The 72,089-nt window shown below is 37.8% G+C and overlaps 1 protein-coding gene across 1 annotated transcript; it reads right to left on the bottom strand.

Moving 5' to 3' along the window:
* Positions 1–31,077: 31,077 nt before the first annotated feature.
* Positions 31,078–70,221, bottom strand: GAS2L3 (growth arrest specific 2 like 3). The gene is made up of 10 exons (XM_047742627.1): positions 70,086–70,221; positions 69,629–69,755; positions 55,895–55,942; positions 50,742–50,910; positions 49,080–49,195; positions 46,926–47,067; positions 41,609–41,672; positions 40,801–40,939; positions 36,727–36,834; positions 31,078–35,164 (listed from the first exon to the last, which is right to left on the bottom strand). Exons 3-10 carry the CDS (start codon positions 55,916–55,918, stop codon positions 33,857–33,859), a joined length of 2,070 nt encoding a protein of 689 aa, XP_047598583.1. The 5' UTR covers positions 55,919–55,942; positions 69,629–69,755; positions 70,086–70,221; the 3' UTR covers positions 31,078–33,856.
* Positions 70,222–72,089: the final 1,868 nt, after the last annotated feature.

Here is a 72,089-nt window from a genome sequence, read left to right as displayed (position 1 = left end):
GGTGTTAAATCTTCTCCTTCCCTCCTTCAGATTTTCATCATTTCTTGTGCAGATGCTTCATTCAACATTTATTTAGTCCATCCAACTGGGTGTCCTACAATTCAGTTCAATTCTGGCACTATCTACCAGGAGATAGCCTCAGAATCCACAGGTTAAGGGCCCAGTCCCACAGGACCACCCCCTCCTCTACTTCAGATGCCAACAGCCAAGTCCAGGTTGTCCCCTGTGCATCTGATCAACTGGCTATGAATCGGAGGTTTCCACAACTGCCTCCTCAGGTTCAGTTAATTTGCTCACAGAACTCAGAGAAACATCTTACTAGATCGCTGGTTTATCAGAGGATGTAACTCAGAAACAGCCAGATATGGGCAAGAGGGTGTAGAGTTTCCATGCTCTCTCCAAAAGTGACATTCAAAGCAAGGATAGGGAACAGCAAGTGTAGGATTCAGGGAAGGCCTCACTGGGAGAGTAAGACTGAGTAAGGGCCTGAAGGAGGTGAAGGGGTGAACCATGAGGTATCTGGGAACAGCATTTCTGTCAGATGGAACAGCAAGATCAAAGGCCATAATGTTTTAAACACACTGATTTTGAGATGCCAACTAGACATCCAGGTGGGTAGCTACATGCATGACGACTCGGGAGTTCAATGGAGATCACTAAAAGCACCTTCTCTTGCTTTGGGTCACCTTCCTCCAGGTAGGGTGACCAACGGTCCTGGTTTCCCTGGGACTGAGGAGTTTTCCAGGATACAGAACTGTCAGTTCTAAAACCAGTAGAGTCCTGAGTAACCATTGGTCACCGTAATTCCAGGTCATCCTACATGCTACTGCCAGGGGGATGCTTGCAAAATATAATCCTAAAAAAGGAGTCCTAAAAATCCTTCAATAGTTCCTTCCAGCTTGAAGGATAAGAGTTAAAATTCTGGAGAATTCAGAATATAAGTTCTTTTCTACACTGGCCCAGTATCTCACCTGGCCCTTCCTCACCAACACCCCATCCCCTGCTGGCCACCCCCACAGCCAACACACCTTTCTCGACGACCACCCAGCTCATGGCTTCCTGAAAAAGTTAACACACTCTCAGTTGTTCTCTTTGCCCACCCCACACCTGACCTCCACTTCTTGTAGCTAAAAATCCCTCTCTCACTCAAGTCTCATTTCATGTGCCAGCTCTTAGGACCCTTCCTGGCTGATACATGTTTTATCTCCATGTCCGTGGTGCTCACTCTATCCTGCCAAGGGCTGAACCCAGGCTTAGTGGGTTCTGAAGCTTTTACAATTTGAGGGAACCTCTTTAAGGAAAACAATAAAAAAAAATTACAAATACAGATGTAGGCATAAAAGTGGGTTACTTATTTAGAAGGGACACATAAAAATGAGCAGCCCTCAAGATTAAGATTCAGAATAAATCTCCCTCTGACCCCATCCTTTCTACCCTGCATGGAAATTACAGATTTAATTGTCTGTCTCTCTTAGACTATAAGCTCTTTGGGGGCAGAGAACTTACCTGGCGCATCTTTGCTTCCCGAATGCCCAGTACATAGAAGCAGCTCAATGGATGTTTGTTGACTGATTAAATGAATAGTCAGTCTGGGCGTGACAAAGAACACTGAGACCTTGAGTCAGGTCCTGGTTTTTGCAACATTGGCCCCTGGCCAATTGTATTACCTGAAGATGAGAAATAAGGAAATTACCCAGAGATTAGGTGAGCTGCATGCATGATACAGCCAGGAGGGGTGCCCGGCCGGAATAGGTGCTAAGTAAATATCCATTTACTCTCTTTTCCCAACCTTGGGTTCCTTTTGCCTTCCATCAGTCATATATCCCCAAGGCCAGGATATGAGCCAGCAAGTGACGCCACTGTCTGTGAATACATGAACTTCTTTAGCTCTGCTGTCTTTCACTTCAGAACCAAGATCAATGTTTTAGCCAAAATATTTTCCACGCCACTCACGAGTTAAGATTACTTAACTGATCTTTTGACCCTCACATTTGTCTCAGGGCAGAAGGTACATCCATAATGTGCCACTGCATGCTTGAACTCAGTCCAGGGTCTGTAAATAAGGATGGGAGAGTGCTGTTTCTGCCATTTAAGCCAATCAATGTTATTGTTTTAAAGAAACCAATTTCCTTCCTTGTAAACCCAAGTATATAATAAATAAATAATTCAGTTTCCCTGAAATATTTATTACGGGCAGGTGGCATTTCTGCTGAGAAAAGTACGTTGTCTAAGAACGTTGGAAGCCTTTGAGTAACAATCCCACCAGCGCTAATCATAGCACCTCTGTATCCATTGCTTTCGGTCATTTATCCAATGAGCAGAGCAACCTTGGAAGTTAAGTAGACCATCACCATTTTAAAAATGAAGAAACACAAGAAATAGTACAAAAGGTTACAGAGCCAGTAATCTCAGGAGTCAGTATTCCAACTCGTCTGTTTTGAACATGCTGCTACTCTCTGTGGAGGGCAAAAATTACAGTCCAGAGTCACAGCTCTTACAAAGGACCACAATCCCTAGAACCTTCTTCCAGTTGATCCATTCTGTTTGTCTGTACTGCCCGGACAGAACCCAGCTTTGATTACACCGTGCATGGTGTCTGATTCACTGTGCCCCATTCAGTAACCAGCATCCCAAACCAGGCTCTGATCGCTCAGGCTAGGTCATATGTTTGGGCCAGTGAAGATCTTCAGATAACATCCCTGTGCATTTCTTCTGGAAATCTCGGTGGGGGGGTTGTTGTTGTTTTAAATATTTTATTTATTTATTTGACAGACAGAGATCACAAGTAGGCAGAGAGGCAAGTAGAGAGAGAAGGGGAAACAAGCTCCCCATCTAGCAGAGAGCCTGATGTGGGGCTCGATTCCCAGGCCCCTGGGATCATGACCTGAGCCGAAGGCAGAGGCTTTAACCCACTGAGCCACCCAGGTGCCCCTGGAAATCTCTGGTTTTGAGATGACTTAGCTCAGTCTGGTGTTTGTTAAATGTGGTTCAGGTGGCTATTGTAATCAGTCCCTGCTTTTTCTTGGATGGAAATTACCTGTTGATGATGATGATGATGATGATGATGATTAAAACTAACATTTATCCAATACTTAATACAGGCCAAGAACTGCACTAACAGCCTTACAAAATTTCATTTAATTCTTAGAACAAATCTTTGAGGTGGATATTAATGTCTTCATTCTTTTAATTGAGACACTTGAGGCCCAGGAGATTGCAGGAAATATCGAACTCTAGACCACACAGGTAACACGTAACCAACACGGGCACGATTCAGATAGGGGTCTTGCCAGTCATACAATAGATGTGACTTTAGCCATGATACTTCCAGTGGGAGAAGAGTCAGTAGTAGCTATTATGCAGCATAAGCTCCAGCCACATGTAGGAGATAACTTTATTTCTATCAAAGGGCCTGTATCCCTCCCTCCCTCTCACTATCCATCCATCCATTTGCTCACACGGACTCTTCCCTTTGTCTGGAATGTTGCTCTGCTCTACCTGTGTCGCGGAGCTGCCCCCTCCTCAACCTTTAAGCCTCATTTGCAAATTTTACCTCCTCCTCATGATGCTCTGCATATCCCACTCAAGAGTGGACCCAGATTCTGTGGGGCCTCGGCCACAAAGTGCAGTCATGGAGGATGACCTTAAGTGTGATCAAGGGTAGAAACTGGAATGAAACAGCACAACTAGAGCTCAAGTCCATTTCCCCATCAGGTTTGGTGTTTTCTGGATGCTTGATGTGGTGTAATCACAATCCTCTATAGCTTAATGTCGAATCCAAATACTGGAGTGGCCTTTCTCATTGAACATTGAACCATCTTACCTCAGTAGATAAACCAAGGTTTAAACGATTTAAAACCATGACTGCTGTGATTCAAATTGGAGTTGCTGGGCTTTGTCTTCAGCATCCCCCAGAGTTGCAATCAATAGAAAAGCAAGAGCAAGCAGCTCAGACCTAACCTGGGTCTCTGGATGTCAGCCCCTGTCATCCTCATTTCGATGACCGGCTCAGTCTGCAATGTGTGCTTATTAGAGCTATTTTTGCTTATACACCCTTTGTTAGAATCAGACCGCAATAAATGTTATACTGTATTAATAACTCCTGCTGAAACTTAGAATTGTGTGTTTCTGACACGCTAACAGGAACTCAGCAAATGTTATTACCTGCATTTCCCTGTCCTACAGAACTGAATCTGAGCGGTGTCATGTGATCCCAAGGGCACACAAGCTGGTAAAAGCAGAGCAAACCAGGTTATGATTACAATGTAAATGTCCTTGTATTCTGCCACACTGAATTTCCCAAGCACTAAATCAGAAAAAAAAAAAAAAATCAGAAAACTAGGTTTGATGGCTTCAGCAGTCATGGTCTGGATATACAATTCTGTGCACAAAGTAGTCTCACTAGAGAATAATAGATGATATACAGGCAATCCAAGACAGTCACTGTTTTTGCAAATGGTATTTCTAAAGAGCCTGTAGTGGAGCCATCTGAGTATTGTTCCCTCCTCTTTCCTTCACTTTATCGTCAGTTATGGAATAGTTCCTTTACTGAGACTGGTTGCTAAATGCTGCCCCGAAATATGACGTTGATTTAGATGTGATCATCCTCTTATTAGTTCTTGGGCTCAAATCTTCTCCTAAGAAGATTTGCTTACAAATCCCTGGACGTTTCTAAATCTTCCTTTAGATTCTGGGTCCTCAGGGGGAATTAAGGGAAAGCCACAAGTCGATCTTCCCAAGAGCAGGTCAGGCTTGCTCCAAATTCTGCTTCCCAGCCAATTAAGTACAACAACCCTGCATCATTTCTCCTCTTCTGTGGCACGAGTTGTTTATCATTGGAAAAAGTCAACTTGAAATTACAGATGGAACCCACGTACCCCTCTCCCCTCATCCCAGGCCACTTCCTGGGAGAAAAAGGGTAACAATGGGGTTACATTTACTGTAACAAACCATATTTCTCTACATCTGTCCCACTCTCCTGTCCCCATTATTACTGGGAAGTGTTGGGCAAGGGCACTCCTGAGCTCATCAATACAGAATTCTATGCTTCCTCCTGTCCCCCATCATCTCAGCCCCCCTCACAGAGGTCTTTGTCCAGGTCTCAGCCACCAAGGCCAGTGCACTATTCTCTCTGGCACCCATCTGGAGTGCTGTCTCCATCACACCACGAATTGCCTCGGCTTATGGAGGTATTGGGACCCACAAAAGCTGCACTCAGGTCCCTCTAGGTGACCACCAATGTTGCCACCATCCTTCATGCTCCCTGCATTGATCCTTGAAGTCTCACTGTGATGTCTATAACTAGTCTGCTAGAAAGAGGAAATGCTCTTTCTGTGTATTTGGGTCCTTCCTCAAGCATGGCCCGAAGCTTTGCTGACTAGTGTTCCAGATACTTATAGAGATGTGTAAGAGCAGCTCTTGTTTTTACTTGTAGCTTCTCCTCTAGGACTCTCCTGGGAGCACCTGGAAGGTAAACTGCACTATACTCAAACCACTCCTGCCTCAGACCATCGAGACATTGTTCTTGGGCAGAATTTGTGTGCTGCACCTCTGTCCTTAGCACCAACTCCTTCCTAGGAGGATCTAACAGCCCCTCCAGCAAAGAGCTTCTGCCAGGCTCATGCCACTGGTCCTTCTTCCATGCAATCAAATCCAAGTACCAAAAAAAAAAAAAAAAAAAAAAAAAAAAAAGATTACCTTTCAATCAGGACCCTTGAAACTGATATAGTCAAATCATCTGCTTCCAACCCTGAGTTTACCATCACTCAACCCCAAAACATATAGGAAGTTGCTAGCAAACTGAATTGGTTTACTTCGACAAATCACACCCAGCAGATTCTCTCCACATGAGGTCGATTATTCAGGCATGAGTGGACCCTGTTGTACCCTTGCTCCCTACTCCAGACACACCATAGGATGGGCGGAAATTCATGCCATTGGACAGCCTGCCCTAGCCAGAAATTCTGTGTCACCTCCTCTGATCATCCAGGTCTAACGTAAACCAGGACATCTGCTTGTTCCTATCTGGGGTGGTCCCTTCTTAGCAGTTGCTAAGGTACTTAGAGCAAGAGCCAAGAAAAATGTAGCAATTGTGAGGGTCTTTGCAATTCTTGAATCCCTGTGATAAACCTGAGTCAGGAAGGTGCTTACAGAAACTTCATGATTTCTTCTCTGGCACCTTTACTTTTCTGAAAGCCTATTAGACACTGATCCCTTTGACAGCAACAAACACAAGCTATTGTGGTCTCTGACAGAAGAAACTTCCTTCTGGAAACTGTTGCAGAAGAGGACAAATGAGATCAAAACAAATAAAAATGGTAACAAAAAAAAACCCAAAACCAAAAACCAACCCCAACATTTTTTTCTCACTGCCCCTCCCCTTCCATTCCACCACCCCTCACCCCAGCCTCAGGTTTAGCTTATGCCAGAGGTGCCTGCTGCCAAAAATGTCAGTGCAGGTAAGTTCCACTTAGCCTCACCCATGGCTTCTCCCTCACCTGGAACAATAATAACCTAACAAATGCTGAATACCCTCAAGACATGTTCAACGCTCTGTTCGTGTTGCTGCATTTGTAGGACAAATGGAGAGAATATGACCAAGATGATGACAGTGAGCAATTAATATTACCTGACCAAGCAGTGTTCTCAGCAAAGTTTGACTTACTCTGGGCAGACAGAGAGAAAATTCAAGGGCACAGAGCAAATGGCAGAAGGCTGGCAAATGCCCTACACTTTTGTACACATGTCTAGAGCTCGCCAATTCCCTAATATGAGGCAGGCACTGTGAAGGACTTACTTAGTTCCTTCCTTAATCCCCCCAATCCTGATGTAGGTATTATCATCCCTATGTATAGCCCAGGAACCTGGGGCTCCTCAGTGACTTGGCGTGGCTTTCACAATCACAAAGAAAATACCCCTGATGTTCTGACCAAGTCTTTTAATCATGAATGCATTAGTCAAAACTCAGTTGTGACAGATAGAAACCCAACTCAAATAGCTTGTGGGTAAGAGGGAGGAACTTTTAGATGATCTAACTACTTTCAGACATGGCTAGATGCATGGACTAAATAAAAAAAAGTTACACGGACTAAATCTACCTCTCCATTGATCTGTTTATCCCAGCAGCTTGCCACTGTTTCATTTTGTGTGTGTGAATTTTATTCTCTTTTTCTGTAGTATCTGCCCCTTAAGATCAGAAAGATGACCACAAATGGCTCTAACCAGTGTTATGTTTCGTTTCATGATCCCGGGAGAAGAAGAGACTTTCTTTTCCAGAATCCATAATTTCTCAGGGAAGACACTGGCTCTGCTCAGGTTGAATCCCACTTACCGTTGAACCAATCACCACAGTAGGGAGGTTGAGTCCCATGACTGACAGCCATCCAGGGCCATGCAGAGAGGGAAGTGGTAGCTCTTTGAAAGGAATCTTGTTGGTCAAACAAGGCAGGTATCCAACAGAAACAGAATTTAATAGAACTAGTTGGGACTTAATTTACAGGTAATTCCTAATGAACTTGGGTCTACCGATTTTCAATATGTTAATCTCCTCTTGTTTTACATGCTCTCTATAATGTTATCTACTTATGGAAGTGGGCTGCAATGACAAACTTGGAAGTACCAATAAGGTTTTTGTGTGTGTTTAAAAAGCAAGAGCCAGGGTGCCTGGGTGGCTCAGTGGGTTAAGCCTCTGCTTTTGGCTCAGGTCATGATCTCAGGGTCCTGGGATCAAGCCCCAAATCGGGCTCTCTGCTCAGCAGTGAGCCTGCTTCCCCCTCTCTCTGCCTGCCTCTCTGCCTACTTGTGATCTCTCTCTCTCTCTCTCTCTCTCTGTCAAATAAATAAATAAAATCTTTAAAAAAAAAAAAGCAAGAGCCAATAATTACGGTTTTCTTTCTGGAACAAAGTTTTTGTTGTTAAAATAAAGTTGCTGGACTCTTTTAAAAACTATTTTTTAAGACAATGAATCATCACCTTGCAGTGTTTTGCCAAAAATGTTTAACCCAAAATTATTCAAGAAAAAAATAAAAGAAAGAATCAGACAACTGCCAAAAAAGAAAAAAAAAACACACAAAAGGCTTGGACTTTCTAAAAATGTCAATTTCATAAAAGACACCCCCCCCCAAAAAAAAAGAAGGCTGAGGAGCCATGCCTGATCAGATTAAGGACAGGAGTCATGACAACTAAATATAGAGTGTGATCTTTGACTAGATTCTGAATTAAAAAAAAAAAATCCTAAGTGGCATTACCAGGACAAGTTGTAAATTCAATACTAAGATCTATATATTAATAATAATATTGTACCAACGTTACATTTTCTGAGTGTGCCCATTGTGCAGAAAAATGCCCTTGTTCTTAAGAGATAATTTGCTAAAATATTTAGTTGATGAAAAGTCAAGACGATGGAACTAATTTTCAAATAGTTCAGGAAAAAAAATGTACACATAGATCAGGCGAGAGAGAAAATGAGGCCAAATATTAAGAATTAGTGGATCTAGGTGGAAGGTAGATGGGTATTCATTACATATTGTACTGTTCTTGTCATTTTTCTCTGGGTTTCAAACGCTGGCAAATAAAATATTGATGGAAAGGGGGAAAAGTTAAGGTACAATCTCATAATAATCTAAAATTCAATTCTCCCATCCATAATACAGAATGAGAAGTAAAGAAAATAAAAACCCTCAGTCATGTAAATCATGGGTCATTATTGCCAGGCTAATTAAAGAAGGCGAAATTTAACAGTTTTGACAGAGCAGCAAGATCCAAACCTGTTCCAAGTCTGGGACGCTGCGGTTGGTGCCACCTGGCGGTAATTGTCTGCTTCAGCTTGAATAAGGATGGTGGTGTTCTGGGTCCTCTCCGTAGTGATTCCAGGAAGCTCCAGGTACTAGACCTCATTTCCTTGACCCGATCTGGATTTTTTTTAATGTTGTTAGTACAAATAGTGTACATGGTTTAATTTATTTAATAGTTCTAGTTGTTAATGATTTATATCTTGCCTATTTTTTTAAAAAGATTTGATGTGGTTTATGATACTGAATCCTATATAAAGCAAGACAATAAAAAAATTATAAGATTGAAAAAACTATCAAGAGGAGAGATTTGCAAGAGGTAAGTTAAACAGTCACAAGTTTAACTTTGGGTTTCTTGGGCAACAAAAGGAAACAAGATGGATTCTCACCAAGGTATAGTCTGGCTGGAAGGACTCTCAGGTGAGCAGGATAAATGGAGACAAAGGGTCACTCAGTGACGGCAGCTGGAGACATTAAAACAAGAAGAGTGGCCTCATGAGGACGTGGATGAGAGGCCACACTCTACAAGTCACAAGAGCATTCCGACTGGGCCAACCATGCCTAGTGACCCCAAAGAGAAACCCAAGAGACAAAAGAGCATTCCTGTGTAACAGCTGTTGGTCACAGCTGGAATTCCAGGGGAGGCCATGGTGTGAGAAAGAAAGCAGTGTTTTGAGGACCGGAGATGCAAAGGACATAAATATATCTCTTTGCCCCAAAAGAAACCTAGGTTCATCTTTCATATGAGGGGCACTGAGTCACATGGTGACTGGATTTTGCAAATGACACAGAAATGTTCTTCTCATAAACGCTTCCCCTAAGATTCCCCTACAAAAGATAGAAACCATGGATTTAAAAGGCAGAGTAAGAGCTAAATGTGTTTTGTTAAATCAATAGCATTTCTATATATCACTGAGAAGCTATTGGGAAATATAATGAGAAATAAATTCCAGTTGCAGTAGCAAAAAAAAAAAAAGAGAGAGAGAGAGAAAAGAAAAAGTATTTGGGATTAATTTTTATGAGAAATGTATATGACTTCTACAAAGAAATTCCAAAAATTTAAGGAGAGTTGAAATACTTGATTAATGGAAAGGTATACTGCATTGAAAAAGGAAATAGCATAAGATGTCAATTCTTCACAAATTAGTTTATAGATCAGTGACAAAAATCCAACAGGACTGTTTTTCGGGAGAGAAGACAAAAATATTTTCAAGTTCATGTGAAGCAATAGACAAAGGTGAAAATGTAAAATAACTTCCAAAAAGCAGTAGTAACACTGGTGGGGTAAAGAGTCCTACATAGTAGAAGATTCTAAAGCAGTATTTAAATAGTATGGTACTCTTTCAAAATCAGACAGATCATTGGACTAGAATAAAAGATGTAAACCCTATTACATATAAGAATTTAATATGTGATCTTTCACAAAGACATCACCAAATAATACAGAAGAAAACAATAATTCAATTAATGGTATTGAAATAGTTAGCAATTTGGCAGAAAAATTATTTAGACCTTTATCTCACACACGCATCCCAATACATTTCAAACAGATTTAGTCTTTATATATAAAACTCAGGCCATTTTTCAAAAAGCAGAAGAAAATAATACAAATATTTATCAAACTTCTGAGGGGCAGTCCAAACTTGGGAGTGACTGAACCAATCACAAGAGTGAGAGATTTCACTGCACACAATTTAAAACTTTCTCACATAAAAAATGTAAGACGAAAGACAAATAGACTGGAAAAACTACATATACAACAAGCACAAAGGCAGGGGTTAATATTTTTCAACTTTATGTAATAAAATTTAAGCAAATTAGCAAGAAGGCCACTAAGACTGCTAAGGATAAAAACGAGCAGAGGACATTAATAGGAGAAATTCCTGGGACACTTGGGTGGTTTAGTCAGTTAAGCATCTGATTCTTGATTTCAACTCAGGTCATGATCTCAGGGTGGTGAGATCAAGCCCCACATCAAGCTTCCTGCTCAGGGGAACTCTGCTTAGGCTTCTCTCTTCCTCTCCCTCTGCCTCATCCCCAGCTCATGAGCATGCGTGCTCTCTCATTCTCTCTCTCAAAATAAATTTTAAAAATCTTTTTTTTGGGGGGGGCACCTGGGTGGCTTAGTGGGTTAAAGCCTCTGCCTTCGGTTCGGGTCATGATCCCAGGGTTCTGGGATCGAGCCCCACATCGTGCTCTCTGCTCAGCAGGGAGCCTGTTTCCTCCTCTCTCTCTCTCTGCCTACTTGTGATCTCTGGCTGTCAAATACATAAATAAAATCTTTAAAAAAAGAGATTTTTTAAAAGATTTTATTTATGTATTTGACAGAGATCACAAGTAGGCAGAGAAGCAGGCAGAGAGAGAGAGGAGGAAGCCCGATGTGGGGCTCGATCCCAGGACCCTGAGATCATGACCCGAGCCGAAGGCAGAGGCTTTAACCCACTGAGCCACCCAGGCGCCCCTTAAAAGTCTTTTTTTAAAAATAGGAAAAATTGCTCAGCCTCAAAAGAAATGCAAATTAAAAGAACAACAAACATTGCATTTTAATTTATTAAGTGAGTAAAACTTTAAGGGAAAAAAGATGACTACCCAGAGTTGAGGAAGGGAGAGATTACTGTGAAAGATATGTTCTTATCCCTCTGATGGTATTAGAAACCAAGAAAACTTATTTCAAAAACAGTTGGTGATATTTACCAAGAAGTATAAAAACATTTTATTTACTATTGACCAGTAATCCTAATAAAATTAATATTAGGTAATATAAATATAAAATTAAGGTATTTCTGACAAGTAAAACCTTTTTAGATTAGTTGCATTAAAGAAGTCCTCATTTGTTTGCAGCCACTAGTATATACTTTAAAGCTGATGTGCAAACTTTTTAGGTATCTAGAAAAAAATTCCTGCTGCCAGTACTTCTGTGGCCCACGGCAAGACATCTTTATTCTCCATATGAATGCATTCTCAGAAGTATTGTAAGCCTGATGGGAAGTTAAAGTAACAACTAAACCTCAGGGTGGTTATAGTTCTATCTTCTCTTATAATGTGGCCGGGCTTTCATCTAGCAAATATTTATTGAGTATGATCTGTACACACACCACTAGGAGGGCTACATAGATTAATATGACCCAATCCGTGCCCCCCAGGAAGTTTAGAGCCTAGTAGAAGAGTGTGTAAGTCATTTTCAGGAACAGCCAAGCAAAAGTCCAAAGTAGAAAAGAAGAAATCACTATTAGAAGTACCAAATGTAACACTTCTATTTTAAAATATCATCACACCATTTTCAAAGCAAGTTTCTATGATAGAGTACTGGTCTTGTATTATTTCATTAGTAAATGAAAATGCAACAGAAACTCAGGAAAGAGTCTTTGTAAATAAGCATCCTGAGGTCAACATTCTTCTCGGAGGCTCAGCTGTAGTGAGCAAAGGATGAGCCATTGACCCAACACTCTGGACGGTTCCAACAGAGAAGCGGGAGAGTAGGAAAGATCCAGAGACACACCAAGTTGCTTCTTCTGGAATTTGCTATGGGGTATCTATTCTGGCCTGAGCAGGAATGTGCTTGGGTTCTAACATTTGAATCTACAAGAACCGGAATCTGCAAACACACATTCAAGGTCTCGCCTGGTCCAAAGTTCAGAGTCTTCTTTCTCTTGTAAATTCTTCATTCCCAACTGAAAAGTTTGCTAAACTTCTTTCTTCAGTAAGGAACCACATTCTGCCCTTTACCTGAGTATTTGTGTACATTTTTATGTGTCAGGAGATATCTAGCATATAGTTAGCACTAAAGAAAAAAAAAAGTTGTGTATGGTTATTCTAGGCAAGCTGCACTGAAGAAGTGGAACTTCAGTTAATTTTTAAGTAAAGAAGGTCACATATAAGCCTATTTTATACAAATTGTTTTTTCCCCGAAAGCCTAATGCTTCACCTTAGTTTTCATTTCTGATGCTGTTTTTTTTTAGAACCACTGCATACTTGGTACATATTGATTTTATTTTTGCTCCTAGAGACTTATTTTTTTAAAGATTTTATTTATTTATTTGACAAAGAGAGATCACAAGCAGGCAGAGAGGCAGGTAGAGAGAGAGGAGGAAGCAGGCTCCCTGCTGAGCAGAGAGCCCAATGCGGGGCTCGATCCCAGGACCCTGAAATCATGACCTGAGCCGAAGGCAGCGGCTTAACCCACTGAGCCACCCAGGCGCCCCTGCTCCTAAAGACTTAAGCAGTGAATAGAGGTTAATTTGTTATGTGATCCATTGATTTTTGTCCTAAGAGAATGGGTTTCATTTTCAGTATTTCCATCTATTACTTGCTACTTGTACCATCAGTGGATTCTCCAAGTTGACTTCTGTAGACGTCCAGTGCATTTTCTGAGTCATGCAATATTCCTGTGGCTATTGTAATGCTTGGTCATAAGGGTTTCATTCTTATTTCCAGACTCTCTAGAGTGTTGCAGATATGTAGCAGGTCCCCAGTAAAAAGTAACCTTATTCTTTGTTCAGGCTCTGAGAAAGTTGGGAAATAAAACAATGAGTAAAGATAGAAACCAAAGGGACGCCTGGGTGGCTCAGTCAGTTAATCTGCAGCCTTTGGCTCAGGTCATGATCCCACAGTCCTGGGGTCCTGGGATGGACTGAGTCTCGCATTGGGCTCCTTGCTCAGCAGGGAGCCTGCTTCTTTATCAGCCTCTGCTACCTGCCACTCTGCTTGCTTCTGTGCTCTCTCTCTCTAATAAATAAATAAATAAATAAATAAATAAATAAAATCTAAAAAAAAAAAAAAAAAAGAAACCAAAATATTGTATTGACCTTATTCATAATAGAAGCTCAATGGGAGGGTAACATTTATGGTATTAACTAAGTGGGCCTGAGGCCTGGATTAGATGATTTCAAGCCCAAATTCCAGGCAGGAATGAACCAGAAAAAAACTCTCACCCTGCCTCCCATAGCTCTTGCATTACAGTGCAGCATAGAACTTTGCTCTGGGTGGCAGACTCCCTCCCAAGAGGAATGAGGGGAGAATTCTTCCTAAGTTTACCAATCAGGAAAATTGCTACCTCCCTAGCGTGGTGTGGGGAAAGGGAGAGGCCGGGTTAAATGACTGAATGCCTTTTATGGGAAAGAAACAACAGGAGATGAGAAAAAAAGAGGTCCCCACTAAAAAGATGCACATTGAGAAGCAGTAAGAGAGACTAGAAGTCAAAATATTTGGTATTAGTCTGGATTTTGCCTGTTTTTCAGCCATGGAGATCCGAGCAAATAGCATCTCCCTGAGCCTGTTTGTACACCTGGAAAGTAAAATAATAACTGCTTTTCTTATCCTTCAAAGTGTTTATGAGATGACATAAAGTAATGTAACATAAGAGACTCTCAGCACGACAGTATGATATTAGCAGAGAAAGACTTACACAAGCTCCTAACTGAAAATCACAGGATCAAGCGTTTGATCTCTTAGTGGATGGTCTCTTTCTCTCAATTTTTAAGGGGCATGCAACTATTTGTGGACCTGTTTCTTAAAATGCTCCCAAGTTCCTTCCCCTACCTCCTGCGCATTTCTTGTTGTAACTCTAAGGTGACAAGAGATTCCCCAGGGACCTCCAGGACATTTCTGACTCAGACCCCCGAGCTCACTCCCTGCACTGTGTTCACACTCCGCTTTCCCACAGGGTATAGGAGTAAGCTCTGCACTGGTTCTCTAATGAAGGAAACGACCCACTCCTCAGAGACCTGTTACAGCAGATCCTTCACAATAGCTTGGCTCTTCTTCATTGATGAGCAGGAAATCCAAGGCAAATCTGTTCCTCCCCCATTGTCACAGGCTCTGGAAGTGGCAGCAGCAGCTCTGCAGTTGCTAAGCCAGAAAAATCTGGGCTTCATTGTTGGCTCCTGCCGCACCCTCTACTTCCCATATGAAAATAAAAGTTATCTTGTATTGATACTCTCTATGAATTAGGTGCTCTTTTAAATGCTTTATGTGTCTAGTGTCTTTTAATGCTCAGTACAGTCTCATGAAATAGGCCCTAACTTTTCTCCCCATTTCACAGGTGAGGAAGTTAAGGCCCAGAGGGGTAAAATAATTTATGCAGGTCCCACAGCTGGTAAGTGGTCTTCCTGGCATTTGAATTTCCACATTCTATCAGTTGCCAAGTCCTGCATGTGTGTTCCCCTATTTTTCAAAATCTGTTCCCATTCTTCCCTCCTACCGTCTTTGTTAAACTGGGGTCATCTCTTTTCCAGATTGTTTCAGCTTGTAACTGAGATGCCCTTCCCTCTCTTGTTGGCCTCTGCCCACCTCTTCAAATGTATCTCCTCTAGCTCTGCTCACCTGTGTCCTCCACTTGTATCGAGTGTTTTCAGTTCCCGGAATATAATGCATTGTTTCAAGTTTGCATGGTTTGCCACTTTTTCCAATATTTCTCCCTGGCAACAACTGCACAATCTTCAAGACCCAGTTCATGTGTGTTCTCTTCACAGGTCTCCCAGCCATCCTATGCACAGTTGATTGGTCCCTTCTTTACATTTCATAAGTCTTTGTGTATTTAAGTATTTCTTTACCTGTTTGTCTTCCCAAATCAACATGATCTCCATGATGACAGTGTCAGCTGATGATAATAGCAGTATGGAAAGCTCCGATTTATTAGTTGCCTACCATGTTACCAGATACTCCCCTAGGAACTTTATAATCTTCATCTCTACTCTTGATAACTGCTTTGCATGGTATATACTATGATCCCCATTTATAGATCCAAAACTAAGACTTAGTGGCCTCTGTATAACTACACTTACTACACTTCTGGGCCAAAGAATTCAATAATTGTTGAATTCAAAATATAAATAAATGACTTCATAATCCTCAATTATCTATCTTTGGAGAAATATTGCAATTAAATACATATACCCAACACAGACAGAACCTCAGGTTTATATAGAAATGTCATATAGTTATAATTTGTCTATAATTTTTTTCATTGTGTCCTATTTAACTCTATCCAAATGCATTTCATACATTTTTCAGCTTAATCTTTTCTTATACTCTTTGATTTTTAATTAAAAATTAATTGATTTCAAATTAATTGATTTCCAGTCACAATAGAGAAGTAAGAGCATATGGAATCTTTCCTTTCTAACCCCAAAATATTAAAATTATATATATTTTTAAATTTAAAAATATAGTCACAATTAAAAATAAAGTTTCTGTGGAACAGAGTCATCCATAGTAATGAGTGAGAACTGAGACTATAAGCTTACATATGAAACAGGGATCCAAACCCATGAAAGACAGCCAACAAACCAAACAAATAAGAAAGTATATACTCAAAGAAATAGATATACAGAAACTCTCAAGGGACTTTTAACTACATTTAAAATCTTGAAAGAGATAAAGGATGGGGGTTATAATCAAGGGCAAGGAATTATGAAAAACTACCAATTTAAAAAAATTCTGGAAAATAAAAAAGTAGTCATTGACATAAGAAAGTAAAAACAGTTTACTGGATTCAGTTTAAAAAGCAGTGATTAAAAGTGAGAACATCATTCAAAATACAACACAGAGAGATGAAGTGACAGGAAATTAAAAGTGAAATAAAGAGACCTGACAAACTATAAGGCTCTACATAAGTCTGCAGAATAAGAAGGTCTGTGAAAGGTATATAAAACTGTATATCAAGGCATATCAAGCAGGACAACTTTTAAAAAAACTTCTACTCTTAAATACCTTGTAGAAGCATAATTGAAGAACATCAAAAAAGAGAAAATTCTTAAAAGCCACCATAGAAAATCTACAAAGAATGACAATCTGACTGATGCAAAACTTCTAATCAGCAGAAACATGAGAGAATAAATGGAAGTCTGTCTGCAGAGTGCTAAGGAAAAGCAATACTCAATCCAGAATTCTATACCCAATTAAAACATTTAGCTCACTTGAAGTTTGTGACATGTGAAAGTAAGTATTCCTTATTCCCAAAAGTAAGTATAATAAAAAAAAATTTTAAAGAGAAAAAAAAATAGATATTTTCAGGCAAAGACTAGTGTATTATCTAAAGATCTTCCCTGACAAAATTATAAAAACCAACCAAACAACAACAAAACAGAAGAAAAATCCCAAGTAATAGATCCACAAGTAAGGTGAGGAGCACAATTATTGCCTATAAAATCGAAATAGTTATTAGCAGGGAAGATAGAAATAATACTTATTTTTTTCTTATTTGGAGACAAGATGGTACCTAAAATTCTAGATAGCAACATGAAAAATAACAATGGGTGGGACTAGGAGGGAAAATAAACATAGCTAATTCCTTGTTTCCTTTGAGAGTTGTATTTTTGCTCATGTGTTCAAATGTTTAATGTAACCGTTAAAAGAATAAAACCAGAATGTTCACAAACTGGTACAAAGCAAAAGGGGTAAAGAGAGCAGAAGGCAGGAAAGGAGAAAAAAGAAAAAGTATGAAAATAGAAACTCGGGGTAAATTACCTGAGATAGTCCAAATATATCAGCAATCACAATAATGTAGATGGATGAAATTCACATGATAAAGAAACTCCTCGGTTGACTGGAACAAACAAAATAAGATACGTGCGTGTGACACACTTTGCATTTCCTCTGAGTGTGTATATGTGTATGTCTGTGCTGTGTGTGTGTGTGTTGTGGGCGGAGAGAGGATGCTAATTCAGTCTATAGGCTCTTTGTAAAAGATTTTGGTGGCACTTCAACGTTTTGTGGGCCCGATGTTAACTTTTGCCTATATTCTTTTACAAGGTGTAATTTAGTTAATTACATTGTTTTTCCTTGAAAGCGTCTCTGAAAAGTGCAGAATACTGAATGCGAAGCAGATCAAAGTGAATATTCAAAAAGGTGTTATCTATGAGAATGATTAAGAGACACCCCCCAAGTATCAGCTGGCTTAGTCACTGTATCAGAAATAGGTCAACATTACCACGTTATTCTAAATACAGCCATTCGAATTCCAAGGAGGGAAAATTTCACATATTACTGTTATTCATTGGATAATTTTAGCCAGAAGATCATTCTTTCCTGGAGCCTGTATAAATCAATTGTAACGAACTGTGCAATTATCACCCTTGCAACTGACGGCTTTGTGGTAGATTTAAATTCCATTTTGCAAGTCTGCCAAAAACTCTCCTTTGCCTCCTAAGCTCAAAAGCCAGAAAGCAGCTGAAAGATGGTCACTGCTTTGTTCCTGAATGGAGCTAATTACAGAGATGTCTGCAGCAGGATGAGCGTTCTGCAGTCAGTGTGTAAATAGGGACAATTAGAGCTCATTTCAAACAGACATCACTTCTAAAAAAAGAAACAGAACTTCAGATTTTAATTACTCTCATAGGAATTGTTACATTAAACAGAACCTGACCATTCCCCCCTCCACACACAATTTAGTTCAACTACCATGACAATTCTCTGTCATAAGAATGCTATAATTTTAACATTTCTACAGATGGGTTGGGAAGAATGTGAGGTTTATTTCTCCTTTCCTCACTAGATTTATTTTAATCCTACATCACAGTCAGTTTAAAATAAGTTGCATAGTATTGAAATATGTATTTCATTCCTACACCTTTTTAGAGTTGTTATTTTTTAATTTTTTAAAATTCAACTTATCAACCATTTATTAAACCCTATACATGTTTTCCAAGAATTGCACTCAATGCTTTGGAAACATTTTCCGGCTTAATCCTCATATCTACCTTAAGAGTGTTATCCTCATTTTATTTTTTAAAAAGATTTTATTTATTTATTTGAGAGAGAGAGAATGAGTACAAGCTGGGGCAAAGGTGGCACAGAGGGAGAAGCAGACTCCCTGCTGAACAGGGAGCTGGATGTGGGTTTCAATCCCAGTACCCTGGGACCATGACCTGAGCCAAAGGCCGATGCTTAACTGACTTAGCCACCCAGGCACCCCATATTCTCATTTTATAATTGAGGAAATTGAGGTGTGGTGCTTGAACAAGTTCACACAGCCAATAACTGGTAGTGCTGTGATTTAAATCTAGCTTCCAGGGACCTTTCCTGACAGCAGAATTTAGAGAGCAGTACCAGACAGTGTGTGCCCCCAGGGAACTTGATTAGGAACACTTGAGATAGAATCAGGTAGATTAGGAACCACTGTAGGAAGTGTGTATGTGTGTAGTTTAGGAACCACTGTAGGAAGTGTATATGTGTGTGTGTCCTTCTGGAATGTGCAGGGTTACAAGAGCCAGGACTAGGAGGGGATGGTGGTGACAGATGAGGCAGCCAGTGCTCTTGGCAGTTTTTAGGTTGTAGTCCAAGATCAAGCAATTGACCTTTCTTTAAGATCTGTTTAGCTTATAGGGAGAGGACTGCTTTGATATGCTCATTCTTTTTCCCATTTACTTTTATTCTGTGTCTGTCTTCTAAGCGTGACCACATCCATTATTTCTGATTTTCTTCTCCTCTCTATCCTAAGAGTATTTATTATCCACATTACACAAGTTAGTGAATTTTTTTTGTTGATTCATTATATATTGTTTTAGACTGTTTATTCGCAGAGTGACACAACTCTGCTCAGATGGAAAAATCACCTGCCCTCCTTGAATGATTCATTTGGCGGGAACAATAAAACCATGTGCCAAAAGCAAAAACAACAACAATAATTTTTAAAAAAAAATGTGCCAGAATGTTCTCTAACACAAAATCCCTCTATGAAAAGAAAAAAATTTATCATTTTATTATTGTTCATTGAAAATTAATCAATTTATTGAGGACCTTTTTTATAGCCAGACTCTGTTCAGCCACACCTCAAATTCTGTGTAGCATGTCAGCTTGAGATTTTAAAATAAAATGCGATACAAGGAGGGGTGGGGAGGTGTTAAAGAAAAAAATAGAGGCAGGGGCTTTATATTTACAATTTAATTGTGATCTTTTTTCTATCTATCCCTTTCTGGAAGGACACTAATGCAGGTCAAGCTACCCAGGGAAATTGACTCTGAGGTGGAGATTTGCACGCGTCATTGTTTATTGGGGAATGCGCCCTGATCAGCACCTGGAAGGGAAGGGAAGGAAGCACAAGTGGGCGGAAGTAGTAGTTGGACTGTGATGATGTCACTACTGACATCTCAGCTGATCCCACAGGGAGCACTGGGGCCTGGATTGTCCTTCAGAAGAGTCCCAAATTAAGGAAAGAGGGATAAACCCTTATGCCCAAGTGTTAGTCAGTCATTGACTGCAGACTGCCCCCGTGTGAAGTGGTCTAGACAAACAAAGGCAATTGGGATTTAGGAAACTTCCAACCTCAACTGGGAGTCAGATGGTGAACATGCCAGCACTCTGGGCAGCCGGAAGAGTGAGGGCTCCAGCCCCAAAAGGCAGGGGTGAATCTGGGTGGCACACCAAAGCATCCATAATAGATTTTTTGGGTTTTCTTAAATATGAAATACTTCTGTTTTACAAATGGAGAATAATATAAAAAACACCTGCATACCCATAATCTGATTTTTAAAAAAAAGAGATTACAAATTCAGCTGAATTATACCCAGTGTAGTTTTACCCAATCCCATTTCCTTCCTCCATCAAGAAATAATCCACCATTCTAAGCTTGACGTTTCCCTTTTTTCAAGTAATGTGACCAATTGTCTTGATTTGCTTGGAACTGGGGGCCAGCAGGTGGGTCCCGAAATATGAAACTTTCAGTAATAAAACAGTAAAGGTTGCAGGCAAACCAGGATGGTTGGTCACCCTATCAAACATATTTTATACTTTTTCTACATATGTAACAATTCACAAATCATGTATATTTCATGTTTAAGCTTTATGTAAATGGAATCATGTTGCCTTATCACTCTACAACTTGCCTTTTTAAAAGCTAAATATAATATTTGTGAGATTGAGTCATGTGCATAATTATAGCTCAAGTTCATTCATTTTTACAGCTCCAGAAGATTCCACTGCTTGGATACACCACAATTTATTTATCCATTCTGCTTTTGATGGGACATCTTGGTTGTTTCTGGCTGTTCATTTCAAACCATGCTGCAAGTGGCATTACTGTATCTCTATGCACATGTCTGAGTTTTTCCACGTAGAGGTAGAACTGCTAGCCTGTATTGCATGCACATCTTCACCTTTACTAATAACCAGAAACTTGCTCGCCAAAGCAAGTGCACTAATCTTCCTCCCCACTAACCATGTTTGAGAGCTGATGTTGCTGCCTATCTTTACCAAAGTTTACTATTATCTGATTTTGAAAATGTTGAAATCTAAGAGATCTCAGATTCTTGTTTGATTGATTGATTGATTTTGTTTTCTTTTTTTAAAAAGTCTGGATTTTTCCCTACTATTTTTTAAGTATATTAAAATTTATATATTCACCAGATTTTCATTCTGTAGGACATTGATTTTGTTCTCGCTTTGTACTTGAGGATATACTCTAGGTCCAATCAAGTTTTGAATACCCAGAAACAATCACAATGCTTGTCACATAGCAATCACTCAGTGCATGCTTGTTGACTTAATGATCAAATTCATTAAGTGTTCTATTTCTTGATAATGCTCTGTTTCTTAAATATCTATGGAAAACCTTAGTAGTCATTAATTCATTCAACAAATGTTTATCAACAACCTACCATATTCCAGGTATGGAAATACAGCAGTGAACAAAAAAGACAAACATCCCTGCCCTTGTGAAGCCCATACTCCAGTGTCATCAGGTACTTAACTCCAAGCTGCGGTAGATGAATAGACAGCAGATCGGTTAGGCACAAAGTGGCCCAAGAAGGTTGCATGAAGGAGATGACGCTTAAGCTAGCCTCGGAGGATGACGCACTGAAGAACTCAAGGGAAAACACCAGGGCACTGAAGTGGAAGGGAATGGAATGTGGTGTAACATGAAAAGAGGTGAGCAGAGGGACTCAAAGTGGGAATCATAGAATAGATCCAATAAACGGCCCTGGAAGACAACTTTAAAATTCATATTTGTGGATTAAAAAACACTGACTCAAAGTTTTGGGGCAAAGAAGCAACATGGCAAAAGATCTGTTCAGGGAAGATAAGTCTGGTTGTCGCCTGCAACAACAGGATGTATTTAGTGTGAAAAGTCTGGAGCCTGCGGATTGAATAAGGCTGCTACAAAAAGACAGAAACCTGGGAGACTTCTAGACTCTCCACCCCCCCCCCCCGCACACACACACATACACACACACACCTGCATCCAAGGAGTAGCCAAGTTCCTCCAATCCTGTCTCTTTAGTAGTGTCTGGAGTCACAATGCTGGTGGATGGTTTCCCTAAGTCATACCCAATCATGTCACTGCTGTTTTGAATCCATCAGCTGCCTCCATACAACTTACAATAAAACCCACACACTAAAACATGGGCCACAAGGCCCCACGTGACCTAGCCTTGCCCACCTGTTCTCACTGGGGCAGTGTTCTGTGTTTCAAACTCTGAATGATGTTTCACATTTCCACCACTCAGCATCCTGCCACTCTTCCTACTCAAAACATGTTTCCCCAAGTATTTGGAAACTTGCTTTCCCTTTGAGTTCCAGCTGCTGCATTAGTTTCTTAGAGGAGCCTTCTCTGGACACTCATCTCCAGTGAACACCTTCATACACTCATCACACTGGGCTTGCAGTTATAAGTTTTTCTTCTCTGCTAAAGAGGGAGCTTTTTGACAGCACAGCTTACTCCCATTACATGCAAGCTCCACAACGGGTCCACCCATAGCTATTTTGTTCACTATTATCCAAGGACGCATACATATAAACAATCAATCTTTGCTGGATTCATGGAAGATAGAAAATACTTAATAAACACTGAATGGATGAATTGCAAGTGTTAGGTCATGGGAGGGGAATTGGACTTAATTTTCCAAACACCTAGGGATTCATACTTTTTTATGTACTGCCTGTTGATTAAAAATTGCAAAGCTAGGGACGCCTGGGTGGCTCAGTTGGTTAAGCAGCTGCCTTCGGCTCAGGTCATGATCCCAGCGTCCTGGGATCAAGTCCCACATCGGGCTCCTTGCTTGGCGGGGAGCCTGCTTCTCCCTCTGCCTCTGCCTGCCATTCTGTCTGCCTGTGCTCGCTCGCTCTCCTCTCTCTCTGACAAATAAATAAAATCTTAAAAAAAAAAAAATTGCAAAGCTAGCCTTCTGTAGAAACTCAGTTTTTATGATAAGATGTCCCCCTTGGTGATGGGCCTCATGGTGTATGGCTCACAATCAGGCATTTAGCTGTTGCATCTGTGTTGTTGAAGATGGTGACAATAAACTTATTAAATAGCAAGTGTCTTCAGTTTGTGATTAAAGAAATGGAAATGTCAAGGGGCTTAATAACTAACTTAATCTCACCCCACAAAAATGCACAGTCTCCTTCTCCCCAAGAGGCATTTTCCTTTCCAGTCCACACTGTATTTACTCACAGTCTGCCAATATCATTGCAAATGAGTTCAAGCCATTTAACTTCAAAGCCAGCCAGAGCCTATGACCTTGAGATTTAAAAACCACAAACAAGCACAAAGTGAACAACCATCTTTATGTACTTTCTGGACACCACAGATCTCTTTTCAGACCAAATGGAGTGAGCTCCTGCAACTTCAGAAGAGAAATATGAGAAGAGCCCAACAAATGACTCCGGTTGGCCCTACTCTAAAATCCCAGCGCAAGGCCCAGCTCACAGCAGGTCCTCACTTGAATGAACGAGGGCTCCTTCCTAATTTCTCTTCTAAGTATCAAAGATGGCAACCATACAAAAATTAGGGGAAAAGCAACCCTACCACATTTGTAATCTTTATTCTTGAAGATTATTTCACTTTGTACTTGCTTTTGTTTGAAGAGAGTCCAAGCATTTCCTTTGTTTCTGAAACTTTTATAGCTGTAAATAAATTATCTTAACTCTTTCTCTTCTCTCAATAACTAACCCTTGGCTTCCAAACAAAGGCCAAATTCTTGAGCCAGGCTTACGGCTTTATAGTGGGCATCCTATTCCTCCACTGTTCCTCTGAAAGCACCCCATATTGCAGCTCAAGGGAAATCCCTGCTATTTCCATACATGTTCTAGAATGTCCCCCTGTGCCTTTGCTCACACAGATGCTCCAATTGGAATGCCCTTTCATGCTGGCTGCAGCATAGGGGAGCAGGACTCAGAGTTTCTGCTACGGTTCAAGACAGGCTCCACCACCTACTGTTGTCTAGCTTTGAGTGAGTTACCTGTGCTGGTGGTCTGCCTGTTTGTTCTGAGACACACCCCTTTATCTTCCCCTGATCTCCTCTGAGCCCTACAGTTCCTGGACTCTGGGGTCAGCCAAAGGGAGGCACTAGTGGAGCACCAGAGGACAGGAAAAGGAAGAAGCTGTAGTGTTTCTTCTCTCTAGCTGCCTTGGGCAGCATCTCTAGCAGGAGCCGCATCTCCCCCTTGGCTCCAGCTGCCGCCAGACAGGCCTGCTGTGATTTCAGCTTCCTGGATGGAAAGAGAGGGAAGGAATCCCAAGGATCTCACTTGAGCCCTGCATTCAGCTATGCCTGAAGCAACAGGTGTAACCTCTGCAATTCCCATGTATGTGAGCCAATGCATTCTCTTTTAAAACGGAAGCCATTTTGACTTTTTTCACCATAAGCAGCAAATAGTGTTTATTAATTTAATACCTCAACTAAGAAGTAATTTCTCACTTAGCAAGCATATAAGAGGAAAAGCTATTCTTAAATCACTATATTGCAGGGTAGAAAATGTTACTTGTTATAGGAAAGATGTCAGTTCAGAAGAGGGAGAGTGACTTCCATCATGACCTGTGGGGGTAGAGCCAAGGCATTCAGGTTGAAATAGGAAGCCAAGGAAGGCTTTTGAACAGTGGTATGTCATGATTAAGCTGAGCTGTAGGCAGATTACTATGGGCACAGTGTGGCCTGCAGAGCCACTGCATTGCACAACTCTGTGGCATGCCATTCACCTGGAATGGTACTCCCTAGTGTTGCACCATGTACAGCCTTGAGCAACGGAGAAAAACTGAAAACATGGCCAAAGAGCTTCTGTCCTCTGGGAGAGAAGTGCCAGAAATTTGGGCTGTAATGGAAGGTAGCAGATTTATGATACACTGTAAAATAATTTGAAAGTTTCAATGTGGGGAAAGGAAGAGGTGTCAACAGAAAGAGGGCAGTTGGGAGGAAGAGTAGCTTTGGTGGAGATAGAAAGTTCCTTTTCAGACAAGAGATTTTAAGGCCGTAATGGGAGGAGGCTGGTGGCTGCTGACAATGGAACTGGGGCTTAGGGAAATAGGGCTGAGAATACAGATCTGGAAATCATTTACACAGAGATGGTACTGGAAAGTATAGTTTGAAAGAAATTGGCGAGAGAAAATATGTGTTAAAAGAGGGCCAAAGAATGTTCCTTAGGGATTAGCTACATGCAAAGTGCAGAGAGGGCACATGAGTCAGAAAACGGGACTGATGAGGGAGGAATCAAAGAATCGTGAGAAAATTCAGGATCATGTCAGGAGGACCAAGGACGAGTTTCAGAAAGGAGGGGCTGGCCATTCCCACACCCCCTTCTCCCTCAACAGTAATTGCTGGAGTGTTTGTCAAGGAGCACATGGGTGGCTCAGTCAGTGAAGCATCCAACTCTTGATTTGGGCTCAGATCATGGTCTCAGGGTTGTGAGATCGAGCCCCATGTCCGGCTACTTGTTGGGCTTGGAGTCTGCTTGAGATTCTTCCTTTCCCTTTCCCTCTGCCCTTCCCCGTTCTCTTTCTCACTCCCTTTCTGAAAATAAAATAAAATAAAATAAGCCATCAGCCTGGGTCCCTGAGCAACTACAATGAGCAGAGCCCCAGATGACCCAGAAGGACATCTAGCACGAGTGAAAATTACCTTTGCTGCTAAAAGCCAAGACGAGTGTTTTATTGTTTCTGCAGCAAAGCCCAGCTCACCCTGACCAACACATGGTTGCCACTTGGGGATGAGGGAGTGGGGAGAAAAAGCATAATCTGAGACCATAGCATGTTAGTAGGAATAGGGGGAAAACTGGCAAAAGAAACTGAAGATGTAAGAGAGGGTATAGTTGGTTGGTCTTGGCTCTTGGAGAGGGTTAAATGTTGTGTTATTCCTGTGCACACCAGCATACCACAGACCAGGCTTGCTGGATATGTGGCCAATACACCAGGTCTTCACAGAATGCCTCCGGGTCCTATAGAGCTATAGGCCAGCAGGGAAAATGCAGCAAAGGCCCAGAAGGTGTTGTTCTGCAATATACAGCAAGAGCAGATTTCTTCTGTCATCAGGTAGGGCAAGGCCTGAGAAGTCCAATCCCAGGAAGCATCTCGAAACTGCACTCTCTAGACATGACAGAGGTACCTGGAGGGTGACCAGCCATCTTCTCCATGCAGCCATGTGGAGAGCTCATCTCTGTGCTGTGGTGCACTTAAGACTTGAGGTGGGGGTTAGTGGAAAGGGTAGGAAGGAAATACTGTAGAAGAAAAGCAGCCTTGTGTTGAAGATGTATGTTTCTTGATTTTAAGTAATGGCTTACCCAAAAAAAGCTCAGGTCCCTTTCTGTTTCCAATCCCTTGTTTAGACTCGATTCTTGCTGCTCTATTTTCCAAGTAACAATTCATGGTAAATGACCCTCGTCCTTGAGGCTCAGGTACAAATACCAAATTTCCATTTTCTTTTATAGGCTCCTGGTCTGAAGCAATAAGAGAAGATAAGATGTTCTCATCAAGGAATTTTATCCCATGGGTGAAATAAATCACAAGGAAAGAATCGAGTGGACTATAAATAAATATATAATTTTTTTTTTTAATCGTACTTTTTTTTAAAGCGATCTGAATGAAGACTGTCATCTCCTGGAGAACAGTGGCCGGTCTTGTCATTGTGTCCCCAGCATATAGCTTAGTGTCTGGCACAGAGTAGGCACTTAGAAAAACTGTTTGCTAGCTGGACAAATGAATAAATGTTTTGCTGCTTTGTGGCTGCATAGATTGCTTTAGAAAGCAATCACAATTATAGGTAATACAAAGAATCTGCTGGGCTGGACCCAATGCATTTAGGTCCCACTGAAAGAGCCATTGAACTGGGATCATTCATATACCCGAGGGACAACTACCTATGCCATTTTGACTTCACTCTGCTGCTTATAGGATTGGCTTAATTGTGCAGCTAATGGGCTCTACCAACAACAAACTCCCTGACCTGAATTTCCCCATCTGTTAGTGTGAGGACTGAAGTAGTTAGCTGCAGGACCCTCGGTAATCTCTGTTCACTCTGAGTGTTCTCTCACATCCCTGAAAATACTTATTTTTTTTTTGAAAATACATATTTTTAAACAAAAACCTGGCTAGTGAGTAGGGAAGTTTCTAACATTTTCTTCTGTGAAACTGTAGCAATCTGTGGTTAATGTAATGAAAGAAATCAGTAAGTTTAAGGCCCCTCTTATTACTGTCCTCTTTCCCTCCCTTCTTCCAAAATGAGCGGGTCAAACTCTACCCTGGTATTTTCTCTGGAAAACACTCCTTTCACAGTAGGTGGGTCCACAACATTAAGCTAGAGGTTCCCTTTATACACACTGATGCTTATTTCCCTCAGTAAAAGGGTATTTCCTTCCCCCCTTCCATTAGCATTTAGGCATTCAGTGCAGGCACTAATTGCAGGAGATGCAACTACGAACAAGTGAGACGTGGGGCTCCTATCCTAGGTTTGGTCAGGGATTTAGGCAAGTAAGCAGGAGATTGGTGTTTGGTGCAACGTAATGATACGAAATGTGATTTGGGAACAAAGTACACTGGAGACATCCAACCCAGGCTTGGAAGGTCTGGGTTTGTGAGTGAGTGATGCTTGTGTTGGGACGTGAAGGTTAACTGTGAGCCAGGTGAGGGGCTGGGGTGAGGGAAGGCGTGGGTAGTCAAGGGAATAGCATCTCCCCTCTCTGAAGACACCGAACTACGCTCTCTTCTTAACTTGTTCTCTGAGCTTTGCTGATCTCAAAGGCTGTAATTTTCAGTATTGACTTTTTTTTAACCTCTAAGGAGACCTGGGACTTCATGGACATCAAAAACATTTTTGCTGATGCCTCAGGTAAATGGAAACTACTGCATATTGCTGTTTAAGGGCACTTGCCTTCCAAGGATGCGGAGAAATAGGAACCCTGGTGCGCTGTTGGTGGGAACGTGAACTGGTACAGCCACTGTGGAAAACAACATGGAGGTGCCTCAAAAAATCAAAAATAGAACTATCCTATTATCCAGTAATCATGCTATGGAGTATTTACCCAAAGAATACAAAAACACAAATTCAAGGGATACATGCACTCTTGCATTTACTCCAGCATTATTTACAGTAGCCAAATTATGTAATCCAGTGTCCATTGATAGATGAATGGATATAGAAGATGTGGCATATACACAACAGAATACTATTCAGCCATAAAAAGGAATGAAATCTTGCCATTGCAATGAAGTGGATAGATCTAGAGAGTATAATGCTAAGTGAAGTAAGTCAGCTAGAGAAAGACAATACCATATGATTTCACTCATACGTAGAATGTAAGAACGTTTGTTCTTACCTTTGTTTAAAGGGAAAAAAAGAGACAAACCAAAAATCAGACTCTTAACTATAAGGAATAAACAGATGGTTACCAGAGGGGAGGTGAATAGGAGGGTGGGGAACAGGTGAAGGGGATTAAGAGTACACTTACCTCAATGAGTACTGAGTAATGTGTAGAATTGTTGAATTGCCATATTGCACACCTGAAGTTATATATAACTGTGTGTTAACTACACTAGAATTAAAATTAAATAAATAAAGGCTTTTGCCTTCATTTTACCTCAGTGCTTGGGATTAAAATTTAAAATGTCACGTTCCCCTCCTCTTCCAATAAACACCACAGGTTGGCCTATTCTTCCAAGGCTACTTATTGGGTCCCAGAGCACCCAGCACAGCGCAATGAATTATTGGAGAGATCTGCATGGCATGACTTTGTAGCATACTTGCAGGGCTGCATGAGAGAGATCTATTTATTCATTCTGGAAGAAGCATATGAAACCTGTTCATTCAGAGGACAGTCACTTATTTTCAAAAGTTTTTTGTTTTTTGTTTTGTTTTGTTTTTAATGGAGCCCCTAGGGCCATCTTTTACCAATATCTACTTCCATTGCACTGCCAGGAAATTGATTTTAATTGCTAATTTTAATTAGCATTAACTAAATTTAATTTTCTTTCATTCATTCACCCAGCAAACATTTATAGAGCACCTCTACTTCATCACTTTGTCCTACATCCAATGCTTTGAACATAGTTAAGAGCTTTATAAACTAAAGACATAAAAATATACTAATCTCTAAATCTATTCAAGCTTAGAATACTTTATAGAAAAGTCCCAAAACAATTAAATCAAGAAAACTTTTCTCAGAAGAAATAAAACAAAGCAGGATGTTATATTTCCATGGATTTTTTAAAAAGATGCCAACTAAGTCCTGGTTTCCTTATCATATCAACATAGAGAACAAATCAAATGTGTAGAGAAGGGTAAATAGGTAAAAATAAATTTATCCTTTAAGCTCAGTTCATCAATCCTAGTAGGTATTTTTATATTTACCGTCAGTTTTCTTGAGCCTTAGTTTTCCTCATCTACAAAAAGAGAGTTCACTCCTAAATTTATTAACAAACATGTACCGAACGCCTACTATGTGCTAGGTACTGGCTTATGCTTTGGGAACACAGTGGTAAACAAAACAGACAAATTACTGTCTGTATGGTGTTAATAGTCTCATGAAGATAATAATACTAATATGGGAATGCTTGGAAGATTGGCTATTAACATAATTAAGCGTTCTGTGAGTTGCAAAGGGCTTTGTAAACCCAAGGCTCCTGAATGTGAGAACCACTTTTTTCTTCATTCTATCTCCACCATTCAGTAGGTTTTACTAAATGGTGATCTGAGTAGATACAAGTGCATCAGTACTATCACATTTGACCACTAGAGGTCCTCCACAGTCATACCCAACATTAATCTATGTATTATATTCATTCATTCCAGTATAATTTATCGAAAGCAACTTAAGAAAGTTAGTTATATTAAATAAAATGTATTATATGAAACTCTAAGGGACTCTCCACAAGAGATCAATTATATTAACCTAGATATCACTTCCCATGAAATAAGATTTATGCTATCCCTGGCTGAACACCCAAAATAAAGAAAATATTCTGAATTAATGTCTTATCACAGCAGTCCTGCAAAAACAAACCACTTCACCACCATACATACTTCTTTTAAGATAAATCATTGTAGGGACGCCTGGATGGCTCAGTCAGTTAAGCATCCGCCTTTGGCTCAGGTCATGATCCCAGGGTCCTGGGATGAAATCCTGCATCTGGCTCCTTCCTTGCCCAGCAAGGAGCCTGCTTCTTCCTCTGCCTGCTGCTCCCTCTGTTTGTGCGCTCTCTCTCTCTCTCTTTCTGACAAATAAATAAATAAAATCTTAAAAAAAAAAAAGACAAGTTAATGTCCACATCATTTTTAATGGCTATTTTGTATTCTATTTTATGGTTATACCAATATTACTATGTGCTATAGTTAACAAACTTACTGCTAAATCTTTGCATGTATTATTTCTTCAAGGTCAAGTCTTATGTTTTTCTATTAAAAATCAGTATATTTATAGGAAAGCAGCTTAAATTTAATAAAAAATTTCTTTCTATTCTCATATTTACTGGCAATTGTTTTTTAATGTTTTCATAATATTCCCCCAAATTTCATAAACTCATGAATTTAAGTTTAAAATTTTACACACACAAATAGCTAGAAAAATATAATAAGAATTTTGCCCAAGTGGTGCTTTCCTGTTTTCTTTTTTGAAATATCACAGGAAATACTTAATGAACACATATTGAACTGCTTTTTATAATTGCTCTGATCGTGAATATACAAAAACATGAGTATTTCAAGACTCTTTTCACTTGTGTCTGAGTGTGAAATCAAGACAAAGGCACTGGAAATTCCTACTGTCAGGAGCCTTCCATGAACATAAGACTGGTATAATCTATTGAACTGTACTCTAATAATTATTTCTATTATCTTGGTAATTATTAAGTATGAGCCTTATTGAGACAAACTTCTAACAGATATAGCAACTTAGGGAACTGCTATTTAATGGCAGAATCTTATATTCTCCTGGAAGCAGTGAAGTGAATTCCACAAGTATGAAAAGGGCAGTTTAGGTAGCAAAATCAAAACTATTCTCAAATTATGAGTGCTTGATATACACAATTTCTCACATGAACCGAGTGATCAGAATGTATTTCCAACACACAAAAAAGCACACTGAGAACTTGGTGCATATGTTTAAGTTTTAATACTTGAGAAAATAGAAGTTAAAATCTGATACAAACACTGCTGCACAAGAAAAGAATATATACACATTTGGATATCAATAGAGTCAGTATGTGAACCTGGATGTACAAATGTAACAAAACAACCTGTTATTGAAGGCTTTTAAGGAAGTAAGAGATTTTTAAATCAGGTAGAGATTAAAAGATCGCAGAAGGAACAGTGACTGTTTCTCAAAAAATTTCCCTTGTCCACTAAGAATTGTAAACTCTGTGTGACATGGAAAGTTAGAGGTCACATAATGCATCAAGATATTTTGAAGATGTAAGACATAAATGCCCATTGTAAACCCAAACAATCTAAAAATAACCAGCATTTCATTTTCCTCCAAAGATCAAATTGATATACCAGTCATGTTCACAAATTTTGGCAAAGAAAAATAAAAACTCGTTCCATTCTTTTTTGAAAATACACGTTATTTCTTCCACCAGCTGCTTTAGTAATTTAAGCTTAATTCATTTTGTTAAATATGAAAGATGAAAAATCTTTTAAAATCTTGTACTCTTAGAAGAAATGAAAACTTCTTTCCAACTTCAACACTGTATTTTAAAAATTGTGAAAATGATCAGAAACAATACCAGCTCTTTAAGAGCACTTCAAAATATATTTGAAGAAAGTATTTTTCAGCTATTGTTTATTTTTAAAAATCTTTATCTTGAAAGGGTAAGCTTCAAAGGTATCTTGAGAGAGATCATGCAACATCAATATAATTGGAGAAATTTTCTACTGATGAAAAATAGGGTCATTTATAAATTAACTTCCAATTTCCTAAAAAAAATTCCTGGAATCTGTGCCAGATGCCTGTGGGATACTTTTATTCCTGATTACTCTCAATACAAAAGTTACTGTTTAATACTATAAAATCTACTTTATTTCATAGGTTGGTTGGAATAGCATTATTTTTTAAGTTCTAGAAGTTCCAATACCAAAATATTGTTTGAGCTTAGGAGGGAATGAACTTCTTGAACGTTAAATTCCTCCTCTTTGAAAGATGCATTAAACATTTCTGATCACTAAAAACGTAAAGCTTCTAGCACTTCTTGAACACTGATTTCACTTTCCAAAAATGTAAATATTCTCTCAATGCCCAGAGCAACAGAACTAAACCAAGTATTTGGTGACTGTCTCTTTTAAGAGAAGTATTAATTATTCCAAAAACTAGCTTGCATATATCTCTGATTTTAACTGTATCAGACAAAAGATCACTTCCTTTTATACAAAGTTTTCTTGCTTTATAATCTATAGAATGTTAGTAGTGAGCTTAAGATGATTATCTTATAATTGCACATTTGTGTAAACCATTATTTTTCTTTAGAAAACACATTTTTAGCTTAATAGGGAAACACAAACCTCAATATTGAATATAATAACCTATGATAACTGATAATACTATAAAGTTATTAAACACACCCCTAAAACTTCTAAAAGTACATTAATAATTTTTTTAAATAGCCATAATCCCTTAAAAAACAAATTATTTACAAATATCTTAGAGCAGTGGAACCTATGCAGTCATTACATGATGTGGATATGTTCCTTGGAGACTCTACCTACAGAACAGAAAACGCTGCATTTATACTGTCCACTTGCCACTGAAAAAGTGAAAGCAGCATGATTTTATTACAGAAAATTAAAATAATTGGAAGGGTCTAATTAAAACTGGCATTGTGCTCTCTAAAGAAAAATAACAATCACATGATAGAATTTTTATATAGCACCACCATAAGATGCTTTAGTAACACCTTAATTTTAGGATTGTTAACACATAGTTCTGATATTGAAACATTATTTTAATGTAAAAATTCATATCTGCACTCAGAGGAAACTATAGTAAAAATATTTTTAATACGGTAAAAGTTACTAACTCAGTTTCCCCTTTCACATTGCACAGCATCCATCTAAAATATAAGGTGTAGATTCTTATAAATAACATATAAAAAGTCTTGGGTTTGTTTTCTGTGTTTTTTTTTTTTTACCAAATTTCAGTTTATATTTCAATATCTTATGGGTTTTTTTTTACCAAAAATATCACAAATTTTTTTTACCAAAAATATAATAAAATATTAACAACTTTAATATAAGCCAGTCAAAAATCAGTTCCTTCTGATTTGGAAAGCTTAAAATGTTAAGTAATAGGATTCTACCAACCCTAGAGTAACGTCAAGCTAATCAGCAGCAGCCATTGGTACTTAGTATTGTTCAAGCATGTAATCCTGATCAAAAAATTAAATTAGGTGCCTTTTGTAAGACAAGTGCCAAACCGTTGCTATTTTATTAAAATGCGGTAACTCATATTAAGATCAAGAGCACCACTGTTGCTATTAGGCGGTATATAACCTCCATATTTAATACATATTCAAAAATTCAACAACTATAGTTATAACTCTAGTAGTGTTATTTAGCTCTACATTTCCCTTAGAGGGCAGACATTAACAAAGATGCTATGTATTAAAAATCATATCAAAAAAAATCATATCAATATCTATTATTAATAAGAACATTTTGGTGATTTTACAACTGTCTGCCTCAAAAGGGTACCTCTGGCGAATTCAGAAATGTGAATTCTGATGCACACTCTACCCATCCCCAACCTCCAACCCTCACCTTCCTGTGCCTAATATCTGAACCTATTTGGACAAACACCCACAGGAGAAACTTTTAAGATGTGATGCTAACATATTTCACTCTCTTCTTTTCCTGTTTTCTTAAAGGATGCATTTGTATTTATTTTCTAGGTTTCTTACTTCCAGTCATAACAAAATAATGGTCATCGTCCTCCTTTTTCTTTGCGGTAGGTTTTTTATCTCCACTAACTGCTTCCTTACCAGATGAGGGTGGTTTCCTCGTTGCAGCTGGGGCTTTGCCACTTTTTGGAGGCCCTTTTGCTGAATACTGGCTCTTAGTGGCTATCTGTGCTGACTTTGATACAAGTTGTGTCTTGACGGAGGACTGGGGAAGACTCATGAGAGACAGTGGGGTACGGCCAGGGGACTTCAAGGAGCTGGGTCCTGTCTTCTGGGATGGACTTTTATTCTGGGGCTGCTTTTTGGCAACTGAAACCATATTCTTATCTTTTGATTCCTGTGCAGTTTTTGTAGATACAACGGAGCATGCGGACAGTGGCTGGTTTAAATTTAAGGCTGACTTAAGCTTGTGTGCTGGCATTGCCCCAGCTTGTGGGGCTCTATCAGAGGGCTGAGACCGTGTTCCTAGACTTGTGGGTATAGTTTTGGAACTGGATTTTGTTATTTTTGCAGGGGAATGGAGAGAGGGGGAAGGTTTAGGCCTTACATGTATATTTGCCTTAGGTGGCTTTGAACACTTTGACGATGAATCTGAATGTGCCGTTGAAGGAGACTCTGCATTATCCCTGGAAGATATCGGAGTGTGTTTCAAATGCTTTGGTTCAGTTTTTCCAGAAGACTTATTTGGCACAAGTGCAGACTCAGGCACATCTCTGGGCTTCTGGGCCATAACAAGATTGGCCTGAGGAGTATCATGTGATGAGATAAGTTTTCTCAACGACTGAGATTCACAAGGTGTGGTTCTGGATGAAGCCCGTGAAGAAGTGCTTTTACCTACTGCTTTGTTTGAAGGAGCCTGTGGTTTCTTTGTGATGCCTTTTGAAGATTTAAGCTTAAGATGAGAAGATGATGCTGGAGAATCTGGCAATTTGGAACGGACTGACACAGAGCCCAGATTCCCTCCTTTCACGGAAGATGCTGGTAGCAACCCATCCAGTGGACGTACCTGCTTTTCTTTGCTTCTTGGAATACCAACTGGCGTGCCAGGTTTTGATTTTTGTTTCTGAAACATGTTAACAACTGACAAAGGATTCATTTCAGGAGGCTGAGGTGTTCTGGCAGACGAATCAGGTACATTTTCATTGGAAACTCCTTTTTGAAAGGCTAGAATTTTTTGTTCTAGTGTAGCAAATTGTAATATTCGACAGGGATCATATTTAAGCAAAAATCCTTGAAGAGTATCCCAGCCTCCACCAACACGGACCATGACATGTTTTCCATGAAGCATCTTTTCCCCCAAAAGAAAGTAAAAAAACAAACAAATAAACAAAAAGCCCATAAGGTTCACAGTTCCAATTCATTAGCAGTCACAATCTGTGATGTTTATGATCTATGAAATTCAGAATATTTGCCAGCAGCTTCAATATAAATTGATAGTCTATTTCTTACATTATTAAAATTATCAATTTAATTCATACTGAATTGTGCAATTAAATATAGGTCCTCTAATTTGTAAGAAAAATTTTTGCACACAACTTGCATCCTAAAAATCCAAATTGCAAATATACAAATTTGCAAGAGCAATATTGTTCAATAAAGAGGAAGAAAAGAGAGAGGAAAGGCAGAAGGAGAGGAAGAGAAAGAGAAATGAGGACTTACAGAAAATATGCCTCATAATAAAGAAAAAAATTACGGAAGAAAGATAAAAACAACTAAAACTTGTACTTTGCAATTTAATAAATTACTTTCATATATATAATTTAGCAATTTAACCTTTCAAAAAACTTAATATCATTTATAATTTAGTCCTTCTTTGCAGGCAAGAAAATTATGACTCTGTGAAGTTGAAGAAATTGTCTCAAATCACACAGCTTAGGCCTGGCCTCAAACATACCAGGCTGCACAACTCAAAGAGCGCTTTTGTGCAGCCAAGATGCATCCTGGGTAGGCCAGCATAGTCCCAGCTGATTTTCAGGCCCCTATCCATTCGGCAGGCAATTCTTCACCATTGTAGGAGATTGCCCTGCAAACATTAACTCCAAATCCCATGCTCCCATCATTATATCAGACTGCCTTAAGAAAACAAAGCTAATTAAAAAACAGAAAGTCTTGGAAATGTTTCTAAGTGAGTTGGGCAGGGTGTGAGGAGGTAATGATAACATGAAATTTTAAAATATGGATGGTGAAATATTTTTAAATATTTTTATATTATATTCCTAGATTGGAAATAAAAGAGCTCTTATATCAGAAGAGGACAGAATGCCAAACAGGTGAAACTTCAATCTCTTTACCAATAAAGGGGACGGTTAATCAACTGCACATCACAGGTGGGACAAAGGAAGGAAATGAATATGCACATCAGGATACTGGTAAATACACTGATGCTGTGTCAATGAGAAAAGGTTTTACACTTAAGACCCAATCTATACATTATTATAAACTGCAACATTTAGACTTCCTTTTCTTATTACTGATATTTAATCTTATTACATGTACTGTTTTAGTTTTTTCTTCTTATGATGGGAAATCATGCCTTTTTAGAAAATTTGAAAAATGGAATAAAATAGCTGGGGTATATAAAGATTTTTTTCCCCAGAATTATTTTAAATGTCTGAATAGTCTTAGCTATCCTTAGTAGTTTATTGTGTTAAAGGTGTCTACCAAAACTCCTATGTACTCGTGAAAGCAAGTATTCCATATTTTTCCTGTACAGTAAAATTCTCCCATTAATAACACTCCCTATTCCATTTTTTTAAAACGTAAAAGGGAAGCAAAAGGAATTTGGTTAAACAATAAATCCAATTTCAAAATAAGACCTCTATGTAAATAGGATATAAATGGTGGACTCACTCTTATAAAGAGTATTTTATCCCCAAGTCGGTACCTTCCTTCAGATAAGTACTCAATAGAGAATCGATGGGAACAACTACAGGGGGGGTCTTCGGCAATATGTTTAACCTAAGATTAAAAACAAACAAAATTTAGTGCTTATGACAAAAAATATTTAACATTAAATAAGCAAGGTTTATTTGATAGATGGGAAATCAAAAGATAAAAATTTAAAGACAATTGAACCATTTCTTATTACCTCTCCTTTACTTGTTGACAAATATTAAGATTAGGATTTTTTAAAAAATAATCTCTACACCGAACATGGGGCTTGAACTCATGACCCTAAGGATCAAGAGTCACATACTCCACAGACTGAGCCAGCCAGGCTCCTCCACAGATACTGAGGTTCAACATTAACTAATCTAATAAAAGCTGACAGTGACAGCCTTTTTCCTCTCAGCTTTCAAAGTAGGCTCCACACCCAAAGTAGGGCTCAAACTCAGGACCCTGAGATCAAGAGTCGCATGCTCTACTGACTGAGCCAGCCAGGAACCCTAGGGATGAAGTCTGAGGCTCCCTTTCTCCCTCCCTACCCCACCTCTCTCCCTCTCTCTCCCCCTCTCTGCCTAAGTCTAATCAGGGTCCTAGCAGATTCACTGAGCACTGGAGCTCTGTGAATGTGAACAACAGGGAGGTCAATTCAAAGCACATTCATTAAGTCCTAGGAAACACATGAGTTTATTATTGAACTTGAATTGTTTTATGCCTTGGATTAATATATCTGTGTCAGGTCAAAGACAGGCCAGTCAGATAAACTTTAAGTAGGAATTCTCACTTGTCCCTTAACGCTATGCTAAACATTTGGAGGGGGGTATTCTAGATTGTTCCAAAGTTACTGTTAAAATAACCAGAGGCAAATTTTTATCTATTCACCCAAGACTGGATGAAATTCTAAAGAATTCAATTCAAGAGGCATTTTTCTAAAAGTGCTCACTTTGTTTCAATGGTCTGCTAAGTAGATGAGAATTGGGGACAAGTCCCTACTTCTATCCCTCAAGGAGCTTACAGAATTTTTAACTGCAGTAAACATCTAAAAAATTATAAAAATGAATATAAAAAGAAGTTTAGGAGTTCTATACTTAAAATATGGAAATTATTATAAACTGATTAAAAAATAAAAACATCTGGGGTGCCTGGGTGGCTCAGTGGGTTAAGCTTCTTGCCTTCAGCTCAGGTCATGATCCCAGGGTCCTGGGATCGAGCCTCGCTTCGGGCTCTCTGCTCAGCGGGGAGACTGCTTCCTCCTCTCTCTGCCTGCCTCTTTGCCTACTTGTGATCTCTGTCTGTCAAATAAATAAATAAATAAATATCTTTGAAAAAAATAAAAATAAAAAACATCTGTTGAGATGTTTGAAAAAAAAGTTGCTATCAGTCACCATGGAAAATATTTTGTTTTCCTAAAAATTACATTTTTGGAAAAAGCAAGGCCATGAATATTTTTCTCAATTATCACACAGACTATATCTACACAAACTCATTAATTGAATTTGCATATGATATTAAACCAAAGTCTCTTCAGATATGCCTAATTTAGCTAAGCACTAATAGAAATCCATGACTGTCTTCATTATCTACCCAAAATGAACAGCCACAGGTGGATTCACCAGGACATGATCAGAAGGTTCCAGAATTTATCTCCCCACATCAGTCATTTAACAAAATAATATGATCATAAATAGAACTATTATAAGCCATTCAATTATGTTTCTCTTGTTCATAGCCTAGTATATATCATGTGTACACACACATTCATGCTCTCACACAGCACAGACATAAATAAAATCCCTAAATGTAAACTGAAGGTGGGTATAGAGTTTACAATTATTAGAACTATTTACACATGTTAACCAAAGTAATCTGAAAGGAGGTATTTTTTTCAGTCACTACTTTCTATCAATAAAAGTTTCATAAGCATCAGAAATATAGCCGAATACAGCACTCTAAATAATGAATCAGATGACAATTATTCCTTACATTAAACACAACTGCAAAATCTCTGTAGATTATGTAGAGGTGGACACTGAATGTATTCAAATACCATATGCATATTAAAGAAATGTGTTCCTTTTTAGTGTTCACAACAAGAATGTAGACATGAAAAGTCACTTGCTTTATTTGTTTAAAATATCCAAATACCACTTATATTCAGCAGTAAAAATTAGCATTAACCCACAATCTAAAGAAAGGAGTAGGCCTAAAAGAAATAAGAGCTATGGGTAAAAAATGTTCTCTTCTGGTTTTATCTACTGTATAATTAACATTAAAACACTAAAGGAAACAGATTTAAAATAATCTATAAGGGCACTAATCTATTATTGATTATTTTCCTTCTTTTTCTTACAGTTTGTCTATATATACATACTTTTCACAAAATATTTTTCTTGTTGCTACATAGTCTTCATAATGATCACATATAATGATTATTCTGTTAAGATAATGAATCCTAATTCACCTAGCCATTGCTCTGAGAGTATTCCCACTGCTTCTAATTTTCACCATTATATATAGCACAATAAAAACTTTCATTTATTCTACTTTTTAATTCTCCTTCAATTACAAAAAAATTAAGGAGGAACATTTTTGTGGTACTTGATAACCATTTGTCAGCTGTTTTTCAAAGTTTACATCATTTTCCACCACCAGTAGCAATCCCTAAGTATAGTTTTACAAAATTTACCAGCATCAGGTTTTATAATTTTAAGAAATTTTACTAATGAGGCAAGTTGTGTATCTTAATTCCTTGATTCTCAGCAAGACTCAACACTATATTTTCCTCTTGTGTGAACAACAGTCCTTGCCCATTTACCTTCTGGAAATGCTTTTTTTATCAAACTGTACAGTAGTCTTTCCAATTCAGTAAAAAAATATTTTGCCAATGTTTTCTTTTCTATTTAATTATCATTATTTTAGTTTATATAAGATTTAAAGTAAGTTTTATTTTTTTAACCTATTGCATTATCACTGTGTCACATACGGACATTGACAGTCATCATATAAATCAGTAATATAATATAATATAAGTATATTTTGGCCTGGTAAAGAATATTCAGGCTGACATTTTCTTAAACTGTCTTGCAAGGATATCCAAATCTTTTACTATAGACTTTTATTACGTTAAACAAAACAATCAAAGCAACATTTTCCAAATGTTTATCAGTAATGACTTACTCATTATTTCTTAAATATTTTTGTACATTAAGCACTTTCATAAAATACAACAGTCTGAAAAAGACCATAATTCTAAACAACAGTGGAAGAAAAAAAAAAATGTTTGCTACTCAGTTCACCTCCATCACTTACTAGGCTAGAGTCACTACAGAAGATACAGCCAAGGACAACTGCGGCTCTAGTGACCTCTGCATAACAATGACCAGGTAAACCTCAAAGACTTCCCAGCTGAGACCGTCATCTAAAAGTCTGCATACATTGTCAGGGGAATATTCCCAAAACCCCATCAATTTGCTCTCAGAACTTTTCCTCCTCCTATATTCTCCAAGTATCAGTGTACTATTTATTTAGAAACCTCAAAAATCATCCTAGATTTTCTCCCTCCCTATCAGAATTAGGATTCTCCAATTCTACCTCTTAAATATGTCCTGTTACTGTTCCTTTTACTTCACCTTCACTACTGCTGCTCAAGTTCAGGCTCTCATCATTGTATGCCTGGATTATTACAACAAAACCAATATAACCTCTACATGACCATGAGAGTAATCTTTATAATGTGTAAATCAGATTATACCACTACCATGATTAAAAAAACAATCAATGAATTCTTGTGGCCTCCAGTTCCCGTCATGATGGATTCCCGCCTATTTGCATCCCCATTCCTCAACTACATACACATCCATTTCTCATCATACACGAACAACACATCACCTTTAACATATAGTGCCCTAAACTCACCAGGGAGTGGGAGTTAATATTGGTGTATGTTCTGAATAAGAAACATTCTCTTTTAAACACAGCATCACCTGCAGCAAACTATGAGACTGTGACACATCACAACTGAGAAATACAGCGATTACTTACAGCCTCATGTAGCTCTTCATGCGGACAGCACGATTTCGGAATGCTAATGGAATCTTCGGGCCCAGAAGTATTAAGTAAGGTCTCTTCTAGTTCGATTTCTTTCTCAAGTTTTACTAATACTGGTGGCTCAACTCCATATCTGAAAACCAGTTAGGAGATATCATTCAAGGAAAGTCCGAGTCATTCACTTCCCTGCATATCACAACAGGTTATGTCTTATTTTTAAAGTGAATTCTATTTGATTCTCTTCTACCAATTGTTTCACTGGAACATTTGGAAATGCTTTTTAATATCCCACAGACCATCAAAAATTCAACATATAATCTTCACATTATAGCATATATTGGGATTACTGGATGCTCCAGTATTCAACTAGGGATCCTAAAAGTCAGCCACCTTTAAAGTTAGCTTGAAAGTAAAGATGGGGCTGAGTCAGGTATGGAGGACACTAAGCCTGAGCCTTCTTATCAGATCCTCTTTGTGTCCAGACGATTTGCCTTGCCTTTAACTGCTCAGAGAGTTTTACATGCGCTTACCTTATTCTTAGTTTAAAAAATTTAAGCAACAACTTTTATAGTTTAATACTAAATGACAACAAGTTATATGGGTGAGCAGATGTTGACACATGACACAGCTCATGCAAACAGAACAAAGTTGAAAGAAAGAAAGAAAGAAAAGGAAATTAAGTTGTTTTATTTCAATCAAGAATTATTTTCTTTTATTTATAAAAAATAGTGCTCTATCTAAAATAAAGTAGCTTTTAGAAAATTAATGGCATTGAAATTCTGAAATAATGTGGAATACATACCTCGACACAATTCGACCAATTTCAAGAAGACAAAGATACACCTGTCTTGGATCTTTGTGCAAAACTGTGAAAAAATAAGAACACATATTTTAAAGGGCAAATTAAATAGGGAAATAAATTTCTGGCATAGGAGAAGTAAAAAAAAAGAATAACGAAGACAGTAGGTTTACTTGTTTGGAGACTTAGAAGAGACATTTTCTCTACATATTATCATCATCATCCATAAATTTTTTAAAAAACTGGCTAATAATAAGAGGATGAAAATTTAGCATGTACCCTAACTGGTAGCATTTTAAGTCTAAAACACTAAGGGCTTAATAACATTAAATTATTTATATTTCAGATCTCTCAATAGGAGATATTATTTGAAGAGATATACCACCTCAATTTTATTCTAAACTATCTTTAGCTTAAGACTATGTGTTAATGGCTTTCTCAAACTTTTTCAAAATCAGAAAAGAAGGAGTACTTCCTAACTCATTCTCTGAGGTCAGTATTATCCTGATACCAAAGCCAAACAAATACATCACAAGAAAACTAAAGACTAATATCTTTTATGAATATAGATGTAAAAATCTTCAATTTATTACTGGCAAACTGAATCCAGTAGCAAGTGAAATTTATCCCAGGAATGCAAGGTCGGTTCAACATATGAAAATCAATCAATATAATCCACTATATTATCAGAATAAAGGAAAAGAAATGTGCAATTATCTCAGTAGACACAGAAAAAGCATTTGAATCAAATCAAATACTCCTTTCACAATTAAAAAAAAAAAAAAGAAGCCTCAACGAATTAGGAATGGAAGGAAACTTTATAGGAATGGAAGGAAATCTGAAAATGGATATCTATGAAAAACCCATAGTTAATATCACTCTTAAAGGTGAAAGACTGAGACTCTTCCTCCTAAGACTAGGGAGAAGACAAGGATGTCCACTCTCACCTCTTCTATTCAAAATTGTACGGGAGGTTCTAGGCAGGGCATTTAGGCAAGAAAAACAAATAAAAGGCATCCAGATTGGAAAGGAGGAAGGAGGAAGGAAAACTAACTCCATTCAGGTAACACTGTCCTTTGTATAAAAATCCCCTATGGAATCTACAAAAGAAAAGTATTAGAGCAAACTTAGTTTCAACCAAGTTGAAGGATATGAGATCAATATACAAAAATCATTCCACCTTATACACCAACAATAAACAATCTGAAAATGTAATTTAAAAAACAATTCAATTTACAATGCTTCAAGAAGAATAAAGTACTTAAGAACAAACTTCACCAACGAATTTTATGACTTGTTTATTGAAAATTACAAAATATCATTGAAAGAAATTAAGTAAGATACAAATAAATGGAAAGACATCCTGTGTTCATGGATTGGGAGACATAATATTGTTAAGATGACAAAACTCTTCAAACTGACCCACAGATTCAGTGCAATCCCTATCAAAATTCCAACAGTCTTTTTTACAGAAATGATTAAGGTGATAAAATTCATACAGAATTATAAAAGACAGAACAGCCAAAACAAGAACAAAGTTGGAAGACTCACACTTCCCAATATCAAAACATACAACAAAGCTACAGTAACCAAGACAGTGTGTTATTGGCATAAGGACAGACATATAGACCAGTGACTGGACTGAGAGTCCAGAAATAAACCTAGACATTTGTGTTCAGGTGATTTTTATTTATTTTTTTTTTTAAAGATTTTATTTATTTATTTGACAGAGAGATCACAAGCAGGCAGAGAGGCAGGCAGAGAGAGAGGAGGAAGCAGGCTCCCCGCCGAGCAGAGAGCCCGATGTGGGGCTCGATCCCAGGACCCTGAGATCATGACCTGAGCCGAAGGCAGCGGCTTAACCCACTGAGCCACCCAGGCGCCCCATGTGTTCAGGTGATTTTTAAAAAGAGTGGCAAGACAACTCAGTAAGGAAACAGCAGTCTTTTCAACAGATGGTGCTAGAACTGAATATCTGTATGCCAAAGAATGAATTTAGATCCTTAATTTACAACATATACAAAAAATAACCCAAAATGGATTAAAGACCTAAACATAAAAGCTAACACTATAAAACACTTAGGAGGAAAAAGAGGTGGAAATCTGTGTGACCTTGGATTAGGCCATAGTATTTTACATATGACACCAAAAGCACAAGCAGTCAAAGAAAAGATAAATTGAACTTCAGGGGCACCTGAGTGGTTCAGTGGGTTGAAGCCTCTGCCTTCAGTTCAGGTCATGACCTCAGGGTCCTGGGATGGAGCCCCCCTGCATTGGGCTCTCTGCTCAGCGGAGAGCCTGTGTCTCCCTCTCTCTCTGTCTGCCTCTCTGCCTACTTGGGATCTCTCTCTCTATCAAATAAATAAATAAAATCTTTAAAAAATAAAATAAAATAAATTGAACTTCATCAAAATTAAAAACTTTCATGCATCAAAGGACACTATCAAGAAAGTGAAAAGGTAACCCAAACACTGGATGAAAATACTTGCAAGGGCACCTGGGTGGCTCAGTCGGTTAAGCATCAGCCTTCAGCTCAGGTCACGATCCCCTGCTCAGCGGGGAGCCTGCTCCTCCCTCTACCCTTCCCTCCTGCTCATGCTTTCTCTTTCTGTCTCAAATAAACAAATAAAAATCTTTAAAATTAAAAAAAAAAAAGAAAATATTTGCAAATCATATATCTGATAAGGGCCTAGTATTCAGAATAAATAAAAACTTACAAGTCAACCAAAAAAAGACAAATAAGCCCCTAAAAATGAGCAAAAGATTTGAAGACAAATTTCTCCAAAGAAGACACACCAAGTGGCCAATAAGCCATGAAAATGCTCAACATCATTAGTCATTAAGGAAATGCAAATCAAAATCACAATGAGCCACCACTTCACATATCCACTAGGACAGTCATCAGAAAAAAAAAAAAAAACAAGTGTTGGCAAAGATGTGAAGTTGTGCTCTGCCAGTGGGAATATGAAATTGTGTAGCCACTGTGAAAAGAGTGGTAGTTCCTCAAAAAGATAAACATAGAATTACCATACGATTCAACAATTCCACTTCTAGGTATATCCCTGAGAGAATTAAAAACATGTTCACTCAAAAACCTGTAAACAAATGTAATAGACAGCAGCATTATTCATACTGACCAAAAAGAAAATACAATCAAAATGTCCATCAGGTGATAATGTTTTTAAAAAATGTAGTATATCGGGCTGCCTGGGTGGCTCAGTGGGTTAGGCCTCTGCCTTCAGCTTGGGTCATGATCTCAGGATCCTGGGATCGAGCCCCGCATCGGGCTCTCTGCTCAGAAGGGAGCCTGCTTCCCTTCCTCTCTCTCTGCCTGCCTTTCTGCCTACTTGTGATGTCTGTCAAATAGATAAATAAAATCTTAAAAAAAAAAATGTAGTATATCCATACATGGAATCATTCAGCCCTATAAAGGAATCAAGTACTGTTGAATGCAATGACGTAAATGAAACATACTAAATGAAAAAAGCCAGACACAAAAAGCCACATATAGTATGATTCTATTTATTTAAAGTGTCCACAATATGCAAATCCATAGATGCCATCTATAGATGTGGCTCATCTACCTTTCTGTTCCTGTTCTTGAGTTAAATGCTCTAGGAAACTTCTGAAACTTAACAGAATAATGGTATGTATGATGAATAACATAACATGCACACTGACTCCCCCAATGAAAATGGCAGTTCTCCTTTGATTTATGATTATTATCTTTTATATACCCAAAGCACAAAGTATACCCTTCCAATGCAATAAGAAGGCCTATATTTGAATCTTAAATTCATACCAAAAGCAATCTATCCTGAAATTTTCATTAAACTTGTTTTTTTAAAAGTAGCTTTTAAGCACACTTTAACCATAGCATACTTGGGGTTTTTTTTTTATTTGCTTTGATTTCCTAGCAAAATGTAAAAAATTAGAGCCTTATCTCTGAAAACCTTTAGTAAGTAAAAATATTAGCTCATCAGTTCAATGGCTAGAAAGGAGTTACTGTTATCGGCAGTGCTTTATTTAGTCCTATGCTGACCTTCAGGACAGTCAGAAGATGGCTTCTACTAACAATAAGAAATATACAATTTTATACCCTTTCAGAAACAGTAAGCTGGAAACTAAAGAATTCAAAGCATTTCCTCTTTCCTTTGATCTCTACAACCTATATATGCCATTAAATCAACCTCATTGTCAATAAAAATCAGCACACCTGGATTAAAGCAGGGTGCAAAATGGGAAGTAAAACAGCAACCCATTACATTTTTTTTTAATTTTATAATGGATAGGAATATCCAGAGGCATATCAAATGGGTAGCAGTGGGAGCAGCCGACCCCACGCGCAGGCAACAACAGTGTGCACAGTCAGAAAATTTTATTTTATTTTGTTCTGTTTTTAGTTTATTTTGTCCATTTATGTTTGGTATGGAACTATGAACACATGGTTAACTAATAACCTGAATCTTTGCTTAAGGCAGTGAACTAGTTATTCCTTTTTTTTTTAGCTCAGAGAATTTTCAAACTATAATAATACCACCTAAAATCTTGTTTTTTATTATCGCCATGAACCAGCAATTCTAAACAACATCAGTGATAACATAATTCTCTCTACCAGGGTATGCTACTACTCCCATGATTTCCGCCCACACTTGGTATGCTACTGCTCTTATCAAAATGTTATAAATTCTATGCATATATGTGTATAAATGCTCTAAGGAAATATATATATAGTAGTCTAAAACTTAGGTAGCTTTCAAATTAGTCACTGCAAAGACGATTCTATTGACTTAAAGAAAATGAGATAATATGTCAATAATTCTTTGGCAGAGCATGACTTTTAAAAGGAATTGTCAAAAACATGAATCTGTTTAGATGATCAACTTGGCAACTGCTGTGTACAAGGTAAATCTAAATACTGTGAGTATACATCATTTGACCTTTTGTTATTTCTATAATTATCCAGTCAAAAAGAAATTAATAGTAATTTAGACTTTGGTAGAGTAATTCTTGATGAAAACATTAATTAGCAAAGCATTAGTCCAGAACCTTTCCTTGGCCAACTCATTTAGGAAGTAAAATATTTCTAGGACATTCTAAATATATAAGATATTTAACTATAAATGAAAAGCTTAATCTATATTGTTTAGAATCTGATTCTCCGATTGTTTTACACATATTTAAAATATAAGTTTTTCTAGGAAAATGAGATACGGCCTTATTTGGAAAAAAGTCCTTATTTTGGAAAAAAAAAATTAGATGTGAGACATAGAAAAATACCCTAATAAACATTAAACACAATGATGACACCAACACTTACCTAAACCTTCGGATTCGAAGAGGTAAGTCTCATCAACCCCAATGTGCCTGCACCAGTAAAGGAAGTTCGCAGTATTATCTCTAGCAAAGAATGAACCTGAGGCAGCATCTTTCTTACAGGGCACTTTTCTCATTGGAAAAGTCTGAAAAAGATGAAAGACTAATTTCAAAAACTCGTATCAAGGATATTTTCATTAGATATCCATTTTAATATTACTAAATAAATGTTCAGTGTATTGAATCTGACTAAAAAGTACACATTAGGAGGAAATGTATCTTCAAAAATTACTTTAAGTATATTCCAGAAAATGACCCTTAGGAAGACAAAATTAGCAGTAGGATCAAGCATCTCTAACCTCTTTCTTCTTAAAATGACACAAGAGTCTTAATTAAAACAAAAAATGACAGTCTAATAATTCCAAAGCACGTCTCTAAATGTCTCTCCATACACAGTTCAATACAACACAAAATTACTGCCATGTTAAAGGTTAATGGAACACTCATTTTGCTTACTTCCTTATTTGCAGATTCATAAATATGGTTCTGAGTTTCTTGAGGAGACTGTCAAATAACGAAGTAGTAGCCCATTCTTAATTCAAATCTTTGAAAATTAACAGTCTAAGTTATATAGAATCCTAATTTTTTAACTATCTGGACCAAGAATAGTTAGATAATCCTGCTGAGACAGGGGTTTTAGTTCTGTTTTAAATTTTTACTTGAAAAAGCAATTTATGCCTAAGATTTTTTTGCAGTAGGCGCAATGGAGCGTAAGTCTGTCTCCCACCTCTACCACTCAGTTCCTCTCTCTTCCTAGAGATAACCACTAATACCAGTTCCTTATATACCCTTCCTGTTGTATTTTCCAGAATTAAAATGGCCTTGTGAGTTCTTCTAATTGTTAACTGAAATCTTCTCACTTACATGTTAGTGGGCATCTCTACACACAAGGGTACACATATCTGTATATACAGAATGCTACACAAACACGCTAGTCTGCAATCTAATCTGTATGTGTATATGTGCATACACACTTAACAAAAGGCTGCAGGCATCTTTTGGGGTGAAAAATAACAGATTAAAATAGTAATTTCTAATGAATAGACAAGCATCCCACTCAATTTAGGTATCATAATTAATTTTTAAGAACTTCTTTATTGATGAGCATTTATGTTGTTCTTAAATTTTTCTGCACAATCACTTTTGTGAATTTGTAGTTATTTTCTTAGAATAAATCCCTGGGAGAATTATGTTACGTATCAAAAGATATACTTTACTTTCAATGTGATATATATCACCCACTGCCCCCCAGAAAGATGATAGCAATTTATGTTTCTACTAACCCTATGTGAGTATCCAGATGCCACACTCACAGACCCCAGATCTCATAGGTGACCCACGTTCAATAAAAAGAAAGGAAACCTTATCTAGTTCAAATCATGATTTCAGGGTCAACGGAGGAACACTGCCTAAAAAAAATTATTATTCATTCAATCAAATTATAGAATTTACCACCAAGACAAAATATGGGGAATATAAAGATGGTGATGATAATGGTAATAATAATAGTAGTAAAAATAATAACTGTGTCCCAGGAACCATCACAAGCTCTTTTCTCATTTAACTCTCAAAACAAGTGAGAATATGAGTATTGTTCTCAAGGAGATATAACTACTTACTGGCTATTTACTTACACTAGGCACTAACCTAAATACCATTTATACATTACTTCATTTAATTTCACTAAATCCTTGCAAATAAATCTGACAACATAAATATTAACTCACCCATTTTGCAAGATTAGATAAATTATCTAAGGTCTTATACATAGTTGGGTAGAAGTTTGCAACTTTTCAGATATGATAAGAAATGTACAAAAACAAATTAATATGTACCAAAGTATAAAATCACTGATTGTCAGGGCACCTGGGCAGCACTGTTGGTTAAGTGTCTGTCTCTTGGTTTGAGCTCAGGTCATGATCTTGCTCGTGGTCATGAGATGGAGCCCCACGTTGGGCTCTGGGCTCAATGTTGAATCTGCTTCAGATACTCACTCTCTCCCTCTGCCCCTCCCCCTGCTTGCTCTCTCAGATGGACAGATAGATAGATAGATGATAGACAGATAGATAAAATCACCTCCTGTCAAACATGTTCTTACCCTGGGTTCTCCAGACTCGAAAGTTTTCACCATGCTTTGAAGAACATCAATCAGTTGGCATAATAGTACTCCATTATCAAGTTCTTCCAATAATCTTTCTGCCTTAACTTCAATACCTAAAAACATATTTCAAAGTCAAGGTTCTACTAGAAACAGTAAATTCAAACAATATGGTTAAAATTTAATTAAATGTAATTAGATTATAGCTGAAACACAGGACAAATATTAGATCATACTCCAAGTATTCATTCTTAGAAGTTATAGTTAAAACAGATAATGTGAAATTAAGTGAAAGACAACAGAAACAAAATATCTGTGATGGAGAAGAAAAAATAAAATGACATTTTATTTCATTTCTTAAAAACCAGAATATTTACTGCACATTACTACTGCTTGCACAAGAAAAAGATTTTCCAAAAATAACATGGCCTTTGTTGTAATTTTAAAATTAAAGATAATAGCATAACAAATGCCTAGGGAATACCAGACTTTTTGCCTCTAAAATCCCTTCTTTAGGGCGCCTGGGTGGCTCAGTGGGTTAAGCCGCTGCCTTCGGCTCAGGTCATGATCTCAGGGTCCTGGGATCGAGTCCCACATCGGGCTCTCTGCTCAGCAAGAAGCCTGCTTCCCTCTCTCTCTCTCTGCCTGCCTCTCCGTCTACTTGTGATCTCTCTCTGCCTGCCTCTCCGTCTACTTGTGATCTCTCTCTGTCAAATAAATAAATAAAATCTTTATTTTATAAAAATAAAATAATAAAATAAATAAATAATAAAATAATAAAATAATAAAATCCCTTCTTTAGAACAATTATTATTACATAATAAGCTTTTAAAAAACTATCCAAATCATCAAACTGATATGAGATAATTAGTTGTATAGTGTTTTTAATTATCCTGGGAAGGCCACAGATGAAATTCTGTATTTAAAAGAGAGCGTGTGGGGTGCCTGGGTGGCTCCGCGAGTTAAGCCTCTGTCTTCGGCTCAGGTCATGATCTCAGGGTTCTGGGATCGAGCACTGCATTGGGCTCTCTGCTCAGCAGGTAGCCTGCTTCCTCTTCTCTCTCTGCCTGCCTCTCTGCCTACTTCTGATCTCTCTCTCTGTGTCATACATATAAATAAAAATCTAAATTTAAAAAAAGTGTTTTTCTGGGAGATAGTTCAGAGCACTCCTAGTCTAACGGATAAAGAAATATGAAGCCAGATATTCTCCAAGCTGACACTTCCTCCTAGGTTTCACATGCCTTTGCCCCTCAATCCCTCAGAAGTAGCAATCATTTTAATTACAATATATATTCCCCTCAGAATCTCATGCTTATATGAGATGGGGGAGCACATCAGTAATAGAGATCCCAAATCAGACCTATAAATTAAAAAAAAAAAAAGGTTTTAACATTAGCAGTGAAAATGTTGATTATTCAAAGATTACTATATACCTTTTCTATTAAGCCTCAACCTTTCTTACTATCCAAGCCCTAAGGCTCAGGGTGAACTAAAATATCTCCCCAACAGGAATGTAAGCTTGCAAGAACAAGCATATCAAATATTCCATTCACTAGAGTATCCTCAGCCTCTAGAACAATCACTCCTTAACAAAGAGTAAGATTCTCAATAAATATTTAGTAAATAAAAAACTACAATTTTGAGTATCTTTTCAAGCCTTACCTAATAAACCAGAGAGCCAGATTGACAGATCTTCTTGCATGGGCAACAGGGTGGCTTCATGCCTCACAGCTATCCACTCATCATACTGACAAACGTCAGCCAAACCTGGCCCATGTCTGGGGGTCAGAGGACTCCGTGGACTTAGAGGCAGGTCTTCTCCAAACCATACCTGAAGAAAACACCAACCAAATGGATGCAACCTTTTTAAAAGTCAGTGCAACCCACACTTATATTTAAATGATGAATTAGAGACCATACATCATATGCACATGTATAAAACTGTGGCAGTTCACAGAAAGGTTATAAACTAGAAGCAAATTATGAATCCAGAAACTCGAGACATTTTCAATATTCAACACTGTGGTAAATATAAATGAATCCTTAATCAATGAATGGATTCTACTATCGAACTACAGGATAAAAGTCAACAAATAATATTTTTCCTTCACTTGTTAGCTAAGTTTAATAAATTACTTGAACCACAGCTTCAGCCTCTCAGCTATAGAATCAGTCAATGGTACCTGCCTTACAAGATACATCTTTGTAGCATCTAGCATTGGGGTGAACAACATTTGTTATACAACGGATAAATGAATGAATAAATGCATAAGTGGCATTTTATAACTTCTGGTCATAATAACAGTGTTATCTTAAAAAAATTCTAAATAATCTGGTACGTCACCTGATTTTGCAAGGCCCACAATCTAAGAATGGTTTTTACATGTTGTTATCTACGTACCTATGTAATAGCCTCAATTTTGCCTACTTACTCACAAAGCCAAGAATATTTACTACCTGGCCAATCCCTGGTTAAGAATAGAAATTGACCTAAACATAATACCAAACCAACACTTGCAAAATTTTGAAATACAATTAGAAGTGCTTTAGTGTAAGATTATTTAGAGAAAAGACTTCAGTTTATCAATTCAGGAAGGGGTATTTGAGCCCAAGTGAAGTGATGAGGGATCCTCACTGGAGGGAAGCTTGAAATGGAGGACCAGAACTTGAGTGAGATGAGAGTGTATCTACACATGGGGACAGCCTTGTGCACAGTATCAAACCCTGAGTAGGATGAGGAGGGCGTCCCCAGGAAGATGGGGGAACATCCCAGTGCAGGGTGTCAGAGCCCGAGTGAGCTGAGAAAGATATTAACTCAGGGAGTGGGTGGTAGCAACAATAGGAGATTGTTATATTCACAGGGATTTATCAAATGGAAGCCAAGTTTCTCACAAGCCATAAGAGGTCAACTCTCAGAATAAGAGAAAACTAGAATGAATCCTGTGGTGACTGGAATATCTTTTACCAGAAAGCAAAGAAGGCTCAAAGAATGATAGGTCAGCAAGAAGGGACTTCTTCTACTGGCTAAATCAAGAGCAACTTGAGTATTACACATTGAATAAAATAGAAAACTATCAGTTCATATAGATATAAATATATGAATAAACTGGGATTTTGATGAGGAATGAGATTTTTATATGGTTTCAAAGTATTTCCTCACAAAATACTTTCACAAAGAGAAGAAAGAGTAATTTTACAGTAGAGAAACCTAACAGTCGGCAACTTAAGCAAGTGACAAAGGTAAACACAATCAATAATGGGACAAATAGAAATCACATTCTACCTGAAAGGATGCAGTGAGAAAACACAGTATCCCTCTCTGATATTCCTGCCAAATATGCATAACCTGAATCTAATCATGAGAATACAACAGGCAAATCCAAACTGAGAGACATCCCACAAAATAAATGGTCTCTAATATTCAAAAGTGTCAAAGGTCATTAAAGAAAGCAAAGATACTGTTCTAGACAGATTAAGGGACATGACATTAGGTGGCAATACTGTACCAACGTTAATATCCTGGTTCCAATTATTTCGTTGCTGTTGTGTAGGATGATGTCCTTATTTGTGAGAAATACACACTAAAGTATTGAGAGATAATGGGGCATTAGACTGGCAACTTATTCTCAAATGGTTTAGTAAACAACTATCTCTGTTCTACACTTAACAGCCACTTTGTAGGTTTGTGATTACTTTAAAATAAAGGTTTTTTAATTTTAAAAAAGGAGGTACGAGCATAGTTAATACCAAGTGCATCTATTCCCTTCTTGATGTTTAAATGTAGATCATTTTCCCTCTAAAATATATTAAACTTATTGAAGCATATTTAAGGCAAGTCTTTCTACACGAAATAAAAATCCATAACACCATTGTTAATCCAGACAAACTTTGGAGGAATAAAAAAAAAAAAAAAGAGTTGTTTCCAAGTTCCTATGATGAGAAGCAAATAAAAAAACATGAATACATACCACAAGAGGGAAGCAGAAGTAGCGAAACTCAATAAAAATATCAAAAGATTAAAAATAAATAAATAACTCATTTGAGGGCCATTATTTTAGGAACTAAGAGTAGAGATCAGGGAATGAAACCCTAAATATATAAAGATATAAAAAGTTTTAGGAAAAAGATAAGATGTCTTTTTTTATTTATTTCTCTGAATTCTCTTAAAATTATTTCAAAGGGAGTATAGCAAAGATTTACTATTTAAAACTTCCTTTCATAAGCATGTCTTATTTCTGTTAGCACATGGTATTCAGTTAAATATTTGTTAAATAATTGAGGGCATTAGCAAATGACTCTGCACCATCAAAATCAAGATGTATCTTACAGTTGAAGATATTTTATAGCAAATAGAATGTTATTTGTCTTTTAACAATTTGGCTGAGCTGAAAAAAGGCAGAGCAGTTGCAAATGTTTGTCAAGGAAGGATGTGATACAGTTAGAAGGGTGGTTTTGGAAAAAATTGTTTGTGAAAATGAAGAGGCTAACATTAATAGAAGCCACTCTAATTTCTTGCCACATTAGGGATAAGAGTACTTGGATTCTCCTATTCTTGCCAAAAAAAGACTGTAATAACCTGGGCTAGTCAATATCATATTCATGTTGTTAAAATTTAGATGTTAATAGCAAAAACTGTATGTATAAATGTTGTCCTCAAACATGTGAAAGCTGTCATATTGCAAAGATTGTTAATCCACAGGCAATCTATAGATGAACTTGAGTACGTACAAAAACTTAACTTACAATTAGGCAAACTTTTATGCCTATACACAAATGGGCCTTTTCTCAGTTCATAGCCTTTTGTCAGATTCTCAAAGGGGACTATGTATGACCCAAAAGAGATCAGGAACAATTGTTCATTGATTTTTTTAGACCGTATGTTTATTTACTAATCAGAATGAATGATATTTTAAAAAGTGAGCAAGGAAGATCTTAACATTAAATTAACAAGAAATCAGCTGATAAGCTATCTACTGAATGTCTCCTCTCTATGAGGCACTTATGAATAACTACACAACAGTCTAATACAATTAGCAGAGAAAGAGGTGAAAATCCTACAAAGTTTTCACACTCATCAGAGAGAGAAGCAAAAACATCCATGACCAGATGTCAAGCATACTCTTAGAAAAGAATTAATAAAGATGAATCTATAGACTCTAGATCAGAGAAGGTTTCATGGAACTATAAAACAAAACTATAAAGAAAAATCACCAAGCTAAGAAAATATTAATGGCATTAGAGTAGAATGAGAAAAACATGGTCAATGCAGCCATTATAAAAAGCACCCAATAAAGAATCAAGAAAATATAATTAACATGAAACTGATGACGTTTCTGAGACTTAGATAAAAAGAGAACAAATCAAAATAATTGAATAAAAAATAGTTTTGAGTAATAAAAGAGTTTTGAGCATACTCAATGGGGATTTGAGAGGACCCAAAGAGCAAGCATAAGACCTTTTGGGAGACTGCCATGGACTCCCAAGTCCCAAAAGGGAAAGAGTATAATAGAACTCTTTATTAATACAGCTGCATAGCACACATAGGAGGGAATATAAGCAGGATCATATTCAGAATTGTTGTTAATATTTGATAAATAAATCATCTTTAATCTTCACCACTGTCATCTTGAAAGCATTCTTTCAAAAGAAAAAGAAAGGAAGGAAGGAAGAGTTTCATGTATAATGTATAATTATACATTAATTAATGTATAATGTCCAGTTTTATGTGTGGAGAGTTTGGTTATACCAATGATACAATCAAACTGCTGAAGTGTCTACTATGCAACATACATTCTAGTAGGCACTTTGCTCATGTTCTCTCATCGATTCCATTGATTTCCTGAACATCGACCTCACCTTGGAGCTGAGGATGCAGAGGTAAAATAAACTTTCGGAATCTTACAGAGTTGGCAGAACCAGAACCAGAAATGATTGATTCTGAAGTTCTCACTTCACAAAGCAAATTTTATTATCAGATGCTTGCATCTTTATAGGCAGAATTTCAGTGTGACTTTTATCTTTAAATTAAGATTCAAGCATATTCTAATTATATTTAAAAAAATTTTTAAAGAATATAAGAGTAATATAGCAAATACCAATTCTGGAAATCATTCAAATATAAGATTATTCTGGTTTGTCTAATTATCTCCATCTTGCTTCCCCTCACCCAAAACAAATAAACAAGCAAAAAAAACTTTAAATTTTAAGTTTTAATGTCTGGTCATTTATAGGCATTACAGGGCACAGGCATAATTATCTAAAATAATTTATAATTGTCTTCATTGAGAACTCTTTTAATTACAAATACATACTAAATTGTAAGGAGAGGAAAATTATAAAATGTTCCAATTCTCTTCCCAGGGTAGTAGGATGGACACACCAATTCTAAGGAATTTTTGACTTTTTAAAAATTTTATAAACATATAATGTATTATTTGCTTCAGGGGTACAGGTCTGTGAATCATCAGTCTTACACAATTCACAGCACTCACCATAGCACATACTCTCCCCAATGTCCATAACCCAGCCACCCTATACCTACCCCCACACTCCCCAGCAACCCTCAGTTTGTTTCCTGAGATTAAGGAATTTTTGACTCTTACAAGTAATTTGTATAAGTGAAAGCTTAAAATCTTTTCAGAACTAGAAAGTTAAAATACAGTCATTTCTGTTATTAAAATTTCATGCTTAAAAGAACTAGTACAGTAAAAACATTGTGGGATAATTTTAGTATTCTAATTATTATAATTTTATATAACCTCACATAATTATTATCTCATAATTTAAATACATATTTTCGCAAGAAAAACACTTACTTGAGTTGCAGGTTGCATGGTCATCTATATTGAAATGAAATTGCTTTTCTGAAAAGAGAACAAAACATTAATATGCAAATAATGGTAGCTTTCCTACTCCACAACACCCAAATTTTAAGGAATCTGCTTTAGTCTCCTATTTGACTGAAAACTTAAAACTTTTTCTTCTATTTAGAACAGTGTGACTGTAGAAGAAATCAATAATCACTCCTAGCTTCTCACTTATGAAAGTACTCCTCATTTAAAAGAGGAAGACCTGAAACAGTTTCTGGGCTAATATCAAGGTAATTCTGGAAGCATCTGGCTAGAAAAATAAAACTGACAATAAAACTTAACACATATAAAAGTCTCCCCCAAATTTCCCCTGTAAACATAAACACCAACAGCACAACAACTGATACGGAAGTCAAGTATCCCTCATCTGATTTTTATAAAGAAATCATATAAATTCATCTGGACTTTGCAGAAATTCACAAGCTTAGCCATTAGCCTCTTCTGCCAGACAACAAGGTAGTAAAGACAAATATCAACTTTAACTATAAAACAATACTCAATGCCTTCCCATAATAACCTTTCATAAGCTGTTTTCTACATAAAATACTAAAGACAAAAAAAAGAAACCGCAATTTTAACTCCAAAGTACTATTTTCAAAATCTATTGAAAAAAAAATACAATTTTAATTAATTAGGTTAGTACAATTATTTAATGTAATTTTAGAGGGAAAAAAGGTGAAGAGCTTAAAAACACTCAGAATAAAAGAGACTATATAAAAACTAGGATTTTTTTATTGCTTATGGCAGCATAACATACTAGTCTATTTTTTAGTCTATTTTTTATTATAAACTACCATTAAAACATTATAAAAAAATTAAAGTGGTCTATAATGCTGTCAATTTCCAAGAAAAAGTTACTTTCTCCTCTAAGTTTTGCCAAACATACCTCATGCACAGTATCAACTACACATACAACTTTCCTTTCAGGAACATTTCTTCTGGTACCAAAGTTGAACTTGAGCTAAATCTAACTGAAAAGTCTAATATTAAATCACGTTTTCTTTGCGGGAAGGCAAAGGACAGCAGAATGTCCTTTTTGATGTCATTTTTCCTTCTCTCTACCATAGCAAAAGGCCAAAGTACAATTGAGCATTACTAATGAGCTTGTTATGCTTCCCACGAGCTAATTCAGTGGGGAATACATTTTCCTTTGGCATAAATAATTCTTTGTCCTCAACAAAGATCCACAGTAAGAAGCTTCTGAGACTATTTTTTAAAAATGCAGCAAAGAAGCTGCTCCCATTAAAATAAGGAGTCCCACATAATCAGACAAGAGCTTTGACAGTTGGAACTGCCAACCCAAAACAAAAGAAGGCCTAAATTATAAGGCGTGTGCAAATCAAGAACAGTGACACATTCACAAAGAAGCTATCGCAAAAATGTTTCGTAGTTGCACTTTTTATGGAAAATCCAACAAAATTGGTTTTACAAAAGAAATGAAGAATTTGTGCAAAACCTTCAGTCACTTGAGCTTTAGCAGAAGAGTCTTTTTTATACATATTTTTCAAAGCATTCTACTTGTGTAATACAAAGAACTCCTCTTAGGATGACAAAAATATAACCATCTATATTACCTTTAAAAAGAAATTTTCTAATAAATTGTACTCAAATAGGCAATAATGTAACTTCATATATGAAAAACTATCGCATATATAAATACATGCTTTTATTGGAAAACTTCTATAAACTGATGAGATTGTATCAGTGAATCAATTAATTAATGAGTACTCATCATGTTCCAGATCCTGAGAGCCAGTTATTGATACTTTCTAGTCATTTACTATTCTTTTTCTAAACCATTTTTGTGTCCTCAGGTATTTCATCCCAAGAGTAGCATCTATTCTACAGTTACCCCTATCCCAAGTCTGCACCACAATCACAATTCTTACTTCCCACTCTTTTTGTTACTACCTATTTTCCTCTTTTCTATCTTTCCCTAAAAGTCTCAGTCTCTATTTTTCTCACATAAACCAAATATGATGAATCAGCAACACTTCATTTTTGGAGCTGCATTTTAATCAGCAAATTATTGCCTTTATTTTATTTTGCTTTTGTCTTTCTCTCTTTTGGGAGGAACCTATTTCAATTCTTTGACAACTTGAGGAAGTCTTTTCCCTTAGCTTTGGGCAAGAAGATCTCTGATTTGACCAAACTATACTGTAACCCTGCTGGGAATCATTCACAAGACCAGGATTAGAGATCTTAAAGGAAGAGAACTAAACTTTTACAGTCTGAGGAAATCAGAAACGCAAAAGGCACTCACTCATCCACCTGAAACCTGAACAGAATTTGGACCTAACCCACTCATCTTAGAAACAGTTTCAGTCATGAGGTCCTCAAGATCATTTATGGTTAGCCTCTTCATACCAATTTAACTTAAAATCATGATGGCAGAAAGTGCCAACCTGTTGAACAGATCCTTCTTCCCACAACTGTAGGCTTTGAAACTGAGTACATTTTTATCCCCCACCCACATTATAAGATATGACGGGAGAGCCTAAGGTGGAATAGTACATTCCTGGTACACATGGGGGAGGGGAGGGTTTGGGAAAAAATGACAAAAAAGCAAAGAAACAAGGTAAGTTTTTTCAGGAAAAAAATGACATTAACTGGGGCGCCTGGGTGGCTCAGTGGGTTAAAGCCTCTGCCTTCGGCTCAGGTCGTGATCTCAGGGTCCTGGGATCGAGCCCCACGTCGGGCTCTCTGCTCGGTGGGGAGCCTGCTTCCTCCTCTCTCTCTCTCTCTCTCTGCCTGCCTCTCTGCCTACTTGTGATCTCTCTCTCTCTGTCAAGTAAATAAATAAAATCTTTTAAAAAAAAATGACATTAACTGCCATCATACCACATTTAGCACTCAGACACCAGATTATTGCCAAAATACATAAACTTCAGAGATACGATAAATGCCAAAATTGGGATAGTGGGATAATGCTTACTATTGAGGAGTGGGAGAAAGATGAGACCGGGAAGAAATGCCCAGAAGCCTTTCAACTGCACTAGTAAGATTTTATTTCAAGATAAATGGTGAGAACACAGGTGTTATTATACTAGTCTGTATGCCTTTCTGTATGTCAAAAACCATTTCATCATTTTTTAATGCTTCATTTAGAAAAATAACTGTAGAAGATATCTGGATTTTTTTCGGGGTGGGGGGTGAGTTTCTTAGCTTTAAAGTTTGGGTTAAATATTTCCTAATTGCCTAATAGGGAAAATAGAAATGCTATAGTCATACCAAAGATATTTCATTTTTTAAAATATGTACTAAAATAACACATCATAAAAGCACCAGCTCTGGTAGTAGAAAGTAGCAGACACAGCTGGTTTGAATTCCAGGTCCAGCACATTAGCTATATGACCTTGGGGTGCTTAACTTTTCTGATTCTCAGTGTTCTCATCTGTATAATGGGATACCACCACCTCCTCCACCTGGTTATTATAACAATTAAATGAGATGACACACATGAAGTACCTGACACATAACTACCACTTAACAAATGAGTTGATATGATTAATATTTTGACAAGACATGATTGTAGTTCATTTAATATAACTTATCAAATTAAAAAGAGATAAGGCCAGTAATACCTAGAAATCATTAAACATAATATGGGAAGCTTCTTTTACTAATAAATAAATATAGTTATAAGTGAAAGCAAAAGCTTTAAAATAGCCATGTCATCATGGGGAGGATACTCAGATATGAATTTGTGACTCACAGTTCTCTTTGCTAGAATACAAGTCTTCAGGAACTTATCTAACATCAGCCCTTTGCTCCATTCAGTCTGTCTCTTCGCTGTCCTCCCTCAGTTTTGTTCACTTCTGTGGCTACATCACTATTCAGTCTGTATGCTTTTCCATGGGGTGAACACTCATTCATTGATTCAACAAGCATTTACTCTTCCTCTTTAATGAACTAGGACCACAACCAAGAGACACAGTAATGAACGTAACAGACATGTGACTGCTTTTATGGAACTAATACACCAGTCGGGAAATTTTTAAAAAGCAACCACACAAATGAATACGCAGAGTTAAATCTTGATCATTTTACTTTGAAGGAAAGAATGGGGAAGGAAACAGCAGGGCCTACCTTAGACTTAGATCGAATGCTTAAAAATGGTTTAGCTGAAGGGAAAACATGAATTTGAAGAATGGTAGGAGTTAGGGAATGAGAGGAAGAGTTCTAAGTACAGAGAATTATTTTTGCGAAGACTCTGAGGAGAGAACGTGGCATATTCCTAGAACCGAAAGAAGCAGGCATGGCTGCAGCAAGGGCAATCTGTGGCCTGGGAGGGGACTGAAAAGTTGGGCAGCAGCCCCATCCCACTAGGCCTCCTGAAGAAATTAGATTTTATTCTAGGTGCAGTGAGAAGCCATGGGAGAGCTTTAACCAAGGGAGAGACAATCTAATTCCGAGTTTCAAAAGAGCTCTTTGAGGGGGAGAGTGGAAGACGGCAGTGAAATAGTGATGGGTTTAACAGAGAAACAGGGAAAGAAACAGAAAGGGGAGTGGCTAGAGATGTGGGGAAAAGAACCAGGGGAAACAATGAAAGAAGGAGACATGGAGAGGGTAGAAACAGTGAGACCATATAGGAAATGGGAGCACACAGGTAAAGAGATGGAGAGGAGCCTGGCAAGGAAGAGTTAGGAAATCTGCAGGACTACAGTAGTTCGGTGACAAACAGTAAGTGAACTAGAACAGCAACATTATCTCCACTCTAGAGAAGTGGATGGAGTTGATATCCACTTTAGTCAGAACCAAGACCTGATAATGGTTAGAGACAAGGGGTGGAAGGGAGGGATGGAAGGGCAGAGTGAAATGTCAAAAGTGACTCCCAGGTTTCTGGCTTAAGCAATTGAGCAAATACATAGTGGGAGCATTTATTGAGGTGAGGATGATAAGAGTGTGAACAAATCGAGACAGGGAACACAATACAGACAGGTCAAAAGCACTGTGTTTTGATCATGTTTAATTTGAGAAGACTTTAAAGACATTCTAGTGGAAGTGTTTGTCTGGCAGATGGTAATAACAATCTAGAGCTGAGAAGAAAGTTTAAAAGAAGGTAGAAATTGTCAGAAATTACTTGGGAGGTAAAGCTATTAAGAAGAATGAGATAATTCTTCTTCTGTCTTGAGAAAGAAATGGAGAAAGCAGTAATAAGGGCCTAAGAACAAGAGAAAAAACTGAGAAAATCCAATATTAGTCCTGAGAAGAAGTTAGCATAGGAGATAGAGAAAGAATAGTTGAAAAGATTCTTCATCATCTTAACTAACCCAGGCTTATAATTTGTTTGATTAACCTCCTCCCAGTAGCCCTTCCTGACTGGACTGAATTACTTCTGATTCTATCTTTAGCTCTTGAATTCACATAGCAGTTCCCCAATATCTTGCCTTTACAGTGCTTCATACCATTTTGTGTTGTTTCTGTGTATTGCTTTGCCAACTATATTGTAAGTTCCTGGACTGCTGCTAGAAGCAGTATTGAAAGAGTATTCAAGCCTAAAGTTTAGGAAACACTTTTGGTAAATCTCTAGGGAAAACTGGGTTGTCTCTCTTCTCCACAGTGTTTCTGCTGTGGAACAAAATGTGACAGCAGCTTGGAACCAGCTAAATCATAGACAAGTATCTACTGGGAGATCTTTTTCTTTTTTTAATTTTTTGTATTCTTTATTATTTTCACGTGACATGAACTGATAAATTATTTTGCCTCTCAGCCAGCATGTCCAAGGTGGAATATGTACAATGGTTACTAGTCAAAGTACCAGCAGGTCAAGTGAGATGCCTGATAACCAAAGGAATCACTAAGAAAAAAAAAAAAAAAGAATGGTGTATAGGCAGAGGGTCCAAGTGAAAAGCATAGAATAGCTGTGCCAAGGGGCATGGATTCTGGAAGCAATGAGCTACTCAGGAACTTCTGTGCCTCAGTGAACAAGTACAATTTTATCCCATCTTTAATGAACTCCATTTGTGGTAGACAGAATAATGGTTCCCCAAAATGTTTACATCCTAATCCCCAGAACCTGTGAATACACTACTTTGTGGGCAAAATGGGCATTGCAGATTGAGTAAATTAAAAACTTTGGGATGAGTGATTATCTTGGTAGGTCAAACGAAATCACAAGAGTCCATGTAAGAGGAATGCCATGGCCAAAATTCCTGATGAACATAGATACAAAAATGCTCAACAAAATATTAGCAAACTGAATTCAACAATACATTAAAGGGATCATATACCATGATCAAGTGGGATTTATTCAGTAATGCAAGGATGGTTCAAACCCACAAAGCATTCAACATGATATACCATGTTAACAAAATAAAAAACAAATGATCAGCTCAATAGATATAGAAATAAGGTTTAACAAAATTCAACACCAATTTATGAGACAGATTCTCAACAGAGTTGTTACAGAGGGAACATAATTTAACATAATAAAGGCCATATATGACAACCCCACAGCTAACATCATGTGGTCAAAAGCTGAATATCTTTCCTCTAAGATCAAGAACAAGAAATGGATGCCGACTCTCACCACTTTTATGCAACATAGTATTTGGCAGTCATGGTCAAACAATTAGACAAGAAAAAGAAAAGTATCCAAATTGGAAAGGAAGAAGTAAAACTGTCATTATTTACACATTACATGATATTATATATAAAACATCCTAAAGACTACCAAAAATCTTAGAACTAACAAATGAATTCAGTAAAGCCACAGGATTTAAAAATCAATACATAGAAATCTGTTGCTTCTATACATTAATAACAAATTATCAGAAAAAGAAATTAAGAAAATAATCCCATTTAGAGTTACATCAAAAAGAATAAAATACCCAGGAATAAATTTAACCAAGAAGGTAAAAGACCTGTACAAACTGAAAATTGTAAGACATTGATGAAAGAAATTGAAAAAGATGCAAATATATGAAAAGATATTCCATGCTCTTCAACTGGAAGAATCAATTAAAATATCCATATTACCCAAAGCAATCTACATATTCAGTGCAATCTCTCTCAAGATTCCAATGGCATTTTTCACAGAAACAGAGCAGAACAATCCTAAAATTTATATGCTTGCTCATTCTCTGTCTCTCTCTCTCTCAAAAAATAAATAAAGAAAATCTTTTAAAAACACACGGCATGGTACTGGCATGAAAACAAATACTTAAATCAATGGAAAAAATTAGAGAATCCAGAAATAAACCCACACATTTATAATCAACATATAACAAAGGAGCCTAAAATATGTTATAGCAAATGGACAGTCTCTTCAATAAATGCATTGGGAAAACTGGACAACCACATGCAAAAGAATGAAACTGGACCATCATCTTATACCACACACAAAAATTAACTCAAAATGGATTAAAGACTTGAATTTGAATGTGAGACCTGAAACCATAAAACTCTTAGAAGAAAACATAGGTGATAAGCTCCTTGACATCAGTCTTAGAGATGATCTTTTGGATCAAACTCCCAAGGCAAAGGCAACAAAAGCCAAAATAAATAAGTGGGACTACACAAACTAAAAAGCTGATGCACAATAAAGTAAACCATCAACAAATGAAAAGTCAACCAACAGAATGGGAGAAAATATTTACATATCTTTTATGTGATAAGGAGTTAATATCCAACTCAACTCAGTAGCAAAACAATCTGACTAAAAAATGGACAGAGAACTGAGGGTTGCTGGGGCCTGTGGGGTGGGAAGGATAAGGTGGCTGGGTTATGGACATTGGGGAGGATATGTGCTATGGTGAGTGCTGTGAATTGTGTAAGACTGATGATTCACAGATCTGTACCCTTGAAGCAAATAATACATTATATGTTAATTTAAAAAATGGACAGAGGACCTGAATAGATATTTGTCCATAGTAGACACACAGATGGCCACAGACACATGGAAAGACGCTCAAGATCATTAATCATCAAGGAATGCAAATCAAAACTACAATGAGGTATCACCTTACACCTGTCAGAATGACTTACCAAAAGCCAAGAAATAACAAGTGTTGGTGAGGATGTAGAGAAAAGGGAAACCTCCTGCACTATTAGTGGAATGCAAATTTATGCAGCCACTATGAAAAACAGTATGAAGTTTCCTCAAAAAATGAAAAACAGAACTACTATGTGATCCAACAATTCCACTTCTGAGTATTTATTCAAAGAAAATGAAAACACTGATTTGAAAAGCTATATGCATCCCCAAGTTCACTACAGCATTGTTTACAATAGCCAAGATACAGAAACAACCAAAGCGTCCACTGACAGATAAATGGATAAAGAGGTGGTGTATGAATACAATGGAATATTACTCAGCCATAAAATCTTGCCATTTGTGACAATATAGAAGGACTTAAGGGCATTACGCTAAGTGAAATAAGTCAGATAGGGAAAGACAAATACCATATGATCTCACTTATATGTGGGATCTAAACAAATAAACCAACCAAGCTGATAGATAAAGAGAACAGATTGGTGGTTGGCAGAGGTAGGAATTAGGGGGTGGGCAAAATGGGTGAAGGGGTTCAAAGGGTACAAACCTACAGTTTATAAATCATGGGGTGTGATGTATAGTATGGTGACTATAGTTTATAATACTATATTACACATTTGAAAGCTGCTAAGAGAGTAGATCTTAAAGGTCCCCATCACAAGAAAAAAAAATTATAACTATGTATGAGGATGGATGCTAGCTAGATTTTTCATGGTGATCATTTTACAATATATATAAATATCAAGCATGTATGTTGTACATCTGAAACTAATATGTGGCATGCCAACTGTATCTCAATAAAAATACATTTTTTAAAAAGAGAGATGAAGAAAAGTCAAAGAAGCAGAGAAACAGATTTGAGTAGCATCACTGTCAGCTTTAAAGATGGAAGGAGGAGACAAGGAACACAGGTGCCCTCTCAGAGCTGGAAAGGGGAAAGAAATGGGACTTCCTCTGGATCCTCCAGAAAGAAGGAAGCCCTAATAACATCTTTTTTTTAGCTCATTTCAGATTCGTGACCTCCCAAACCATAAGATAACAAATTTGTGTTGTTTGCAACCACTACAGTTGTGGTAATTTGTTCCAGGAGTAATAGGAAAGTAATAGTGGAGAAAGGAAGCTGTGCCCAGAGGGTCAAGATTTTTGGCCCCAAGAAAGCAATAAGCACCCAGAACATGACTGGAAGATATAGTGATCCAACATATTGAAGCAATGAGAAAAATGGCACCAGTCTGTATAGTATGCTAAAAGATAAATAAAACCAAACAAACAAACAAAATGCAAATTTATAGGTAAAACCCATTGTGCTATGTGCTCTCTAGCATCATCTCATCATCATCATCATCATCATCACTATCATCAAATGGGCCTGCCTTTGTATAACTGAGATTACTTATTCATTTCCTCATTTACATATTTACAAAGGCTTCCTATGTTTACTATTTCAGGGAATAGCACCAACAGTCACCAAGTTAAATAGATCATCCATGATTCCTTCCTCTCCCACACTTTCACTGTGTCCTTGCATTCCTCAGTTAAAACAGTGACCACATCTTTGTTGCTTCTACCTCTAAATTTCCTCTTCAATATCTATGGCCACCCCTCTAGTTCAAGTCATCATCATCCCTCTCTCTAGGTTTACTGAAACAGGTTCCAAATAGTCACCCTCTCACAGCTTTGCAAGCCTCCAACCTGTTCTTCATGTGCTGCAGCCAGATTGATCCTTCAGAAACCCTCATCTGAGGACACCTTTCTCCTTCCCTACTTAAAATCCTTAATGACCCTCCAATGCCTTCAGGATAAAGCCCCAACTCCTCAACAAAGCTAACAAAGCCTGATAAATCCCCTCTAGCATCTTCTCTAGACCATCACACTCCAGCCATATTTAACTTCTTTTAGACCCTTCAAGTATGCTCTCTCATCTCTGGGACTTTGCCCGATGATCTATCTACATGCAATAATCTTCCTCCTCCTTTCTTCCAGACTCATTCCTACCTATTTCAGATTCAATTCCTCTATTTAAAAAAATTTTTTAAAAAACACCTCCCAAACTTCCTCCCTAATTTAGGTTACACAGCAATATATGCTTTTATTTTACTCTATACTTTCTAAAATAAGACCCTTATAGGGGGAACATTCTCTACTTCTACTACTGTGTAGAAATTAGTGCTAAATTAGTACCAGAATTACTCCTAAATACAGTAAATGTTGCATTTATCACTAAATGGCATATGAAACAATAATGAAGTAAATCTGTGATATACTCATTAAAGAAAAATGCAGCTTCCAAAGCAGATAAGATTTTTCAAGAGAAAGAAATAAGATTCTTACAGCTTCATAAAAACATCACATGTTATTTGCAAAATTATAAAGACTATTCATTTGTTGGGAGTCTTTGCTTTTCTATTTGAAAATTTCCTTTGCAGTATTTCACAGAGATTTAACCTAAATAACTTAATTTTATGTTCAAAAGAACTATTCATTTATCAAAAAAATTTTAAAGAACTTAAAACATTTTGCCTTTATATATGATAAACTAAAAGACTACAGAAAACATACCCATACACAAACACTAATATAAAGAAATGTAAAAACAACATAAAGTATCTATTAACAAGAAACTGCTCAAATAAGTCGTCATACATTCATACAGTGGATTTATTCAGCCACTTGAAAAATAATAGCTATATCTACTGATATGAAAAGATGTTATGTGACCAAAAGCAACCTGCAGAACAGCATGTACAATTATGTTATTGGGATCACAATGTTTTCTAAATTGGGGGAGGGAAGGTATAAAAAAGAAAAACTTCTGAACACAAACAAGTTTTTCAACAGCCAATTTTATTTTTAGGATCCAAAATTGTAACACGTCACCCATCAGGAGAAAAAAAAAGTCATTATGTTTGAAACTACATAAAGTGACTCTTCACCATAGTTAACTGTATACTGTTACAGAAAAGTATATGTTATGTGATAGTGGGCAGAAATTTCCATCAGTCAACACTTCAGCAATATCTACCATATGACTAATGGTATTGGTACTATAAATTCCTAAGATGCTTTCAACATCAAAGACGAAATTAATGTTTAGTGCATATGCTACATTTTATTACATTCTAGTTCTTTAGAAATTAGTAATTTATTGATAAAATAAATGGCAACTTTCTGTTAAAACAACCTACTATGTAACAATATAATAACATCTGTATTTTTAGAAGGAGAAACACTAAAGAAATACAAATGCAATGACTGCCTTATCGTGTAAACATGCCTTCCGAGGCATTTCTTTATGGCAGTTAAATTTTGATTAAAAATTGTGAAACTGGAAGTGAGATAAACTTACTGACAGACTCAAGTTTCCTATTCTCTCAAATTCTATGTACATGACATGGTTCTTTAGGTATGTAAAGGTATATCTGATATCAAAGTATAGAAAGCAATAGGTAATAAGGAAATAAAACACATAAACACAGACATACACGGACATGTTACTAAAAGTAAACTATAACAATACATATTAACCTTAATCCTTACTTCCCTCCTCAACAGTCGGCTTGAGAAAAATTATTGAAATAACTGAACTTTCTTAACTCCAAACTTGAGATTTACAGGAGGGTGAGGAGGGGATAATAGAAGAGTACTGCATAGTAAAAATATAGTGAATACACCAAAGCTAAATGGGAAAATACAAATTAGGAAACATTACTTCTGAACTGGTCAATTCTCCAAATACCATTAGACTCATTTAGTTTTTAGTAATAGCATTTATGTTGCTGACATTCTTCTCTTATCACACACTTTGATCTACCATCACAAATTATTTCTTACTATTTTTTTTTTATTATGAAGTATTCAAAAATAAAACTATACATGGCAGAAATGAACCTGGGCTATACAAACAACTCTGTGCAGAGAAGTTATGTAACACCAGGAATATAAATGAAGGGCAGTGTGACACATACAAAAAACGGGGTGGACTGAATTCTGAGTGGACTCAGTAGGTTATTTACTTTCTCTGAGCTTAGGTTTCCTCACCTATAACGTGCAGATTATACCAACTACATTACAGGATTACTAAGAGGTGTAACATTAATATAAGTAAAGAACCTAAAACACATACCTGCACCATCTAGGTATAATGTGTTTGGATAATAGCAACAATTACTATTTTTAGTGCTTACAGGTATTAAATTATTCAATGAATAAGAACTCATCACTGTCTTTAGCACTACCTTTATCTGCTGTGCCTCTCAGTCCTTTGGGTGTAGCTTGAAATTTTTAATCCAAATTAAACAGTAAGAAATAATAATAGCTATTATCTCAGGCACTGTACTAAACCATTTACGTGGATTATTTATTTCATTTAATCCTCATGACAATCCTCCTATCAATAAAGTAGGAGCTATTGTTAACTTTTTTTTTTTATAGATTAGGAAATTTAGGCTTAGAAAGATTAAAAAATATGCCTAAGGTCATACCCATGGTAAACCTGATTTCAGAACCTGCATGCTTAGCAACTTTGCTATGTTAAAAAGAAATATTACTTTTAAATCAATAATGTCAAAATAGCAGCTACTATCCAAAGCTGTTAATGAATTTTTGAAACAGATGAATCAGACAACTTGTATCAGAATATATGCTAGGAGATTCTCATCAGTTTCCACTTTTTCATTCAAATCCAACCCAATCTCCTCCCAAAGAAAATCTGAGGTGGCTAGAATTCCAATTCCTAATAATTTAAATCCCAAGAAATGTGATCACATAGCAGCTCACCAACTGCTTATCTTCTGATAAAGTAGTTGTCAGAGCTCTTCAAGCGAGCAAAACAAAACCCAAAGTGTGACTTGGACTGCGCCTGCAAAAAACCATCTCTTCACTTAAGGTAAGGACTGGATCAGCAACTCCGCCATGCATACCACACCACTCTTAAATCCGTAAAATTCAACTTGAAAAGATTAGTTGGGAACCAGGAGTAACTGCGTCAGGAACCACACCTTCCAAGAGCTTCCCCAGATTTCCAGGGCAATCTACAAGCCTTCCCTTCCTTTTACCCCACAAGGCAGCCCTCCAAACTAAGGGATGCAGCTGGGAAAGCAAAGCCCTGCCCGGACTGGAGAGAACAAATAGGGAAGAGGCTGTAAACTTTGCCAGAGGAGAAAATGACTGTCTGTGTCGTTCTCTTTCCAAGGTCTGTGACTATATTAATTCTTCCAAAGGGTGGTGTTGAGGAATCAAGTGACCCTATATGCGCTGGGCGCCTGCGGATAAGGGTGCCCCCGGAGACCTTCAACTAGCTTCAGGTTCTGATCTCCCTCTCGTTTTCTAAAGCAGACCAACAACGGTTTGACACCTCTTCCCCAACCTACTACGTCCGCACCTGCTGCCCACCACCCCCCCCGCCCTCCCCTGCACACCTGTTGCCCCTCGCGCCGCACGGAGGTGGGCAAGACAGGACAGGCAAAACGTCACCTTGACAGCCCCAGGGACCAATCAGAGGACGCGGCTTCCGCGGCGGGCCGAACGCAGAGCGTCTTGGATTTCGCGGAGAGATCCAACCAACCCAGCGCTTCGACTCGGCGGAGCGCCGGGAATCCTCGAGCCCGCAGACTGAGGCGCAACAGCCCCAATAAGGCGAGGAGAGGCTCGCGAGGAAAAGAGAAAGCAAACAGGGAAGTACTCACCCGCCCAGGCGCGGGATGGTCACTTCTCCCTGCGGGGTGACATCTCAGGTTCAATCTGTGCGAAGCCGGCACGCCCCTGACCAACCGCCGCCGCCTCCGGGTCTCAGGTCTCGCCGCGGTTCGCCGCCTGTTTCGAAAGGACCAATCAGAAGGCGGAGGGAGGGCGTGGCTGGAGGCCCCGCCCCAGGCCGCAGGGAGCACGCGACTCGCGCGCGCGCCTCAGTCAGCCGGGGCGCCCCGCCTTCCACCCGTTGGAGTCTTCCAAGTCTGGTGGACAGCCCTGCTTTTCATGGAAAAGGGAAGTGGCTTGGTCATGGAGCAGGTCCCCCCATCTGGCACCCCGGCGACATCAACAGCCCCGAAATTTATCCCGATGGGCAGAAGAGGTGAATCAACCTCGCTTGTAAACATCCTGGAGAGTTGCCGGGTAGAGTACAAGGGTGTTGCCGAGTCATACCCAGATCTATTAAGAGCCCCTCCCAACTGTAAGCCGCTGGAGATCCCGCTGTAGTGCGGGCGCCACGGTTTCCGGAGACAAACTGTCACCCATAGGCATAGGAGTCCTAATCAGAAACCTTCCCGAGAGAGGTCCCTCTTCCTGTGAGGTTCGGTGTTGAAAGATGGAGAACTCCCGGCCACAACTGGAAGCAAACAGGATGTTGGCTCTTACTTCAGGAAACCCAAGAAACGAGGAAGGGGGTTAAAAAAAAAACCTCATCACAATGAGGGATGCTTACTAGCTCGGAAGGTTGAAATCGAGCAGAGACTGGACTTCAGTGTAGCAATTAAAAGGTCTGTATAACAGCAACTGTAATGTGACTTGTTAATGGGGGGGGCGTCAGAGTCAAAGCCTGGAGGCCCAGGCCCTTCCCTCCTAGTTCGATTTGGTCAGATCATGTCACTTCTCTGGCCCTCAGTTTCTCATCTGTAAAATGAGGGCTTTGGTGTGGAATGATGTTCTCTCTCTCTAGAATTTATTCTTTCATTCACTCATCAAAATCAATGAGAATGGGGAGCCTGAGTGGCTCAGTCCTTAAGCGTCTGCCTTTGACTCAGGTCATGATCCCAAGGTCCTGGGATCAAGCCACATGCCAGGGTCCCTGTTCAGTGAGGAGACTCCTTCTCCCTCTTCCTCTGCCTGTTGTTCCCCCTACTTGTGTTTGTTCTATCAAATAAATAAAATCTTAAAAAAAATAATGAGATTCTGCTGCTGCATTGCTGAGGAAACTAAAATGAAGAAGACAATGCCGCCCTTCAAAGTGCTCAGTGCCTTGGTAAAGGTTTAATGGAGGTCTGCAAAGGAGGGACCACCTAACAGTCTTGGAAGGTGATAGTCAGAGGTTTGAAAGGTGCTGAGTTTTGAAGGATGGTTAGGAATCTGACAAGAGCAAGGATAATTGGGAATAAGGAGCGCTTTCCAGGCAAAGAGAACACATGGTTCCAGAGATGTGAGAGCAACTGGAATGTGCTGGGAATAGTAGTTCTTGAAAGATTAAAGACTGGAGATTGGGAGGTAGATCAAGGAGAAAGAGTAGGCACAGATGAAAGGTCTGGTAGGTGCTGAGGAGTTCAGAATTTTTCTTGCAGTCATTTGGGATTGGTTATAAAAAGGGAATGATATGATGGTGTGTTTTAGAAAGAAAATTTTTTTCAAGGATTTTTGAAGAATGGAGTGAGATTGGCAACAATTCCAAAAACTAGAAGTTAACAATTACCTAAACTAAATTCAAAACGGGTGGAGAGAAAAAGGTCTCTGGAGATAACCTGAGAAGCTGACTTATCTGGACTTAGTAATCATGTGATAATGGTGCCAATCTAAGGAACACAGGGAAAACAACCATCGGAGAAGAAAACTACACTTTGGTTTGGGGTGTGTTCAGGTTGAAGTGTGAGAGGAACATGCAGGTAGAGGGGCTCAGAGGGGTTTAATTGGTTGGTGCAGGAGATACAAATTTGAGAAGTTAATTCAACAAATATTATTGAGTAAGTGCCCCACACCAGACTCTATCCAAGCACAAAGGATCCTGTCCTCACAGAGTTTACATTCTGGGGTGGGTAGATAAGATGGTCATCCAAAACTTGACATATAAATGGTAATTGAACCTGAAGCCCTATAGTAGGCCTTTTTTACTGCAGTTGATCCCAGAAGCCTTTGGTGCTCCTGACTATAATAAATCAATTTTTACCTATCGCTCAAATAAATGTATGCTTTATAGTGTTTCTTTTTAAAACTAAGAACAATTTGTCATATTACTTCATATAGACAAATTTCAAAGTGGAGTTGTAGCTTTAAATTGGGCTTTACTAATATCAAAATCTGGGGGTGCCTGGGTAGCTCAGTGGGTTAAAGCCTCTGCCTGCGGCTCAGGTCATGATCCCAGGGTCCTGGGATTGAGCCCCGCATTGGGCTCTCTGCTCAGCTGGGAGCCTGCTTCCCCCCTCTCTCTGCCTGCTACTCTGT

The sequence above is a fragment of the Lutra lutra genome, chromosome 8 (genome assembly GCF_902655055.1).
Source record: "Lutra lutra chromosome 8, mLutLut1.2, whole genome shotgun sequence".
Classification (NCBI taxonomy): Eukaryota; Metazoa; Chordata; class Mammalia; order Carnivora; family Mustelidae; genus Lutra; species Lutra lutra.
This window is presented reverse-complemented; position numbering and strand designations above follow the sequence as displayed.

Coding starts and splice junctions, on each gene's coding strand:
- GAS2L3 (XM_047742627.1), bottom strand. CDS start 55,918: ATGACCATGCAACCTGCAACTCAA. Junction 49,196..50,741: donor CTGGCTCTCTGGTTTATTAG/GTAAGGCTTGAA, acceptor ATATGTTTTTAG/GTATTGAAGTTAAGGCAGAA. Junction 41,673..46,925: donor CTTCGAATCCGAAGGTTTAG/GTAAGTGTTGGT, acceptor ATTTTTTCACAG/TTTTGCACAAAGATCCAAGA.